At 39.3% G+C, this 70,525-nt stretch overlaps 6 protein-coding genes across 7 annotated transcripts in view; 2 read left to right on the forward strand and 4 right to left on the reverse strand.

The window, feature by feature from the left end:
- The first annotated feature begins 1,592 nt into the window (after positions 1–1,592).
- Positions 1,593–26,495, forward strand: nipal2 (NIPA like domain containing 2). Of its 2 annotated transcripts, none has more exons than XM_075464791.1 (12): positions 1,593–1,731; positions 1,851–2,113; positions 9,647–9,715; positions 10,644–10,812; positions 18,109–18,168; positions 18,957–19,078; positions 21,078–21,174; positions 21,446–21,581; positions 21,843–21,931; positions 25,350–25,413; positions 25,513–25,610; positions 25,799–26,495. In XM_075464791.1, the coding sequence occupies exons 2-12, from the start codon at positions 2,036–2,038 to the stop codon at positions 25,903–25,905; spliced, it is 1,089 nt and encodes a 362-aa protein (XP_075320906.1). In that variant the 5' UTR covers positions 1,593–1,731; positions 1,851–2,035; the 3' UTR covers positions 25,906–26,495. The 2 variants fall into 2 exon arrangements, with proteins under 2 accessions (XP_075320906.1, XP_075320907.1); XM_075464792.1 differs by having other exon boundaries at positions 1,593–1,720.
- pop1 (POP1 homolog, ribonuclease P/MRP subunit) lies at positions 25,034–38,039 on the reverse strand. The gene is made up of 16 exons (XM_075464790.1): positions 37,903–38,039; positions 37,589–37,718; positions 37,148–37,273; positions 36,596–36,771; positions 36,218–36,478; positions 36,025–36,112; positions 35,732–35,910; positions 35,357–35,616; positions 35,143–35,236; positions 34,940–35,048; positions 34,724–34,843; positions 32,244–32,365; positions 31,874–32,065; positions 29,798–29,952; positions 28,860–29,090; positions 25,034–28,210 (listed from the first exon to the last, which is right to left on the reverse strand). Exons 2-16 carry the CDS (start codon positions 37,713–37,715, stop codon positions 27,526–27,528), a joined length of 2,925 nt encoding a protein of 974 aa, XP_075320905.1. The 5' UTR covers positions 37,716–37,718; positions 37,903–38,039; the 3' UTR covers positions 25,034–27,525.
- Positions 38,040–38,243: 204 nt separating this feature from the next.
- On the forward strand, positions 38,244–42,155 carry LOC142380657 (2-iminobutanoate/2-iminopropanoate deaminase-like). The gene is made up of 6 exons (XM_075466559.1): positions 38,244–38,409; positions 39,325–39,430; positions 40,065–40,119; positions 40,234–40,302; positions 41,524–41,579; positions 41,678–42,155. The coding sequence occupies exons 1-6, from the start codon at positions 38,345–38,347 to the stop codon at positions 41,735–41,737; spliced, it is 411 nt and encodes a 136-aa protein (XP_075322674.1). The 5' UTR covers positions 38,244–38,344; the 3' UTR covers positions 41,738–42,155.
- A 776-nt stretch (positions 42,156–42,931) lies between these two features.
- On the reverse strand, positions 42,932–51,631 carry LOC142379675 (uncharacterized). The gene is made up of 4 exons (XM_075464771.1): positions 51,267–51,631; positions 45,933–47,258; positions 44,239–44,304; positions 42,932–44,105 (listed from the first exon to the last, which is right to left on the reverse strand). Exons 1-3 carry the CDS (start codon positions 51,352–51,354, stop codon positions 44,243–44,245), a joined length of 1,476 nt encoding a protein of 491 aa, XP_075320886.1. The 5' UTR covers positions 51,355–51,631; the 3' UTR covers positions 42,932–44,105; positions 44,239–44,242.
- A 1,009-nt stretch (positions 51,632–52,640) lies between these two features.
- Positions 52,641–60,103, reverse strand: LOC142380658 (matrilin-2-like). Its single transcript, XM_075466560.1, has 11 exons — positions 59,974–60,103; positions 59,314–59,886; positions 59,107–59,229; positions 57,653–57,775; positions 57,368–57,490; positions 56,634–56,756; positions 55,999–56,121; positions 54,479–54,889; positions 54,218–54,370; positions 53,661–53,753; positions 52,641–52,690 (listed from the first exon to the last, which is right to left on the reverse strand). The coding sequence occupies exons 1-11, from the start codon at positions 60,098–60,100 to the stop codon at positions 52,641–52,643; spliced, it is 2,022 nt and encodes a 673-aa protein (XP_075322675.1). The 5' UTR covers positions 60,101–60,103.
- A 3,857-nt stretch (positions 60,104–63,960) lies between these two features.
- Positions 63,961–70,525, reverse strand: part of LOC142379676 (lysosomal-associated transmembrane protein 4B-like) — an 11,287-nt gene continuing 4,722 nt past the window's right edge. The window contains exons 6-7 of the mRNA XM_075464772.1: positions 69,461–69,556; positions 63,961–65,183 (exon numbers count right to left, since the gene is read on the reverse strand). Of these exons, the coding sequence (XP_075320887.1) occupies positions 65,103–65,183; positions 69,461–69,556 (177 nt within the window). The 3' untranslated portion in view covers positions 63,961–65,102. The remainder of the gene's footprint in view (positions 65,184–69,460; positions 69,557–70,525) is intronic.

The following is a 70,525-nucleotide window of genomic DNA, read 5'->3' on the forward strand; positions in this document are numbered from 1 at the left end:
GAATGCCTCGTCAATTTTGTTAATGGCAAGGATGTCGTAGCTCTCCTTCCAACTGGCTTTGGGAAATGTTTGATTTATCAAATGTGACCCGCTCTGGCGAAATGAGTCGGAAGTCGCAACGTTCTATTTTGAGGTACGGGCAGATAACGTGAAAAAACAATGGATTAAAAAAAAATTTTTTTCTTTAGCTAATTTCAAAGAATAGACATTAAAAAACAATCTCCCAAAGTTGTATAGTCCATATAATTGAGGAAAGGCATGTAAATGACAATTCAAGTTGACTTGCAAGTTGTATTAAATGCGTTAAAATTGAACAGGTTGAACAAATTCATCGACTCCTCTCCCGTTAACGTCTACCGTTCCTAATACCTCTGAGGATTTCCCTTTACCTCTGAAACGTCTCTATCTCTGCTCGCTTCATAAAACCAATCAAAATGCTTAAAAATGTACACACACAGTGACACAAAGGCCCACAATAGGCGGGAAGTCACGTTTCGAGTGACTGGTGCATGCGATTGGTCCAGCCATCACTCCTGTCAAACTAGCTATCTGTGTTGGTGTAGCCTAAACTAATCGTAGAAAGTCTCTCAATATTCGTCATTGTCAAAAAAGTCATCGTCTTATTACAATATTAGTATCGTGTAGTACTGTAGTATAGTGTAGTGTGTTGATCTGTGTTTTTGTTTTAAAATGTCATTTGCTAAAGAAAGTAGAGAAAGCTTTAAACTCTTGTGGCGTCCAATTTTAGCTCTGCTGCTGGACAGCAAGACTTGCTAGCGCTAGTTACGGATTTTTTTACTGACGTGATATCTTCTGAAGAAGATAATGACAGCGATCTCGAAGACTCGGATATGGAAAAGGAGCAAGAATTCGCCACTCATGTGGAAGATGACGATGAAGTCATTGAGCAACCTGTGACTGATATTAATGAGGTGACGAGGGCTATGTCGAGCTGTGGAGCAGTGTGTGTGGGAACAAAAATAAATATTTTCTAATCATTTGGGCTTCAGTCTGGTTTAATACCATTTTATATGTGTACAAATGCCTTTGGTAAAATTAAGCTTTAAGATAAAGAGTTTATCCCCTTAAATTCACAGAATTTTGAAAGCTATCAACAAAAAAACGGGCTAAAAACTTTAAACGCGATTTTCTCAGGTTTTCAATCGTAAAAAAAGGGTGGAAGATCATAAATCAAATGGCCACATTTTGAAAACGATCCAACGTATGACTTTGACTATGGTATCATTTTAAAGCTTATTTCCATTCCTTTCTTTTGATACCAAAATCTCAATTTTGACATTTGGGTCACTGTGACTCATTTTACTGGATCAGGTCACAAATGGTACCGGTCAGAGAGTCTCTTTTATGAGATGCTATTATGAGTCTCTATTATGTAAAAGGGCTGTGGTACCGGTATAATGAAAGCGGATGTGGGAAGCGTGATTCGCGAGCTAGAGCCTCGCGAGAGTAAGCATGAACCTCGGCGCATAACCTACGTCCTTTCTAAACATTACTGATTGGTTAAGGGAACTCCAATGAATTTAAGTTGCTGAGGAAGGTCCCACCCTCCATGGAAACGGATTCCTCTTGGGTTTTTCCAGACTGTTTGACGGAGTCAACAGTCGGCTTTCGCCCAGGCTACTGTGCAAGTGCTGTTAAAACAATTAGCCAAACCAGCTGTTCTGTGCTGCCGAGGTTGACTGAAGAGCGTTCTCTTAAGGTAGACCACAAGTAGGTCACATCCAATGGTTTCCTCCTTCAAAACAAAAACATATATATAATTTATAAATCTAAAATACGTATTCCAGTTGTCTTCACCGTTTTGGTAAGAGAACGTTCTCATTCCCCAGGCGTACTTGAAGCCATCACCAGCCCTTGATCCTGTTGGACAGCAAAGAGGAACTTTCCCCTCTGAGGCGAAACGGGACGTTGGGATGCCTTGGATGGGATGAGGCGATAAAAAAGCGGACAAAGATGTTAAAGAGTGTGGGAGCTGTAATACAGGATTAGTTCCTTGTTTCATGAGAAGGACAACATGGCAAATTCAAGTTCTGCTCATGCTTTAAACACCGCTCAGGCTCACCGAGGAGAGATCCTGGAAAATCCGTTCCAGGTGAGTTTGTTTAACTTTCAGTGAGTCATGAGAGTCGACGTGTCTATGCAGAGTGAAGAATAATGTTGTAACAAATTAATAAAAAAAATAATAAAGATGATTTATTATATCATAGTCTATCCCTTTTAAGTTGAAGTCTCTTTAGATAAAGCAAGTAATTTGGTCATACAATGAATTTTCTGAGCCTTTCCCTGAGAGTTTGGCTATTTTACATGAAAGTTTCTGTAAGATCAGATGATGTGCACCACTCCTCATAGGCTTTCAGGGCAAATTTTGGCATTTCTATTTAATAAGAAAATGAAACACAATCTCAGAACTAGAATGCTTTCAATAAATAGCAGAATGAAAAATGTCATGTTGCAAAAAAACCCACAATATTGTTTCCCAGTTCGTAGTTATTTGCTTTGTGGAGAAACCAGTGTGTGATATAAATCACATGGACTGTGTTAGAGTTGTTTGGCTTCCCTGCAGCTGTAAGATTAAAGCTTCGATTTCTTTTCAGGAACTTCCCTCTGGAGAAGGAAGTTACACTTTAGTAAACAAGAGGAGATGAAGTTATCTTTAAAAAAAATCTTTCAGGCTCTGCCTCTGAAACTCATTTTGTAATGAACACTTGTGTGGACGAGGAAGTCGGACAGTGCAGAGATCTATTGCTGTTGGCACCTGCCTTGGCTATTTTCTAAAGTGGTCATGAATAAACATTGTGTGGAAAGACTTTTTCCTTCTTTTGAAAATTGCCAAATTGGCTCGACGAATCCATCCGATAAGTCAAAGATTCAGAGTGTGTGTATGGTAATGTGGGTTTGTAAATCTCTTGCTGTGTGTTTGAAAGTCCTCCTAGTACTTTGCAGAGACACATTCTCCTCGTCAAAACATTCCCCTGTGAGTGTTTCTCGTCTATTGCCACATTTTCTCTGTTTGACATTACCAATGAGGGCTAGGGAGAGAAACAGAAAGAGTAGCAGAGGAGGAATAAGAGGCGTGAGTAATGAGTAATGGCCCATGGGTGGGTTGTAAGAGAATAGACCTACTGTACACGTCCTGAGCAGCTGGCTAATGGTCCCAGCTACCCACCATTCTAGAGAGCATCTCAACGACTAGGGGACAATATGCGTCTGTCTCACTCTTTAACAAACTTACAGAGTTATGAAGCGTAGTACTGTAAGTGTTGATGTCACAGAATAAAAAAACCTTTGAAGAGTTTGACCTTTCAGTTACCCTTTACAAACTTTTTGGTGACTTATGGACGCAGTTTAACATGCATTTGAACGAAAGGTAAATCGTGTTTCTAGCATTTTTGTGTGGCATAAAAGGTGAAGATTGTGAGCGGAAGGACACTGGTTAGCAGAAAAGACCCCTCCCACACACACACACACACACTGCAAGATGTCAAATTTTAACAGACATAATATGCATTTTTGTCATCCAGAGAGTTTAATGATTTGATTGCCTTAGCTCTTTGTAGTTTTAATACATGTAAGGTACTAAGAATAACCAAGTATGTTGTTTATCCTTCTGGCTATAGTTTTTTCTTGTTATCAGTTCAGTGTCTTATTCATGAATAATGAATTAGTTCATAAACATAACGTTAAAAGCTGTCATAGTCCCAGTGAAACAATCCACTGTCAGCCCACAGAGAATTTTTAGTCAGTATATTCTCATTACGGCAACTAACTTCGCTGCCAGGAGTTAAGATTTATATTAATCACTTAATAAAAAATAAAACTAAATTAATTTCTCTCTTTGTCTCTGATTTGACACCTCTCTGGCCCATGCCTCCTCTGTCTTCACCATCACTGTGCAGAAAGTGAAGAGATCAGCCCATCCCAGAGAGGGACAGATTCCTATTGTTAGTTTGCACAATGGGCCACGCTGTCTGTATGTCTGTCTGTCACATCTGATTGTTGGTCAGTGTCCTAGAGAGGACAGAATCAGTGCTATTCGCCCCCAAATCAGCCTTCAAGCTTATTCGGCTTTACATTTAGACTTTTACTTTTTAGCTACTAAACATAGTTTCTTAATGAGATTAAGTTCTTGTGTTCCAGTCTGATGCACTGATTCCACTGTAATTAATTCATGCTGGTAAAAAAAGTGCTTGCCAGGAGAGGCGAGAGGTGAGACATGTCTTGTGAGAAAAACCTTATCTTTTTTTAATTATGTAACTTGAAGAGCAAACTGGTTGCAGTCCAGTTTGTTATAAATAGAACTAATTTCACCCGTGGGACTGTAAATTTAAATTAACTACATAGAACAAAGTTTGATATTGGTCCATGATTGTCCTGTGATGATGAATGTGTTCACACAGCTGCGGTTTTTTTTTATTTTAAAACTTCCTTGACTGCTGCAGTGGATCTTCTCTTACAGTTTGTGTCATTTTGACTTTTAAGTGCTTCATAAAAGAACATTTGGATATGTCGTTCATGTGCGTTCATCTGTAGTCGTAGCAGTGCTCAGATGTTGAACACATCTACGAACAGAATATTTCTTTCACTCTACAGAAAAAACCTACTGTTGACTGCTAATTGTTACACTTTTACTTATTCATCTGTAAAAAATGATTCCAATCAAAGCTAATACACACTCCTTGGTGGTTCACACTATGGTTGTGCATCAGATTACTTGAAGCTGAATATGGTTAACAGTGACAGATGTAACTAATGACTAATGCTTTTGGTAGGTTTAATGGTGCAGCATTAAAATGAAATACCTAATGTAGCAATGTCTCAAAATGTTTCTTGAATATAGTACTTCAATTAATTGAATTGCTTACTTTCTACCATTATGGACACAAATGGTCTAATCTTTAAATAATTCCCTGTAATGAAACAAACACACCCCCAAGGAGCTTTGTGGTGTGCAGCCTCTTTCTTTCTGTGTGTAATGTGCGTAATGTTTGCTAAGTAATCCAGCAAGCAAAAGACACTCCCGGCCTTGGCTGCTTTGTTTGTTCTTCCTGTGACAGGAAAAGTCTCTCCCTTCGTCTGTCTCCTCTGCTTCCATTCTCTTTCATACTCTCTCATGTGAATTTGTCTCCCTCGGTGGGTAGAACATAAAATCTCTGCTGTCTGAGGAAGGTGCTTGATTCCCACTGTGACCCCCTGGACAGTAAAAGCACACCCTGTCTCCATTTGCCAACACAGACAACAAACAAACAAAGAAAAGAATAATTCACTGTAATTAGTTTGAATTCACTTGCTGGAAAACTTAATCTGTTGTGGTGAAGCCAATAAAAGGTGAGATGAATCCCTGCTCACACTTCAAATTGCTATCTTCTGTGTTAAGTCTGTGGAATGAACTATCGTCAGGCAGTACATTCACCACCTTAACACACTGCTTCTTACACACTCACACAGTCAAACACCTCGTTGTGCCCTCTAGCCCCTCTTGGTATTAACCAGAAGCCTCCTTGTGGGCTCAGTAACAGCAGAGCAGAGGGTCACTTACAATCTTTCCTGTAAAGCTTGGTGAGGTTATTGATCTTGATTTAGTCAACAGAGCACATCTGGCTTGATGGATGATGCCAGACGTTGGATCATAAATAACCTGAGTCAAAGCCATCCCACCCCAGTCCGTCTGTCTGTCTGTCTGCTTCAACATTTGGGTCTATAACTGCACTCACAAACACGTACGCTTTACTTTGATTTAATGTCAGTCCCCCAGAAATCTCATCAGCAATCTACTCATCTGCTCCCACCACCCTTTCCTCCCAAATCTTGTTTACTTCTCACACTGCAGTCATCACACACATATACAAACACACACACACTGAAAGCTAAATTCTGTTGGCTCTGGTGTTGTATCATCTTTTCAAAGGTATGTTTCAGGTCAGTGGGCATATTGACTTGGTGCCAACCTGAAAGACGGTAAAAAGAGGGTAGAGGCATAGGAAAACGGCCGGACTGTATGTGGAGGTTTTGAATTTAAAATGAGCCATAAACCCACCAGGCCTCAATTTTTTATAAGGCTGGTGAGGACATATGAAGCCATTTCATACCATTAATAATGTTGTAAGTTGGATGTTGTGTGAAGAGCAGATAAGTCAAAATTGATTGGATATGGGCTGTGGGCTTTTAAGGGAAAGCATCCGTTAAGTCTCTCTTTATTTCTTTCGTTGTACTATGAGCTAAGTAATGATTAATTTTTATCTGTATTTTTTCTCTTTTACTACTGCTCTTTTACTAATGCTCATTCTTAAATCTGTACTTCTCTGTTAAAACCCAAACATAAAGATTTTGCCCATGAACACTATGTCCTGTCGTTCCGCTGATTTAATAACAAGTTAGGCTGTCTACTAACTTGTTATGCACTTGAACCACTCACTGTATTTTCTCCCATTGACAAATAGAGCACAGGATTATACCAATTTTACTTGGCCAATACACAGGCATTGTTTTGTTATTTAACGGCCTAAAGACTAACATGAATGCTCTTCCCCCTCAGTGTTATGGAGGGATTTTATATTTTAATAAGGGCTATCTAATAATGTGTTTTGAAAGAATGATAAGCAATCTCTGACTGCTGTAGAGATTAAAATATTTAATTTATGTTTCATTCAAGCTGTGTCCTCTGACAACTTAACTGTTGTCAGCAATGTCATATTGCCAGAAGCCCCCTGCCTGCCTTATCTGGTAAAATGGACCACTGAACCTGAGCATTCACTTTCTCTCCTGTTTTTCAGTTTTTAATCTAATGCTGCTGCACCTAGTCTGTTAAAACTCACCGCACCGTTCTCTTTCTCCTTCTCTGTATTCCCTCTCCTGCTTCATCTCTTATCCCTTTATCTCAACCACATCACTGTAGTCCTATTTCCCGTCCAACCTCCACCTGTCTCATATTGCTCAAGGGATACAGTTATGTTTGGCTCCTGTGACTACTTCTCCTATGATTGGGTTCTCATCTCTATGTTTTAATCCTTCACATGCCACCCCCAGCTGTGCGTTTTGAATCCTTTATAAAGTTTGTCTGTCCACAGCCATCGGTATGTTTATGACCTGAAATTAAACTTTGTCTTGGTGGTAATTTTCTTGGAATATGGGTAAAGCAAAAGCCTGTTCTCCACAAAAAAAGAAAAACCCACCTCAAATGGGCATAATTTGTTGAGAAATTTTGGTCCTTTTTGGTACTCTGACCATGACCCTGAGTTGGATTAAGCAGGTATAGAAAATGGATGGATGGATGGATGCTGTTTCTAGAGTGTCACTCCAGAAATTACACTCAGTTGCTTCATTGTTCCAGAAATACAGACTTTCTGAGTTACTAGTCCTCAGAAGGCATCAGAGGACAGAGGAACATATGGAGCCTCGAAAGAGGAATCCAGTGGCTACCCTCTTCATAGACAGTGCTGACAGCTGCAGTAATAAACTCTATATTACCACTCCTGGCAGTTTGTGTCACATTAAATCATATGTACAACTTATATTATTTAGCACATTGCTACAACTTTTGTGTGCACAAAATACAGTATAATGTGTTGTTATCAGATTGTATTGCTAGCCTTATCAGCAAGCTCAACAATAATCAAATCCTGCTGGTTTTCTAACTTCATTCCCAGCTCTGATTTACAACCTCCAAGACTAATGAAATGCAGAATAAGGTCCAAATGAACAAATCACAACAGCTACTGGATATGAATTGCCGTCAAATTTTGTTGCAGACATACAGTATATTGTTAAAAGTGTCAACTGTCAGTAGTATGACAAAGTGGAAGCGATTGGGAACGACAGCAACTCAGCCTTCATAACTTATTAAGTGCTACGTAAAATGACAGATGTCAGATTAGCTCAAGAACAGTTCATAGAGAGCTTCATGGAATAGGTTTCCATGGCCGAGCAGCTGCATCCAAGCCATACATAACTAAGTGCAATGAAAAGTGTCTGATCTAGTGGTGTAAAGCACCCGCCACTGGATTCTAGAGCAGTGGAGACGCATTCTCTGGAATAACAAATCACGATTCTCCATCTGGCAATCTGATGGACGAGTCTGGGTTTGGCGGTTGCCAGGAGAACGGTACTTGTCTGACTGCATTGGACCAAGTGTAAAGTTTGGTGGAGGGCGATTATAGTGTGGGGTTGTTTTTCAGGAGCTGGGCTTGGTCCCTTAATTCCAGTAAAAAGGAACTCTGAATGCTTCAGCATACCAATAGATTTTGGACAATTTCATGCTCCCAACTTCATGGAGATAGTTTGGGGATGGCCCCTTCCTGTTCCAACATTGTTCCAGTGCACAAAGCAAGGTCTATAAAGACATGGATGAGCGAGTTTGCTGGGGTAGAACTTGACTGGTCTGCAGAGAGTCCTGACCTCAACCCGATAGAACACTTTTGGTTGGGAAGTCGCAAAGTAAGATTTTCATTACCCAATAATAACCACTGTGTCTGTTACTGTGTACAGTATATGACAAATAAACATCTTGAATCTTGAATCTTTGGGGTGAATTAGAGCGGAGACTGTGAGCCAGGCCTTCTCGTCCAACATCAATGTCTGACCTCACAAATGCACTTCTGGAAAGATGGTAAAAAATGATCATAAATACACTCCTAAACCTTGTGGAAAGCTTGCCCAGAGGAGTTGAAGCTGTTATAGCTACAAAGGGTGAGCCGACGTCATATTAAACTCTTTGGATTAATAATGGGATGTCACTTAAGTTCATATGCGTGTAAAGGCAGATGAGCAAATACTTTTGGCAATTTGATGTGTAGATGAACCCCTTCTGACTTTGGAAACCCCTTGATTTCTGTTAGAAAGTCCCCTAAGAGGACTTTAATTTTTAATTAGTTTTCAGTTTAAGCATACTAACGTAAACACTGAACTTTTTTAACTACTTTACCTCAATCTGTTAAAATGTGTTTATGTGAATTGTAATGTATTGTATAAGGCTGAAAAGATGTACATACAGGGACCCCCAGCTGCTGAATGGTTGAGTTTCATAACTAATTAAGTGCTATTATGTATGCATTATTTTAATTCCTTTCATCAGTTGACAGTACCTGGTAGGTACAATGTTAAATTACAGTTGTCTCAAAGATCAGTGTTTGTCAAAAGTTCACATTTCTGATTATTCCAATATGCCTTGAAAGAAACAATGACATCTTTAAAGTGAGGATAAACAAGATCTAGATGAAAAATGATGACCTCTGCCACAGTCAGTGTGAAAGTGTTTTTACTCAAAACATTGATAATGAATCACGTGTGTGCAAAGGTGTGTACTGACCTGCCTCTAAGGTGTCAAATATTGTGGGAGAATGATCAGAGTGAAGGAGTGTTTATTTTTTATTAGATGTGAGTATGTGGGAATTAAGATTGTGATATATTATTAAACCTCAGAAGCTTCTTTTCCACAGGAGAATACATGCACATACACACTCATGTCTTTGAACAAATCACCAATGAAAAATCCTTCTCTATCTGTCTGTAGTTGTCACGGAAATGACAGATGTGACAGCGGGAGACCAGAGTTGTATTATGGGGTGTTTGGAGTTGTTTGACAAGCAGAGCGTTACCTAATCTTCTGCCTGTTTGTTGTTTGTTTGCACAGACTTATCTCCTGGGAATCATCATTTCCATATGTGGGAATGTCCTCATCAGCATTTCACTCAACATACAGGTAATAATCCAGCCGTACAACAGACGCTCAGAACACTGCAGGCATGTAATGTCTTTGAAATGAAAATTCATTTTTCTACACTGTTGCTAGACTGCCTTTTTCCCGATAGTTTGCTTTCTCAGAAACAAAATCTCTGAACCTACCCTTTTCAGCAGGCTCTGTGCAGCAGAATGACTGTGTGAAATGGCTGTAAGGCCTGTTTAATTTTCAATTAACCCAACTTGATTTAAATTTGAAATTGTGACTTGCAATACATTTTACCAATTAAGTTTTGTGCAAAGTCTGGGCCTGGTGAAGCATTTACATTCTTTTCTAAGCTACATGCTGTGAAATTAGTATTTTGAGAGTCATTATAATTTATTAACTAAAACAAAGGTTTTGAGGACTTTTCCAAAAAGAAACAAACAAAAAAGAAAAACACAGGCAAAACAATATATAATGACCATTGCTTTTCTTTAACTGTGTGGATGTGATAATACTAGTATATTGTCCTGTATGCTCAGTTGCACTTTGTTTAGCAAAACACTGTTTGTGACAGCTTCAACTAGATGTGAAAAACTCTGAATAAGGCTACTGATGATTAATTATTAGGCACTTTAAGCTACCAGAGATAGAATTGTTCATGAATATGAAGTATAGTTTCTATTGGTATCAGGATTGTACAACTTCCACTTCATTGAATTGCTTAATTGGTGTCAGACTTGGTCTCAGATTAAACGCTAATCAGGAGAGAATGTTGCGGTATGTTTAGCTTCTTGTGACAGCCATTGTTGTCCTTTATTATCTCTTATATTACATCTTTTTCTCAGGCTTTTTAGGTCGTGTTTGCCTTTGTGAGTCTGTATGTTGTCATCTAAGTGCTGTTTTAGTTTATGCAACTCTCCACTTAATCTGGCTGATGGTCTCCTGTTACCCCTCTTCCCAACAGAAATATGCCCATGTCCGTCAAGCTCAGCGTGGCTCCAAGCCTTATTACACCTCTGCACTGTGGTGGTCCGGCGTGGTTCTCATGGGTGTCGGGGAATTGGGGAACTTTGCTGCCTACGGCTTTGCCCCAGCATCACTCATAGCCCCACTGGGCTGTGTGTCTGTTATAGGTGAGTGTGATCTTTTTTCCCTCATACATAATCCATGTCCATTGGGGGATGAATAGAAAAATACTCTATTCATCCCCCAATGGGGGAAATTCAAATTAGTCAAGTAGCTCAAAAAAAAAAATATATATATATATATTTACAATGATTGCATATTAACAAGAACAACAACAACAACAATAATAATAATAATAATAATAATAATAATAATACAAATACTACTACTACTACTACTAATAATAATAATAAATGATGAAATAAATCAATTTGAGAAGTACATGTCAGCAGTCACTGTTAAAAAGCCTTATGGCTGTGGGAACAAAGGACCTTCTGAACCTCTCAGTCCTGCAGCGCAGAGAGATGAGCCTCTCACTGCAGCTGCTCCTCTGTCCTGTCAGGATGCTGTGGAGAGGATGTTTATTATTCTCCATCACAGAATACAATTTCCTCCTCATCCATTTCTCCACCACAGCACTGAGAGGGTCCAGCCTTCTGCCTACAACAGAACCAGCCTTTTTCACCAGTTTGTCCAGGCGCCTACAGTTTCTGTCTGTAGTGCAACTCCCCCAGCAGACAGCAGCAGAGAACAGTGCACTCTCAACGATAGTGTGATAAAACATGCACATCATATCACTGCAGACATTGAAGGACCTGAGCCGTCTCAGGAAAAAGAGACGGCTCTGGCCCCTCCTGTACACTGCGTCTACGTTGGCAGACCACTCCAGTTTATTATCCAGCATTAGATTATTATAAAAAATGTATTTATCAGGAGCTTTATTGTTAAACAAAGACAATGCTTTCAGTCATTCCAGAATGTTACTGGACATCAAGCCTGAATGTTAAACAAAACAAAAACTAGTTTGATTCTCTCAGAAAACTGTAGTGAGTGCACAGTTATTGGGTAACTTTAGGGAGCGCTTTTCCTTGCTTGTTTAATTATTATTGACTTTTAGAGTAAATGTAACAATCAAAACTAAATTTCTCAGTGCGAGTTAGCTGAGGGTGTGTTGCTGGTTAAGCGGTGGAGATCTTGTACCTATATTTGAAGAAAATACCTTCCAGAAACTGGCAATATGTTTAAGTTCATTTAAAGTCTGTATGCAGCCAACAAAGGTCCGGCAAGTTCATCCTGAACGTTGACCTTTACTTGTACCCACTCTCCACCCCACTGGTTCCTGACTTGAGGCTCATTCATTCATCTTTAACTCATCTTTCCAAATAATTTGTTTGCAGGTAGTTGGCTGAATCTTCAGCTTGGCAATCATATCAAGAGTTTTATTTTGGTTTGTGTGTGGGTGTGCATTTTAGCCTACTGTACCTCTTCCATGTCACTGAGTACTTCACAAGTAGTTTTCACCATTTATTTTGTTTTTTTCTTCTTTTTTTTATTTGATTGCTCAGATCAGAATGGTCATATATCAACAATTTAAGAGTGTTGCAGCTGTCAGGCATTTTGCAATTTTTGGCTTGTCAGTATCAGTTAAACCTTTTTTTTAACCCAAATATATCAGATTATACATCAGATTTGCTGTATTTCACTCATTGTACTATGACCTAAGATATTGTAGTGTATAAGGGATGGTCGCCTTCAAACGGCCTATGTGTAGAGGGTAAAGGAAGAACTCTGCTGACACAGATGTGGTCAAACACAGAAGTATTTTATTGCCAACCTAGTCTGTGTCAGAATTACAGAATGATGGAACAAATCTGGAGAGATCCTCGGAGCCTGAAAGTCTGTGTCATCTCTCCTCCACTGAGGGTGCTTCTCCCCTTATGTAGGGTAAACCTTGCCCTCTTTGGTGACCCTGGGTGAACTCGGTAGACAGGCTAAAAGATATATGTGTATGATTATATCCCAGGTGTGGCTGTCCTGGACATTCTTAACTGAGGGAATTAGGCATGGGGTGTTAAGGGGTGTTTCTCCAGATGTTTATGTTTACCATTATTCATCTCCTGTCTGAACACACTGAACCTGATGCACTTCTGAACCTCTGCTAAGTGTCAGACACTACAGTATACCAATAAAAAGACTTTTAAGAAATAGATTTGTTGATGTGCTTTGGAACGTGTGTCGCATGACCCAATTTTGGACAAACTTTTGCTGCTGGACAGATGCCCTCATGTTTGACTCTAGAATACTTAAGTACATAGAGTTCATGGTCAGTCAATGGCATGAACCAACTGCCATCTTGACTGCTTGTTTCTTGTACTATCTGCTGTATTTGACCATGCACCTTTGTTTCTCTTGTTTTTTCTATTGTCTGTATTCAGTTTTTGACATCTCCTGCAACACTGTTTGCAGAAGTAATATTTTTTCCCTTAATCAAGCAATTGTGGCCTAATTTAGTCTTTCCTGCTTTAATATCTAGCCACCTCCTCACAAGAGAGTTTCACTCATTTTGCATCATATATAGCTTATTGTCTTCTTTTTGAGTATCCAGCTTGTGAGATTAATCTCCAACCCTGGAGCTGATAGAGGGAGCGTAGAGACCCATTTTATCCTGGGTCTGTAAAAAAGTCTGTTGCAGACATTGGAACCTACAGAACCAAGGCAGAGCTCAATCCAGAAGGAGAACATGTCGGGGGAACCACTTCAACACGGCATGCGTTTGAGCCATTCTTGTCCCACCACTACCTCACAGTGGGAAAATGTCTCCTCAAGGTGTTATCACCCCCGCATTCAAAGAATTTAAGAAGTTTAATTTGATCTTTTAAAGTTAAATGTGTTCCAACTTATTCTTTAAGTTGGAACACTTAAAGAATAAGTTGGAACGATTACCTTAATGATATGACATTCTTTTACATTCTCTTAACATTCATTCATGTATTTCAGTATTTTCATTTTCATCACACACCACATATCTGAAATAGTTTATCCTCACACAAACAGTCACAGCATGGCATTAATGTATTATGTAGTCCCTGTTTTTAGTAGTCATTTCAGTAAGACATGGCAATTTATTGATCAAAATACGTTTATTAATCAAATGGCCCCTTCTGGATTAATTGATTGATATTATTAATTTGTTAATTTACCATTACCACCTCACATATTAACTTAGGCCTGTAGAGTCTGAGATATACCATTTATTTTTATTCATTTTGCAGTTTCTCTGTGAATTGCACAGTCTGACCTTGGTGTGAACTTGCTGTGTCTTAGTGGGACAGTTTATTGTTTACTGTGAATAGTATTTGTCACTGTAGAATGATGGACTCCAGATTGTTTGGGATTGGCTCTATAACCTTTCCATAGATTAACGGGCAGCAACAGTTGCCTCTATAAGACCAGCAAAGTGCCAAGAGTTCTGCTTTTATAGAGTTGCTCACACTTGCTGATGACCAGGTAAGTGGATTTTATTAGCGGCACCTGGCTGCTACTTACCATCTTAATTCAGTGCATTTTATTTCTCCACACACTGCTTTTGCATTTTTGCATTGGTTTTTATTAAATAGATAATTACACAGTATAATTTGCCTCTTTGTCCAAGGTTTTATTCATCTACAGTAAATGTAAGACCTGAAAAGGACTTTTTTCATTTTTATAAATATTATTATTATGTCCTCGTATGTAAAAGCTTAGGATCAAAAGAGGGTGTACTTTCTTTTTTACCTGACTATAACTTAACCTCGTTGAAATTTTAAGTATACAGAGACATGCCTTTAAAAAACCTCCAACTGTTGCTTTGAGAATGAATGTGACACATTTAGCCACTGAGTCAGTGAATGTTGCAGTATTTTTCAATTCTAATCTCACATCCAGTTCTGGACCCTAAATTTTAATCAACTTTTCAAAATATATACGGTGTCAGGAAGCCTAATTACTTCTGACATCATAAGTTCAATAGTTCTCTCCAGAAATTAGGGTTTTTATGACGTAGCCTACAGTTTTTACCAAAGATGTCATGAGTAAAGTCAGATTCATTAGCCAGTCAAAACACGGCCTGCCCACTTGCTACAGCTGCCAGCTGCTCTGTGTAAACACTCTAAATACAGGTTAAACATCGAACAGGTTCACTTCTCACCTCCTGCCACCCATCACTCACTGCGCTGGAGGTGGTGGTGAGTCAACAATATTAATGGCAGCTATTACCCCAGCACTTCAAACGATTTTTCTTCAGCCCCGTCTTGCAAGTGGATGGATAAAGGACTAAACAAAACCACAAATCTTGCTAAGAAGGCTGCACCTCTTGTTCATTACTTGAAAAATGCCTTTGCAACTATAACAAGGTTTCAGCAATATGGACTTTTCAGAGCAGCAACCTCTTAATGCATAATCAGTGTGTATAAATCAGACCTTACCGCAGGCTATAACAATTTCTGCTCTCAATTTCGATTTAATATTCATCCTTATAAAAAGCGTTGATTGTTATACACTTGTTGAGTGTACAACAATATTACACAGCTCAAGTTTGTCTTAAAGAGCATCTTGACCAATTTATTCAGCAGAGATAAAGAGGGGAAAGGAAGAGTAAGGAAAGGAAGATGTCTGCAGTTATGACATTCTCTGTCCTCACAGCTACCAACTGAGGCTGAGGGGTGTGTCAGTGTGCCATCACTAATCGTGACTCCAACTCTCATCTCACGCTGACTCACACAAAAGGAAATAAACAAACACACACACACATTCCTACAAGATTTATGCATAACTGTAGTGATGTATTAAAAAAAAAATCTCCCAAGTCTGACAGATTTTGTCCATCTGAGATGCTCCTTTGGCTTACACACACACAAACACGCACACTAGCCTCCTGCTGTGCTGTTTTGCTTCTTTTCCAAGAGCTGTGTGACGGCCCAGAAGGGGGGCACAGACTGTAGGATGCCTTCAGTGAGTAAACGAGAGGAAACTGAGTGGCTGGTTGGGTAGAGGAGGGAATAAAAAAGGCGTCTAGAAGCAGAAAGGGGAGTTGTTGTGGTGGGAGCAATAAAATGAAGAGGAAAGGATGCGACAAGAGAAGACAAATGAATGGAATGACAACAGACAGAGGTATATGAATAGTGGAAAGCAGATGTTCGGAAGGAAAAGGAAACGATCAGGAGAGCTGATGATGCTGCTGTCATCCGCCTGTCCATGCATGTCACACTAGCACTCAGACACTCCATGGAGAGTAATTACTGCTGTCCTGTCCACAGAGCTCCCTGTATTTGGAATGACAGCATCTTCCCAGTGTTGCTGTATGGAGCAGAGCATCAGCTCTTTCTTTTAGATACCATGTCATCACATTCAAAGGGGGAGGAATGCTGGCACGATGGAAATGGACAGAAACCTACAGGACGAGGATCACTCGCAGATTGTAGACCTGCGACACTGAATCGTTAAGATGAGTTGTTAACACAGAGTAAAGCGGTCAGATTTGACAAGTTTAGATTTTTTTTAGTTTTGATTAAGAAATGTTAAAAATGATGAATACTTGACACAAAGGTTTTATTTCTGAAATGTTTGATGTGTCATTTGAGCTGAGTATTGAATATAAAATTTATTCCAAACGCCTGTACACACATTTTGCCTATTGCTCAATAGTTTCTGTAAGTCTGCCTTAATATTTCCACGAGACAAAAGAGCCCACATGCATAACCTGCAAAAAGCTTTTACAATTGAAATTCTCTAGGACACGACGGGCAACAAGCCGCTTTTATCTGTTCGTGTCACATCTCTGTGGTAAAAGAATGCCAGACACGGTGTATTTTCCCACTGGGAGGTTCTTGTTTCACATCAGAGAGACCATGTATCGAAGCAGTACTGATCTGATGCACACTCACATGCAACTCAACTCACACGCACACGCACACACACACACACACACTCAGAAGCAGTGACACAACTGCATCCCCCAGAGGTTCCTGTTGCCACATTTCTCATTTTATCAAGCTGTGTGAATCTCACTTTGCTACGTGTTGCTATGGTTACTTGTTAGATCCAGCTGGTCCCAGAGGCAAAAGAGCAGTCCTAAATGTGTATGTGAACGTGCTCGCAGTATGAAATATTTAACAAGTTACTCTTTCATCAGATTATAAAGGAGAGTCTTTATTAACCTCCAATTTGCCTGAAGTGTCTCATCATCCTTTCAGAAGACAAATATTAAACTGATCTGCATAAAGTAGAATGAACACACATTGCAAGAGAGGAAATCATCATCTTTAAGAAAGTTTTTTTGAATTTGATAAAGCTGCTTGCCGCTTGAATTTATTGTCTAAAATCTTCCTTCTGATAATAACATTTCCAACAAATGTACAATTCTCCCTGTGTTTGATATCACTGCTTAGAACAACTGTCTTTGCATATACAGTAATTCCACAGTATGTGTGCAACACCGTCTTTGGTAGCTAATCTCCTTGTGAGTGTTGCAGGGCTTGTGTACAAGCTCAAACAACCTGTGTTTTTGTTTTCCAGTATTTTCCAGCAATTTTTCCATTCATTTAGTCTCCATCAATGTGCCATCTCCTGCTCTCCCCTCTTACTGGCTGGAATTAATGCAACACCTATCAGCAAGCACAACCGCCACAACTGAAATTTTTTTTTAAATATAGCCATATTCCAACAAATGATGTAAGATTAGCTTTCAATGTGGTTGTTAAGTGTTGAGAAACTCCTACAGCAATGTTATATAAGCTGACCTCCTCCCTAGTTGCCATTATATTTCTTTTTGCCTCCCTGTCCACTGCCTTATTTGTCTTGTTTGTTTTTCTGTCTCGGGCAATTTGTCTGCCTGTGTGGCCATCCATCTGTGTATCTGCCTGTTTGTTAGCATGTCTGCATGTCTGCATGCATATCTACCCGTCTCGCTACTCTTCTCTGTGACAGCTAAATGCAGAGAGTATCTTTCCTCCTCCGTTCGGCTCATATCCCGGAAAAACATTTTGAAGATTAATCTGAGGCTTAGTTCTTGTGAAACTGATTGCTTTTCACCATCTCAAATTTTGACAATGATACTGATGAACGTCTTCATGAAAAATGTGGCAGGGAATAGCATCTTTGCACATTTTGATGCCTGCATTATGAGAATCTAATGAGTTCCATTTATCTAAGGACGGTGACAGATTTGATCATACTGATCAATATAGATATTTCAAGCATTCTGAGTGTTTTGTGTACATGCAGTTCAGGTGCACAGTATTAACATATATCTACATACAGTTTGTGTGTAAAGATAACATATAAGACAAATTATGGAGGCAAAGATTCATGTGAGGTTATTGTTTTTTACATGCTTTTTTTAGAGCTATATTGTGTGGAAATATCGTGATGTTGTAGGATGACTGTTCATGGAGACTAAACTAACTCTTTATATTTTAACTTCTCAGCCAGCGCTGTCATATCTGTGGTTTTCTTGAAGGAAACAGTGCGCGCCTCTGACATAGTTGGTAAGTAAACACTGAGTCAGAGGACTCAAACACAATCCAGTGAGATTGTTAATTTCATGTCTTTAAAACTGACCTCACAGGAAGGGGGAAAAAAAACTGGCAAGAGTCACACTGAATTCCATTTTAACATGGTATCTACTGTGTAAATGGAGATAAATTTTGATAGCTTTATTTTTTCTGGCATTTCGAAACAAAAAGGTATGCCAAGCTCAGACCTAATTATGATGTTGTTGCATGAAAAGCTATTGTTTTCCATGACAGTTTGTTGACTCTGGTGCTGCTGTAAGCGGTATGATTGTCATGGCCACAATGACCATCCCAACCGCTGGTTTGGAAAATCATATCAGCACCACACAGCTTTGGGTATTGTTGGTTCTCCAAATAAAATAGCTAGAATTTCTACCATTGTTGACTGCCATTATTGGTCAAATATTGGAAACATTTAATTGTTGAAAAAAAGAGCCACATTTATAACTGAGGAAATCATTGCAAGCTAAATTTGTTTTTCAGCAATATATTTTTTTTTTCCATAGTACCTCCTTCTTATTTCACAATTTGTAAACACACGAGGCACAATTCATTTTTAACTGAAAGAGGCCAGTGAGGTAAACGTCAATGTTATATATAATTTTACACTTACCCAGAAATCGAGAGAAGTGTCTTTTAAAAAAGGCAATTCATGGATTACTAGCGAAGCCACAGAATTGGTATGCAAAGTTCCTCTATCAAACCAGCAAAAGAAAAATGTTTTACCACAATTTCACCTTTCTGCTCTCTTTCTTCCATAGGTGGCACATTGGCAATTACAGGAACATACGTCCTGGTGACCTTTGCCCCCCACAATTCCACCCACATCACAGCTCATCTGGTCCAGTACTATGCTGTCAGCTGGCACTTCCTGCTTTACCTTGTGTGTAATCCTTTAAACTCTCCTGCCAGAGTTTAATAATCCATGATACTGTCCAGGCATTTTAAGCACTGATGGAAGATGAGAATGCTCTTAAAATTATAGCCATTAATGGGTTTAAATTTTTAATTTGACTCCATACAATGTGCTGTCAACAGAGAAAAACTTAGTAAGTAATTCCCCATTTTATCTTTGAATGCAGAACTTTATGTTGTTCCTGTCACTGATGATTGCAGTTTACTAGCTGTTTTTGGACTTGTTGTCCAGCTACAGGATGAAATTATAATTGGTCAGATTCCTCCTTCTTAATTATGTCTTTGTCAAAGTGTTTAAGCGCAGCTGATGGTTAATCTGAAGAGCAACCTAACTTATTCTCACACCTATGGAAGATCTTCTATTTAGAATAGAATAGAAAAAGACTTTATTCATTATCCATACTTTATTCGTCATCTTCTATTCATTCACCACGGGGGGAATTTAAAAAAAGATGTGCTTGTTCTTTGAGCTTTTTTTGTTTTGTACTTTGTTTTTGTTTTTTTGTAAAACAAACAAAAAAAGAAATACTGCCATCACCTTATTTTCTGTGCTTTAACACTCATGCACATACTCTCCTAGTCCAATATCACTTCAGGCAGCGATGGCATAAACATAGTCGTTGCCACAGTGACAGATATGAAGCACAGAGCTGAGCTTAAAAACAGTTTCTCTCAAAACCTACTCATCACAAAAATATTCATTTTGGCTCCAAATGTTTTCTTGGTTACAAACGTACCTCAGATGGTGTTTTATGGAGTCTTACTGCATTAGGAGGTCATATCCTGCTGCTTTTCCAATGATGCAGGCTCTCCGATACACTCTGTTTCCTACCTTTCCAATTAAAACTCAGCTTGTACAAATACAGTGTGTTGTGTAATATTAGTGTGAGGAGAAACAACCAGCACTGTTTTTTTGTTCAAGAGTCTTAAACCTAGGATCTCTTAAAGATAGATTAATTGGTAGAAGTCTGAACACTGCAGAGGATTTATACCGTGTTGTTTCTCTGACACATCTTCATTTATGAAATAACATAGAAACAACCCACCCATGGGAAAAAAAACATGTTCTATGTTGAGATGTTCTTCCAAATCTTGATTATTCCAATTTCTATTTTATGTAAAAAGTTATCTGAAAATAACAGCAGTGTCATCACTGTGTTTTTCAAGGCAAAACACTCCTGAATCTGGCCCTAAATTATCAACCAGTCCTAACACTTGTAGAGACAAAAGCAGCAACTGCGTGAAAAACTAAAGAGAAATGGTCATGCAGAAAAATACAACTGGACAGCTGCAAAGACAGAAGTTTTTAAATGGGGATTGTCTTGTTTCCTCTGGCATCAGAGATTGATGAAACGTAAAGGGATCTGCCGGCAAAGGAACAACCTCTAACGAGTATGGGATTATCTTTAGCTGGTGATTAATCAGAGGAATTGAAATATCAATTGCTGATTCCTCATTATTTCCAGAGGTCACGGCATCATGCAATCTGGAAAGACAGTTTGGTGTCTTTCACAGTGTGTGTAGGGTGGGCAGGTATATCTGCCATTAATGTGCAAGGTACTTGTCAGTCCATTTCCACACAGAATATTATACATTTTGAAATTAGCCTTTTATTTAGCTTACGACACCAAGATGATATGGAGAGACATTTAAAGGTCAACCTGCCCTTTTATCCTTAATACTGCTGTTGTGCTTCTTTCTTAGTCTTCATCCTGAATGCTATTTAACTCAAGGACAGCCCCAGGCACTTCTCATTAAAGACAAGAAATTCATTTAATTTTTCTGCCACAGTCATTTGTTTCAATTAAAATGTAGTATTCACTGGCTGCATTTTGCACTGTTATGTTATACAGAGAAGACAGCGAGTACAAGTGAAGCTCAAATTTTTTATATAAAAATGTCAATAAGATTTTGAAGAGATGGAACCCACATTACTTGTATAACCCTCTTCTGCTTTCTCTCAACAGTTTATAGAGGTCATCCTCTTCTGTATACTTCTCTATCTGTACAAGATGAAGAAAGTGAAGCACATAGTCATTGTGATGCTGCTGGTGGCTCTGCTCGGTATGAAAAACTAGAAGTTGTCTAAATGAGGGCAGAGGTTGTGAATTAAGCCATTTTCTGTCATCAGAGGTTGTCTTGTTGCCAGGTTACAAAAATGGACCTCTGCTCCGCTATAATTTCTGTAAAAGGATGGGTAGAGAACAATGGGGGGGGGGGGTACTGTAACTCTAATGAACTGACACCACAATGTAATAAGAACAGATGTGGTATTTCTTAATTTCAGCAAGCCTTACAAATACTAAAATTATCGGGTGTCTCTTTGTGGTTGCAGCCTCTCTTACAGTCATCTCAGTCAAAGCGGTGTCAGGTATGATCACTGAGTCGATAAAAGGCCAGCTGCAGCTCATCTACCCCATCTTCTATGTCATGCTTGTCGTCATGGTGGCGTCCTGCGCATTCCAGATCAAGTTAGTCAAGCTTTCTTCTCTCAACCCCTGTATGTATATTTTTTTGGTCCTTTCTTTGAGCTTCTAGTATCTACGTCCAAATCTCATGTTCACCACAGACTAAATGTTACTCTGGCTATTTAGTTCCTGAATGTTTAGAACTTTATGAGAATATTCCTCAGCAACGCCTTCAGTGTAATAGTGGAGGAATAGGCTACTAAATGGTGCATCTGTCACAAAGTCGCTTTTTAATGTGTCTCTTAAATCTCATACCTTCTACAGATTTCTCAATCAGGCAATGAAAATGTTTGACGCCACAGAGGTGGTTCCGATCAACTTTGTGTTCTTTACTGCAAGTGCCATTGTTGCAGGTAGGCCAGATGCAAAGCTCTCAGTCTCTCAGAGTTAATCCTCACTTACTAAACTTTTCTTCACTGACTTTTTCAGCTGAAAGAATAAGTCAGGTGACATACTGTATTTTTCTAATGTCAGCGAACCCCGTGAAAACCAAAGCAATGATCCATTCCCTACTTTTCAATGCATCATTTAGTAAAACCATTATGTTAAGTGACATGATTTTGATGCCTGTTTATTTCGAGTCAGCCCCACGAAGCCTGTATTGTTCTTATGGCACAAACAAACATCAGCAAACCAAATCGGCTGCTTAAAGTCCCCAACTTATTTATAACTCTCTCATGTTGAATTGTATTTGCCTAAATTACAATGGCCAATTATTTTTTCAACAAGACTTAGTCTAAAGACATGCTTTTGTAGGCTTCTCTAGATGGGATGTAGTGCCACTTGGATCAAAATGGTAACATCAGCATCTACTAATACATTATATTCAAAAATAATAATTAAAAAATGTTGATCTGAAGAAGGTCTAATGCTCACAGTCTTTATTTAGCCTGCTGTTTAATAACCACTACAATTAAATACTAGCATGCACAGATGAGGTTAAAGAGAATGTAATTTTTTCTTTTGCAAGTATTTGGTTACAAGTACTTTTTTCAAAGACATTCACTTGAATAAATGGTGCAGACTAATTGCTGGGTCTTTTAGTCAGGTCTCATTATCATGCAAACATTTTTTTACACTTATCTGTAAATGGGCCCACAATAACAATAACATTTTCAATACTTGCATTTGAAATAAGCATTATCATGATAAGGTATTAAGGTATTCTTGTGTTGTCAATTTGATACATACAACTTCTGACAACAACTATTGAATCGGCACTCTAGTTGTCAACGTCTTTTTTAAAGAGAATAATTTAAAAAAATCATAGAAATAACACAAAATGATTTCATTTATCAGAACATTCTGGCTTTGTAAAACAACAACAAAATCAAATACAATTGCTGGAATTTTTTGGGCCTTTTTTTTCTCTTTTCCTTTTTTAAATTGATCGTTAGGAAACAATTGTGAAATCACCTTGCCTTTCTAAAACAAATGCCAGCTCAAGTCTGAATATGTAAATGAGACTTCAGATAACACAGAGTTGTTACACCTGGCTGACTGGCAGGAAACACAATCAAAGAGAGCTGTCAGTGGAAACAATGGAACGGAATTATAAAACTCTTTAAAGGAGCTAACTCAACTCGGAGTGTGTTCTTCCCAGTCAGGCTCAAATTTGGCGCACGAACAAAGAAAATAGGAGAGGTATAAAATAGAGGCATAAGGGTAGACCAAAGAAGATGTCAAAGCATCAAAAAAGGAAAATGCACAAGAAAATAAATAAAACAAACGGCTGGACAGAAACAGGAGTCTGTGTTTTTGTGACTAAACTGCAAAAAAATTTCAGAAACTAATGGGATCCAGAAAAGCCAAATCTAAACCATCACCTACACCTAAAGAGAAGAAAACAAGGTTACAGTGGGCTAAAGAGAATCAGTCATGGACTGTGGATGATTGGATGAAAGTGATATTTGGGTCTGTATTGGGCAAGAAGATGATGCTGGAACCTTTATTTGGTGCAGGTCCAATGCAACATAGAAACATGAGCTCCTGAAGAAAACGTGCAAATTTCCACAGTCACTGATGGTATGTGGTGTCAGGTAAAGGACCAGGGGAGATGGCATGTCATTACCTCTACATTATATACAAAGTTGCACATTTAAATTTTGGACACGTTTCTCATTGCATCAATCAAAGGGGGGTTTGGTGATGCTGAGGTCATTGTTCAGGATAATAATGCATCTTGCCACAGAGCAAAGAGCTTTCAATTTTTTCTTCAGGAAAGACACATTAACTAAATGACATTGCAGGAAAACTGATTTTTTTAATTATCCATGACAAGGCTCCATCCTGTAAAGCTGATCTGTCAACTGCGATCCAAGAGAGCCAGAGCCTGATTGATAAAGAATATTGGTCTTCATTAGTGAAGTATACGTCTCAAATGATTAAAGCCATCATAAAAGTCAGAGGAGTTCATAAAAAAACAAAACAGTGTTGATATTTTTGTTTTATCATGGTTTCACTTAATGACAGAAAAAAATATATATCAATTGAATTTTTTTGAGTTGTGTTTCATAAAGCCAGAACATTCAGCTGATAAATAGTTGTGCTTCCTGCCAGTCCTATCTTTTTCTCAAGAAAATTAAAAAAAAAAGTCTAAATGAACATCCTCCAAGAGTAGAGATGCCATAATTTTTGCAGGGGATTGCAACTCTCTCCCTTTCACCCAAAGGAACTAATGGGTTGACGTTCAAACAGAAAGTCAGAAAGTTCTATAAGACTGACATTTGTTGTTTGTCAGAATAGACAACCTTTCAACCAATTTTCATCGCAGCACAATCTGTTTTCAGTAAGAATATAGCGATGTACTGCAAAACGCTCTGAAAAATCGGAAATCAATCCAAGCAGTCGAGCATACACAGTCCAACTCTGTACACACACATTGGTAGTGACGTTTGTGATTCACTCCTGCTTGTGTTATACACTCAGCAGTCGTTGGTCCTGAAGGCAAAATACAACCTTGCACATTTGAACGATCACACTTGTTTGCTGCTCTTCTTCTGGTACTGTGACAATGCGTTTTCAGTGCCACTTCAGTGGAGTGTAATGGTGGAATATGTTAAAGAAGTGCAAAAAAAAAAACAAAAGCAGGTAGCAGTTTAAGGTGTCAGTCTAAATTAACAAAAGAGCAACAGCCTCTTTCCAACATTTTTGCTCTGACTTCCCATAATCACCGAGTTACACATCACAAAAGCCAGAGCCACCACATATGTGGTGTTTTGAGGTACTCTCACCTTTTTAAACAAACAAAAAAAAAAAAAAGCTGGTATTACTATTCCTCTCTCCACCCACACAAATAACCTACAATTGACCGCAGTGCACAACAAATTGGTTTTACATCATATCAGCAGTGTCAGAACATCTGTGGGTGAACTTTTCCTTTATGATTAGTTTATTTTCACAATGAAGAAAATCACTGTTTTGATTTTAACCTGCTGATGGAGACAGCAATTTGTGCACAGTGAAAGGTAAAAGAAAAGACGAGCAAAGATATCATCTGTTCTGTGCCAGCAGTTATACCTAACCAGACGAAAATGCTTTGTACTGAACATTCTTCAATATTGTGATTTTGAGCAACATTTTTCCTCCTGTTGCAAAAAATTAAAAAAAAATTGTGTATCCTTCAGGTAATAATAAAAAGCATTCCTCTCAATATCCCGGCAAATGTATGCCAAGGATTTTTGCATAAGCAAAGCAGAGCACTAGAGATAATCTCTGTTGTTACTCTGCTGAAGTAAAATCAATTTTCATGTGCTATTTCTTATTTTGCAGGGATAGTATTTTACCAAGAATTTGAAGGCTTGGCTTTACTGAACATTTTTATGTTCTTATTCGGGTAAGTTTTCAAAAACATACAGCCACAATCACTGCAGTCTGCTCAAAATGTTTAATTTACTGGAAGGTGGTTTTAATCTTTCCTGAAACTCTCTTCCAGTTGTTTTCTGTCTTTTTTTGGAGTTTTCCTGATAACCCGGAATAGGCCGAAAATCAAGCAACAAGAGCGCAATTTCATTGCAATGGATAGAATTCCTGGTACGTTGGTGTGTTTTTTGTTTTGTTTTGTTTTCAAAACGCCTCTTGACTAAACAATATGTCCCCAAACGACCCCGGGAAGTGACAGAATGAGTTTAGCAGGTGTGACCCTGGATTCATCTGACTGCAAATGTCTGCAGCCCTCGCAGCAGGGACCAGCTAATGAGCTGTTTTGTCCATGTTCACAGGGAGAAGGCACACAGACAAAGTGCAGCCTGAGGCAAAGACTCAAACATACGGATCGCTCGCAGCCAAACTCATGTGCAACAGAGCTGACCAAACAGACGATTCATAGGACCAGCTCCATCTGTTGGGACTGCTATATTTTGTGAAATTGTGTGTGTGTGCACTTGTGCCTTTTTCTGGGTTAAAAAAAAAAAACTATCCATTTATAGAAAAGGTAAGAAGAAAAAGAAAAGAAAAAAAGTAGAACAACTGAAACCAATGCCAGCTGACTGCCGGTGTTTGTGCTCTCATTGGTCTCAGATTCACTGTCCAATGTGATGAGAAGTTCTGCTTATTCTCAAAAGGAAATCTGTTTGTGCGTCACTGTCAATAATAATAATGAGATTCAACTTCTCAGGAACATCAGGTGCTTCACTAGCAGCTACTTTTATTTTCATTGTAGTAGTAAGACAGAAAGGTGATGGATGTCTTTCACTTTAACAGAATTATGTGTAATCAGTTGAACAAAATGGTCTGTGTGCCCAGAGGTCAGTAAACTGCTGCAGGAACCTGAAGAGAGAATTTCACATCACGCAGCAAAAAAAGTGCAGCACTGCCCTCTAATGGTGAGGGAGGGATTCAAACGTCCATGCAGTTCAATACCTGTTTGTGTTGATCTGTTGTAAATTTACTTCATTTAAAATTAAAGTCTAAAGTGGATGTTTTGTTTTTTGTGACACTGATAATTTTTTTTTTTTTAACTAAATACATACAATTGAATTACTGAGATCCATCTTCAAAAATATAATGTGACATGACTTGTGCAGTGTGCAGCCTGGCCACCCATCTTCACCTAAAACTACATACTTGACTGAAATTCTACCAAACTGTAGTGTTGCCAAGCAACAAAACTCTTGTCTGCCACCTACACATTATGGGATATGTGGGAAACCACTGCTCGCACTAGTGTAACTATCAGAAGAATGGAAGTTGAAGTACATGTTGTTTGCTGCATTTCCTTCTAAGAACCGTGGGTGTGCTTAGACTGCTTAGAGTGTTGAAACATTACTGAAGCTGTTCACCAGCAATAACGGTTTTCCACAAACAGTACATGATTTTTCTCATTATTAGCTCATTTGAGAAAAAAAGAAAAAATATTTCAATGCAGTGGCACTCTAACACAAAGACTGTACATTAGTTTACATTTCTGAAAGTAATTCCAACCAACTAACTTGACTTTTTAAAGAACAGAGTGCCCTGAACATAAACACTCAGCATTTTAAGTCTAAACATCAAGGGATATAAAATAAGTCAAATGAAGTCCTATTAGATACCCAGTAATAAAAGTGTAAAATAACTAAACCAAAGTTTCCTTTACAGCATTTATCTGATCCCTTTAGGAGCATCCATTTAAAAAAAAAAAAAAAAAAAAAGAAAAAAGGCACAAGTATGAAAATAAAAAGTATCTCTGTCCAAGTGAAACAATGAGCATCCTCCAGATGCATAATAAACAAACAAAAATTGTATTTTCAATAATGTCACCAGGTAGCTTTTAGTCGTGCTCTGCCTCTGCGCATATTTGAAGCCATGGCACAAGGTTTTTCTTGGATCGCTTTGAGAAATGGAAGCAAATGAATGGCCTACAACTTCAAGCATTCGCAGGACATAATTCTTGGCACCAACCTTCTCCATTAAGTTAACGCTGAATGCCTGGTTTGAGACCAGTTCTGCATAGGTTAAGATGTTTCAGTCACACTTCTATGTTTATCTTGGCAAAGCGGTAGTGCAGGGAGGTGGGGTTGCGCAGCAGCAGTTTTCCTCTATGTTCCACTGGCTGGTTGAGGAGGGTATTAAGGAGCCCTGCAACACTGACAAACCCAAGAGCCTCCCCACAACCTACAGACAGGGAGAAGTCACCCTGAGTGACCCAACCCAGAGTCACCCGTGAGCAGTGAGAAATGACACTTGGCAGAGGATCTGGCCACAGCCCCAAGATGATTTCTGAAGAAGACTGCGGGGATAATTTGGATTCTTTGGATGGAACTGGTTCTTTGTTAGAGGGAAGGTCGGATCCTTCGCCTTCAGGAGCATCAGAAGATGAAGGGGGAGCCTTCTTGGAGCCCTTCTTCTGACGTTTAATTCTGCTTTTAATGTAGTCTCTATGTGGGGGCTCCTGAGGGCCGCTACTTTCCTGTTTTTTGCCCAGCAGCTTCAAATCCTCTGCTGACGGCACACACAGCAAGGCATGTAGCTCAGGTTTACCCTTCGACAGCAGCGACGCACGCACCCACACCAGGCTCATTCCATGTGCTGCGAGAAAAGATGTCACAGCTGAACGGCTGAGAGGCGGCACCTCCCCAACACGCCATGGCCTCTGACCTTTTGATGTCGTGGGTCTGCACCAACCAGAGAGAAGCCTCAGAGACTTTCTATTCCTGGAAAACATAAAATAGCCAGTAACCATTTGGAACAGGTGGTTAATACTGAAAGAAAGATTCTTCACTGGACCCATTAGGTGCCCTGAGAGACATAAAAATTTGCTTAAATAACCTATTTGATTCCTCATGCTGAAAGCAAAAAAGCTAGCAAATAGACTGTAAAAATCTGTCCAATTTTTTAGTCATAAACTCAAAGCTTATGAGAGGGTTTCATGAGGATGGATGCAGTTCTTCCCCTCTACTAATATCTGTGATGTATTGCAGCAATTTAATGCTGCATGTACTTTGGGTATTCTCATAAGAGACATTACAATGAAAGTGAGATATACTGGAGATGCTATGCATCAAGCCTGGCTAAAGCTATACTGATTTCCCTCAATAAAAAAAAAAGAAAAGAAGAAAGCAGGAAAATGATGACTCAAACCTAAGGCTACAAAACCAGTGCACATTTCCCTCAAGGCACCTTTAAAAGTCAGCTGCATTAATATAGTTTGAGGTAGGATTTAAAAAGGATTTAAACTAAAAATCTGAGAGGATCTTGGAGTGAACCTGCAGGGGGGTTTATTTAAAGTCAATGCGAATAGAAGTATATTTTCCCAATGAGAGAATAAAAATCCATTAAATGACAAAGCAAAGAGACATTTACCTCAGTACAGTGAAGCAGCTTGGAGGCTTAGTTACAGTGATATCTTGTGATGTCATCACCTCCAGCACAGCATCAGTCTTTGTTGTGCTTTGGGTCTGCTCATCTCCTTTCCCCACCTCTCCTTCTTCCCTTGTGAGGAGCTCCCACTCCTCTGTCAGCTGTTGCCAAGAGCAACGGAAAGGAGCCAGACAGCCTTGTTTAATGTAATTGGTCCTTTTGGCGGGTGGACGCCTGCGGAAGAGGTTGGAAGGTCACATCCTTGTCAAACTGTTAGGGTAAACCTACCAATTTACGCAATTACGTCACGACTGCTGATTGGTGGACAATTGGGAGGGGCTGATGTATTACCATCTCATCTGCATACTGAGAAAGATCCACATTATGGATATTAACTGGGGTCAGATATTTGGAGAGCCTCCCTCTGTCAAAGCCTCAACAGACAACCTCACCTCTTACTGAAGCTGTAAATGAGTGAATATCAACCATGCTTGCAGGTGACCACAGTCAATACCATAGCAGACCTCATGGTTCCAATATAGTCTTGCTGTATCACTTAACTTTTGGTTTATCAAACTTAAAACATTTCCCTCCAAGTTTAAAGGTTAATATTAAGTTTATCAATGGTTGTAGAATACATATTGGAGAACATACCATCACATTCTGAGCAAAATCTTAAAATTGTTTTTTCTATCCACTGAGTGGCATATTAGTTATTCCAGAAACGTATTACAAGATACACTAAAACTTTGATGATAACTTAATGGAGTAGGTTGGTGCCAAGAATGAACAATGAATGCCTGGTTTGGGACCAGTTCGCATAGGTTAAAATGTTTACAGACACAATCATAATGTCATTGCTGAAAACTATTATTTTGTATCTGATAACAACAATCCTCCACAAAAATTGTCATATTGGTTCCCTCCCTGCTTCAGCTGACCTTTTGAATTTGTCCAGGAGCTCGTCCTCTTGCTCCTCCTGAAAACGAATGCCTGCAGGGCAGTCTGGATAATCGTGGGGAAAGTGGGGAGCCGCTTTATTTTGGGAGTGTTTCAGGCTCATGTTAAGTCCAGCAATGCGAACTCCTCTGTAGACCTGGAAGAGGGAGATTTTTCAAAAACTTAAACTCAAGTGCCTACTTGTTAATTTCAAGGCAATTCTGCTCTGTTCTGGTCCAAGAAAAGTGAAACTGTTAAAAATAAATAAAGACAATACATGACATACATATATATATATATATATATATACACACACATATATATATATACACACACATATATATATATATATACACACACATATATATATATATATATATATATATATACACACACATACATATATATACATACATACATACATACATACATACATACATACATACATTTCCTTCACCTTTTATCAGCCCCCTTAACTCTATACCATTGTATTAATGGATGCGTGCTTAAACCCTTTTCACACACACACACACACACACTATATTGCTAAAAGTATTCCCTCACCCAACCAAATAATTAAATTCAGGTGTATACATGCAGGCACCTAGGCACGCAGACTGCTTCTACCAACATTTGTGAAAGAATGGGTCGCTCTCAGGAGCTCAGTGAATTCCAGCGTGGTACCGTGATAGGATGCCAACTGTGCAACAAGTCCAATCGTGAAATTGCCTCGCAACTAAATACTCCACAGTCAACTCTCAGTGGTATTATAACGAAGTGGAAGCGATTGGGAACGACAGCCACTCAGCCATGAAGTAAAACGACAGAGGATGTGGATGCTGAGGCGCCATAGTGCGCAGAGGTCGCCAACTTTCTGCAGTCAATCGCTACAAACTTCATGTGGCCTTCAGATTAGCTCAAGAACAGTGTGTAGAGAGCTTCATGGAATGGGTTTCCATGGCCGAGCAGCTGCATCCAAGCCATACATCACTAAGGGCAATGCAAAGCGTCGGATCTAGTGGTGTAAAACACTCCGCCACTGGACTCTAGAGCAGTGGAGAGGCTTTCTCTGGAATTACGAATCACGCTTCTCTATCTGGCAATCTGATGGACAAGTCTGGGTTTGGCGGTTGCCAGGAGAACGGTACTTCTCTGACTGCATTATGCCAAGTGCAAAGTTTGATGGAGGGAGGAATTATGGTGTGTTTTTTGGGGGGGAAGGGGGGGGTTCCAGGAGCTGCGCTTGGCCCCTTAGTTCCAGTGAAAGGAACTTTGAATGCTTCAGCATACCAAGAGATTTTGGACAATTTCATGCTCCCAACTTCATGGAGATAGTTTGGGGATGGCCCTTTGCTGTTCCAACATGACAGTGCACCAGTGCACAAAGCAAGGTCCATAAAGACATGGATGAGCGAGTTTGGTTATGTAAGAACTTGACCGGCCTGCACAGAGTCCTTAACTCTGTGCAGCCAGGCCTTCTCGTCCAACATCAGTGTCTGACCTCACAAATGCGCTTCTGGAAGAATGGTCAAAAATTCCCATAAAATTACTTTTGGCAATATAGTGTATGTATTTTAAAGCCGGGACTGATGCAGATCAAACTTGATCTGTCCTTGTTTTGCCTCTTTGCCAGCAAGGGAGATAGTAACAGAGACAAATCAATCCCACCTCGTGTGTGCTTTCACACATTAAGCTGTCATCAGACAGCTTATTCACACAGCGATGCAGGGCTGTTCCTCCTCCATTTATGTGTGAATTACAAGTAAGAACAGCAGTGGTATAACGAAAACGGCTTTTAACACGTGTGAAAAAGGCTAGAGTTGGTAGAGAGAAGGTCCAGAAGTGCCACTCAGTCCATTTCAATGTGTATTCATGCAGGTGTTTCCTACACCATCCCAACTCAAACACACTACAATCATAAGTACTTGCATTCAGTTTAACAAGACTTCACAGTTTATAAGCACCCTGACTTTCAGTGCTAAGATAACCAAAACTAAACTGTTCAAAAACTCCTGGCAGAAAGAAAAAGATAATAAAGTTAAATTCTGTCAGATAATACCAGTGTCCAAGCTACCTACCAGAGGCACCCAAAAAGCCATGCCCCAGCCTTTAGGAAGGAGCAGGTCCCATCCAGCTCCCCAGGAGCTCATCTCATTCCCCACCTGCTTGCCAGGCTGATGAACCAATAGAATGGGGACTCGGCCCTGTGCGGGAACAGGGCTCAGCCTGGAGCCTGGCACCAGCACCTCACTCCTCATACGGTTTAGCTCCTTTAGGCGGTACACAGAAAAATGCTTCAACTAATGCAACAACCAAGCTTATGTTTGCATAGCTTCAAAGACAAAGGGACAAATCGAAACAAAGAATTCAGACACTAAATTAGATGCTTTTTATTACTATCTCTGATAGTAAGAAAATATTTAGTTTTTTTTTTTTTTTTAGAAAAACCTGCTCAGATATCTTGTTTTTGGTGACGTTGTCACGGACAGACGGCTCCCACAAGGAACTCTGACAGCAATGTTCTGAAACACCTCGTAACATCAGCTGCCTCCTCTTCTCCTCATCAATTTCTGAAGAAACACAGATACACAGCATGCTTCACTAGTTAGGAAAAACATGAAGCCAATTATTAAATGACCAGTGTAACTCAATAATAAAACATACGGTACTCAACTTTGTCAACATTAACATGCTCCAATATCTACTTTTTACAGGTAAACCAGGAGAAAATCCTAAATGTCATGCAGAATGGAGGGCAGTTCTTTATGTTAGGTCTGTCTTGTATGAAATCTGTGATTAATCAATCACTCAGTTTTGTTTCCATATTTGCTTAATTACTAATTTTGAAAATGAGGACAACAGTTTCTAGTAATCTAATACCTAGTAGGTCATTTTAAAAGTTATAATCCTGTTATTAAGAGCCTATCTGGATTATCCAATATGAAGACGGAGTAACCGGATTTATTTCACCACTATTGCTTGCAAGATTGGATTGACTGACCAACAACTGTATGTTCTCGTCAATAAAGTTGTAAGGAAAAAAGTCTTACTGATCAAATTGACCAGATAACACCGTTAACCTGTTTGCTGAAACTCCATGTGCTTGACTAAACGTGGTCTATAATTCACAAATATCATCCTCTGGTGTGGTTGCAAAGTCAAAGGCTGAGGAAGAATACAGAGCTGTGAAAAAAAGATTAAGAAGAAAAAAAAGAAAGAAAAAAAAGATTGCTTTGGCCTGAGGTGTAAATAACTTTCCCCATCTTGGGATTACAGAATTTTCCTTGCTATTCTAAAGCCAGTCCTCATTATTCTGACGCTTACAGCTGTTGATGCTTGCTTCATAAATCATGTGGGAAAGCGCATCCCCTCACATAAGAACAAATTCAGATGGTCAACACACGAAAAAAAAAAGAGTCCTAGGGTGTAAGATATTCTAAATGGTCCACTGCTTTTGCTGGAAATTGATTCTACACACATGTGATTTTTTTCTAATGATATAAATTAAGATTGTAGAACTGTAAGTGGAGAGCACTTCTCTCTCAGACTGCAGGTTTACTTGAGGTTCCCAGAGTTTCTAAAAGTAGAATGGGAGGCAGAGCCTTCAGTTATCAGGCACCTCTGTGGAACCAGCTGCCAGTTTACGTCTGGGAAGCAGACAGTAATTTCCTCACCCTGCTCTCTTTACTCTTTATGTATACATAACATTATTGTTGTCATTAACTTGTGTTTCTCTTTCTCAGTAGGTATTCCTGGTCTGGTGTTATGGTGATTGTTGTCCCCTCTTTCCTGTCCTCTCAAACCCCAGCTGGTTGAGTTTTTTTCTCTCATTGTGCACGCTGAGGATGGAGGGGATTGGATCGAAGAGAAGTGTCCATGCAATCTCCTTGTTCCCTTAGCTAGACAATTTTAATTAGTTCTGTATGAATTGGACCAATTTGGAATTTAATTTGATTATGACTGTATTCGAGTGAACTGGATTCTAATTGGCTTCAACTGGACCGTAATCTTTGAAGTGGGTTTGAGATGACATAGTTGTAATTTGGTGCTATATAAATAAGACTGAATTATGTTCAGTGTCCATGCATTTATTCAGGGCCGTTGTTCAAGAGGTGGAGTACTCTACAGAGCACCAGTCCATCACAGGACTAACAAAGACGGACAGGAGCGCATCAGCACACTCATACCTTCGAGTTAACCTGACATGCTTTTTAGCTGCAGGAAGGAACCAGAGAACATGGAGAAGACAAATGTTGGCTAAGGGAGCACATGCAAACTCCACACAGCCAGTTAGAAGGCTCAAATCTAGGACATTCATGTCATGAGGCAGTAATGCTAATCCCTGAACTACCCTGCTCCATGTATACAATCAAATATCTTAAAATGCAGGATACCTTTTAGGGGAAAAAAATTAAGTTGTGTTCTTCTACCCCACAGCCCCAAAAAGAGGAACGTGTGAGCAATGAGAATATAGTTATAATAGGTAACATGCATGAAAATAAGTAGTATTTTATTTTGCGGTTCAACCACATTTTCCTTGGCCTTGCGTTATTTGTTAAGCACACTTTCTCTTCTAAATAGTTCCCTTTAAATCAATCAACTGTTCTCAGTCACTGAGGATGTGTTTGGAGTACAGGGTCCTGCCAGGATTCGAACCTGGAACATCTGCATGGCCAGGCAGAGGCCCCCCCGGAGCACAGAACCAGATACGTACTCAGTGCGACAACCTCAGGACTGGAACCAACAGACTGATTCTGTGATGAGCTACACTTCTTTTCTCTTACTGAATAGTCAGTTTTCAATTGGGGTCCGAGAAAGGTTACATCCCTGCTTACATACTGTATGATGTAAATGTATGTTAAAAAGTACATTTAGGTTCTTTAAACCAACTTCCCCCTGCATCGTCTTTCTAGAAGGTCAGATTTTACCTTGGGCCTGGTTTACACAGGGCAAAGCTTTAACCTTCTTTGTTGGTAAAGTCAGCCTGGGGTCATCCACTGTCAGCCCAAGCACAGTGCCTGGGGGGAGCTCTCCGGTTGAGTAGATGCCTGGATAAATCACACAGACCAGCATAAACGCACAATGAACATGCTGGCACAAGTACAAAGGAGGGGAAAAAAAAAAGAAAAACAGAAAAAACAAACCTTTCAGTGTGTGAAAGACATCCGTTTGTTGTTGATGCAGAGCCATCATGCTCTCATCTTTGCAGTGCTGAGGCCACCAGAGGGAAGGAGGCTGGGACTTGTTCACTTCCTGGAAAACAAAACAAAAAGAAAATCAGAATTATTCAATGTGTGAAAAGCTAATTATTTTCAGACTGCTCAAGTTAAAACACCACAGTGCTTACATCACAGTGCATAGCTGCTTCCAAAGTTTCCACCAGCACAGAATGCGACTGAGGCCCAATCAGGCGGTAGCGAATAATCTCCATTGTGAGATCGCTGCAACAAAAAAAAAGTGAATAAAAGAATCAATCATTATCTGGAAACTTATTCTTCTAAATTGTACAACTAAAAGTGTACTTATTTAGTTTCAGAGCCAAAGTTGGACACTTCACTAACTTGATGACTATTCCAGTTGAGCTGGACTTCCAGCTAACTGGGGTACCAGGTAATCTGGTTCCATCTCCCAGGATCTTCTTTGCAGGAGGTCCGCCGATATCTTTACCGCCCCGTTTTCTCTTTGTTCCAAGTATCAGGTTGGCTTCAGAGGTGTTTTCAGGCTCTGTTTGTAAGTTGGGATGAGCTTCTGCAGGTGGTACAACTGGGAGTACTACAGCCTCACAACACTGGCACACACTTTGTAATTCAGGGAGAAGATCCTGGAAAGATTGAACAGCATCTTGAATGAACAGCCCTCCTGTGATTTACTCTTGATTGACTAATAACTGCTAAAATTCCAAAACAAGTAACTATTAGTTTTAAAACTCATCACACCTGCTTAAGAGTTGGATGAGCCCAGATCCACAGCTGCCTATGAGTTGAACCTTGGATTCGGGGTCTCCAGAGGAAGGTGACAGGGCCCAGAGGCTGTGAGGGGTACCATCCTGCTCTGTACACTGTAACACTGCCCTGTCTGCACCCTGACAGACACAGGGCTGCAGCAAATGTAGGCCCTGTGAACACAAATCAGAGCTTTTAACTCTAGACTGAAACAAATCATAGAAACTTAGACCCCAAAAGAAAAGGAGTTCACAGAGGAAAAAAAAAACAAATGTATTTGCACTCACCTGCTTCTTTACTGGTCAGCTGTGACAGAGCAGCCAACAGCTGGCCTTCCTGTCCTTGTAGCTCTATACAGCAGTAATAAGAAAGGTCCTGAGTAGACATAATCAGAAAGGTTAAGCCCAGTTTTTCCACCAGTGATATCCCTTCAGGTCCTGTAACTAAAGCATAAAACCCACACTTGATTTGTGTGCTTACCTGTAGAAGGCAGTGGCTGCTCATTGCTCTGTAGCATGGCCGGTAGCATTTGTATGTGGGCCTGTCCCCGAGACAGTAACCCCACTTTTTAGCCATGTGGAAGCGCTTGGCGTGCCAAATGTGTGTCTCCAGCCAAATGTTTTTCCGTTGCCTGCGGTTGAACTCCAGCAGCAGGTTCCCATGCCGCCGGCGAGCCTTGCGGCTTTTACTCTTCGCCAGTTCCTTTTTCTTCTTAGGGCTAGCCTGAAGGCTCTTCTCCCGCTGGTGGAAGAACACATATTTCAGTGAGCAACCGAGAGCTACTCAGAGTGGGAGAATTTGTATGTGGAACAAGAAATCCTAAATCCTAGAAAAAAAAAAAAAAAGTTTGAAAATTACCATTCTGTTGGCTACGTCTCTCAGTCTGCGAGGAAGCCGCTTGGTATTGTGGCTCATGGCCCGTCTTCTCATGTGTTTAGGCAAAGCCTGAAACACTTGGCTGCTGCCTGTTGTCTTGCTGACTGCTCTCAGCATGGCACTCACCTCTGCAGCTCTTGCCCTGGAGAAAGCTCCAGCTGGGTGAGGAGGAAAAAGATGGATAGATCTAATTTCAAACATCAATCTAGTGAATCTGACACTCCATTTGTGGTTAGGGAGCAAGCTCACGGTTAGGTTCTTCCATTCTGTGACTCTCTACATCCTTTGTTAAATTATTTGTTTACCTGAGAGGGCAAAACAAATGAGCTCACCACCACATGAAAGCTATGGCTATTCAAATACCAACAGTATTGGCTACAATAGCGTAAAACAGAATAAATATGATGAAAGATGGAACTCAACAGCAAAAGTTTTGAAAACTGGAAAACGAGTAAGGGATGTATAAAAATGTGTCACCGAGCACAATACACTGCACTTCAGAGTGAATTTGCATGAGGAAGACTATGTCTTTACCAGGGATGTACTTGGGCATCTCTTTGGCGTAACCACCACCATCTTTATGATGACCACGGACCCATCCACTCCTGTGGGGAGGTTTCATCTGCCTTTCTGAGGAGTGGTGCACATCAGATGAATCACCTGCAGGAATATAGTTTTGTCAGTGATTTTGCTTCAGGCCATTAATAGCAAGCTAGCAGTCTTAAGATGAACTCGCCGGTCATTTGTCCTGCTGGCACAGGAAGAATGGGATCAACTAAATTACACTAATGTAGCACCTGACAGGGATCTTTGCCCTTGCATAGATTTAGTCATTCCTATATTCACCATAGAGACACAGACGCTCCTGAACCTTTCATTCCTGTCTGGTAAGGGATGGCAGACAGTCTGCAGCCCTGATGACCAAGCAGCAGAGATGACGCCATAGAAAGAAGACAGACAGTGAGGATGGTGTACCTGGGACAGAAGTGTTCCCCCCGCTCCGAGCGCCTCTCTCCACGTTAAGAGGCGAAGATGGATACTGCACACTGGCGGGCTGATTCTTCATCTTCTTCTCTCGCATTTTGACTTTAGCTGCAGACATTTTCTGTGGAAAACGAGAAGGCACCGCTATGGTCGTTTGCTAAACGAAACGCTGACATTTCAAAACAATTGCATGACCGTTAGCCTGCTAGCAAAGTTATCTCCCTTAAAGTTGGTGTCCGTGTGACTGACAAAACACAAACATATTAACGCAACGGGTACACAAACGTTTCCTTTAGCAGAATTACCTCGAAATTTCCCAGGTTGCGAATGTTTGTCAGACACTTCACTCCAAATGTAGGCGTCTTCTCTCCTCACAGTTGGCTACCATGTGAGTTCCCCTCATGCTAGTCTGCGCCCGGTTTGCTTCCGGATATGTCGTGTTAGCAGCATGTGTAGAATACTGTCGCAACAAAAATACACCGTCATAATAAGAACCTTTTCTTTTAAGGTAATGTCACAGTTTTTCGCCTTTTCTCTAAACTTGATATAAAAACTTTTTCATATCTGCATTTAAAGACCGAAATAAATAAAGTACCAAGAGGAAACATATTTTTGCGCCATCACTGTATAGTTTACGGTAAAGCGAGCCGAACGTCCTTGTGCTGTGACGTGTCTTCACTTTGCAGCTCTGGTGAACGTTTTTTGCTCTGTTTTCTCTCACTCTTGGATCCGTATAATCTGAGTAACATGGCTACACTAGTCAGAAGAATTGTCAGCACGACTAAAGCCCCTGCTGCTATCGGCCCATACAGGTGAGAATTGTTTTGATGAATCAGTGTTCAACTTAACAGCTGATGTACACCAATTACTTACGTTCGGACCACATGACAAGCGGGAACTGGTGTATTGAACATCTATCCGCTTTTTTTATTTTAAAGTTGATTACAGTACATTTCTGAGTATACGGTGTAGTTCGCTTGTTTCATTGTTGGGGAGGCGGTGGGGTGCACATGCACATTTCAGGAGCAAAGTTCAGGTCTTTGGATTTTGCACTGTTTTCGATTTTGAAAGCTTGAACTATTAGGAACAACAGGTTTGTGCTTGTAGTTTTTAGGATACGGCGTGTCTCCAGGTGAAGTTCCATATGGTAGCTCCTTGATGAGCATTTTAAACATTTGCACGCATTTGCACTTTAGTGCAATATCTCATGTCCTGATGTGCAATATTACAATATCACCTTGACACTTTAACTACAATATCACTTTAATCAAATAGTCATTTTAATTTTATCGACGCCTTATTTTATTTTATTATTGTTTTTATTTGCTAAATATTTTGTTTATTTATTTTTTGTCACCCCCTTTTGTGTTTTTATTTTGTTTGTGATTCCATTTTCTTGCTCTTCTTTTAATGTACCGCTCTTCGCCCTTCTAATTGCCCTTCGGGGATAAATAAAGTTTTTTCTGATTCTGATTCTGAAAATAAAGTGAAACCGACATTTGATCAGAAGGGCACACATAGCTATTCTTAATAGATAACCGATTAAACACGAGAATCTTTGAAATCGCTCTGTTAAACACTAACAGGTTTAAGTCCAGTTTTTTTTCTCTATCTAGTAATTGAATGTGCTTGCTTCTCTATTTCTGCAGCTAAAATCACCAGAGAGGATGAGAAGATTTCAGTCTGTCTAACAGGTAACTCTTAGATCCTGTTTGTGTTTTTTCCAGCCAAGCAGTGGTGGTGGATCGGACCATGTATGTCTCAGGACAGCTGGGGATGGAGCCTGCCAGTGGACAGCTGGTGGAAGGGGGGGTTCAGGCTCAAACCAAACAGGTGACACTTTACGACACAAGTGACCGCCATCATTCAGTCATTCATAAACGTGTGGCACCACAACAATTGAAAGGGACTGTGGTACTTTAAGTTCCTGTTTTTCCCTTTTAAGTTTCTCATGACCAAAACTTAAAAAAAAAAAGAAAAGTGGTTATAAATGTATTATTTGGAAGTAAATTAATCAGTCTCACAATTCAAAGTCAAGATAAATGAGTACAGAAGACCTTCTGTGCAAAATCGGAAGCAAGGAAGAACAGTGAGAGACTTTTTAAAAAGAGTTGTGTTGATGTTTGTTTTTATTTTATTTTTACTCAATAACTATATACAATGTGCAGTTGATAGGTAAACATAAATAAATATCAGCATATCCCATGAGCACAGTTTGCCTTTACGACCAGTTACAGGTGCATTTGCACTTCATCAAGATACAGAGTTCAGGGTTGGGTCAGGGCTCCACCATCTGTTGTAGTTCTACACAATTCTGACTGCATGTTTGAGCACACTGTCAAGCTGTGGAATTGATCAAGGATTGGTCAGATATACTTCGCAGTGTATGATGATTAGAATCTAAACATTTGAAGTGCTATGCACTGTGCTGTACATTGAGTTGTTAAACCTCTTTGTTTTTTTTCAGGCTCTTGTGAATATGGGTGAAATCCTTAAAGTTGCTGGATGCGGTTATGAAAATGGTGAGGGAAAAAAAACAATCTCTGGTGATCAATAGATTAGTATTATGTATGTATGTTGACTACCTTTTGCTTTATTTCAGATCAAGTCATGCATTTTATTTTGATTTTCTGCAGTTGTCAAAACCACAGTGCTCTTAGCTGACATAAACGACTTCGCCGATGTCAATTCTGTTTACAAGCAGTGTAAGTATCGTACTCAATCATATTGCAATGCATCTGAAACTAGCCTGTCTTAATGATAGACTAAACTCTTGACTACTCAGCAAAAGCTCATTGCTTTCATCTTGTAGTACAAAGTTAGCCACTGGGTGGCAGCACAGCCTCGATAAGTAATATCACTCCGCTTGGTTGCTTCTGAACACACCCTTTTATTTGCAGACAACAGTATACACTTAAAACCTGCCCAATCCTTGCCTCTAATCGAGAGTTATCTGTGCATTTGTTACTAAATATTCTGAATATGCCAAGCAAGGTCCAGAGCATGCATATATATGAAACAATCATTCAAACAGTAATGTAATGTAATTTTCTTTGATAAAAGAAATGTACAGGGACTATTAACACTTGCTGGGTTACTTTGCAGAGTGAAACCTGAGCTCCTGTTGCCAGTGGATTAAGCTTAATCTAATTTCACTGTCAATTAAGTTGTGATAATAGGAGCATTTTTAATTGTCATTAAATTCTTTGATCTTTGGAGGGGGAAAATGACTGACAAGGAAAAAGCAGTAAAATGCTGCCTTCACCTATGGGGAGCGTGTGGTACAAGATTTAAACTCCAAGCACCCAAGAGTGGTTCAGAATATAAAGCCTTGAAGGAAAATCGACTGCCCCCATAGATGGATAGATGGCTTCACTTCACTTTAATTTATGGCGTGGTGTTTGTTTGCCATAGGTATTTTCACTTTTTCTGGTTGATTTAGAATTTAGGTATGAATGAAGTTGAGTGGCGCCATGCTGGTATCACAAGAGACCAAAACACTTACGAAACCAAAGAAATAACAACACTTTAAGTTCTGCTGATAACAGTGTCATTCTGAGAATGAAAGAGATGTCAGTGAAGTGCGGTCAGTGCATGCCAGTTAATGTGTCATTGTTACTGTGGCTTAATTGCTGTGCATCTCCCCTTATATGTCCTGTAGTAGTATTTTGTTCTAATGAGATAGCACAAGCTAGTGAGAGTTTTGTAGGTGCTTTCGCCATCAATCATTGGGTGATAGGAAATGGAGAACAAGATTTTGATATGAATACTTTGCAGATTAAAAACTGTGAATTATGACGGATTCATAGGTTAAGACCAACATTGTGTATGTTTAACTACTGACTGGTTTGCATTTTGACTGGTCAGCAAAAATGATCCGTGCGTCTGAATCATTCATGGTGAGTGTGTTTAAATGTTCTCTGTAGTTTTCAGTGCCAACTTCCCAGCCAGAGCTGCTTACCAGGTTGCTGCTCTCCCCAAAGTGAGTACTAGACAAAGATTTTTGCTCTTCTTCTCCGATTCTGTGATCATTTTATCCAAACTGAAAGCCGTCATCTGCACTGTGTTGTGTGTCTCCAGGGTGGACTGGTTGAGATCGAAGCTGTTGCTGTTTTGGGCCCTCTGACCGATGCTTCTTAACAAGCACATCTATCAAACAATAAAAACTGCACTGCTGCAGAAAATCTGAATCAGCTATATTGTTTTGTAGGGCAAACAAGAACTGATTAAAAACAAGCTAATGGAATCTTATTGTTGATAGATTATATTTTGAAGGCCATTAGATGATTTTTGTTGTTATAAATAAATAGTGGGTCATCTGTCAGTCTAGCAGCAGTCAGGCTGGGAGCACTTTCTCTTCTCATTAACATTGATGAGACTTGTTTGGAGACAACGCTGCGTTTTCATCTCCTGCTGCTCACATTTCACTCACAACAGTTAAGTATCTAAGCTTGTTTGTTGGCTTGAGTTACACCAGTCATACTCATGACAGTATGTATATTTTCTTTCATTATTGATGATCAGCAAAAAAAAGCAATAAATTGTTTCCTATAATACATTCCTATAGTGTGGTGTTTTTGTTTGTTTGTTTGTTTGTTTTTTCTTGACATTGATAAAAGTACCTGTAGCTGAATAAACTAGCAAACCTTTTGTGGCTTAGTCTTCTTCAGCCTCTCAGTTTTCCTCAGTGGATATGTGTTGATGATCTTAGGCCTATGCAGCAGTGGTGGTTTAAAGTAGATCAGATTACAAGAGCATGGAGAGTTCATGAAAGATATTATTTTCTCTTTAAATTTAGCATTAAACTCTAGCGTAACCCTTGTTACTGTGCATATTTTGAAGAAGTCCTTATCGATGCTGACTAAACTTGGCTTGCATTCCCTCACAACATTACATTGCCTGATTTTTCTCCTCCTGTTTGTATCAGGTAAACACCTTAAGTGTGGTTTTGCTGTGTCTACACAGCACAGTGATTGTCTAACAGCATTTGTTGTTCCATTTGCCTCTTAAATAATATTCAGAAACATTTATGTTTTCACTCTGGTGCTCACTCGCTCCACTGTTTCTATGGTTTGGTGTTTAATAGGTGTTTATCAGTGTTAGAAAAAAATAGTAGCTCCGGCAGCTTTTATGCAAAAGTCTGATTCAGTTTGAATTATGTGTGCTTGAGCCAAAGCACGTTTTTTGCACTTAATGTCACTGTTAATTTGAATTTCCAAGGATTACTTTTCAAGTTCCCGTGAGACAGATTAATGAAAAAATAATTATAATTGTAGTTGCCAAATGAAATACAGTACTACTTCTGGAATAAAACATCAGTCATTAGTGAGTAAATCTTTATTCTGTACACTAAGAGATTAGCAGAATTATAGCCAAAGTTCAGGTAAGCAATATATTACAGAGAAAGAAACAGAATGAAAATTACAATGTTCCCACAACATCCATTATATCAAATGCAATTAAAATCATTTTATATGTTCTTTACATCTTTTAACACATTTAAAAAGCTAAATATAACTTCAACAAGGTGATCTATGACTGTGCTACACATGCATCGTACAAGCATATGACATCAGTATTGCCTGATTATATCTCTAAATTAACGTTGGACTGGCTTTTATTGTCATGGAAGATAAGTTTCTGAACATCTGGCAGCTACAGTACAGCTGTAGTAGATGGCTTTATGAAACATCACAACAACATGCCAGTAATTTTGATCATTTATTGTATTTTTATTGTAAACCGATGAAATATATCACACTGTACACTGTCTTATTTAAAACATAGTGTTCCTATTAATACAAATAGCTTTCTGAGAAAGGCTACTATTAAATAATGTGTAAACATTTTTGATATTTTTTTTTTTTTCCAAATGTTCAACTTGTACAAACAATCAGTATAGGTAAAGTAAAATAAGGCTAACAGTGTGACCTCGGTCACCGAGACAGAGAGTTATTCACCTCCCCAGTTTGGTATTCTTGTCACTTTGCAATCTTTGCATTATATTATTCACAGTCATGTTTGGCTTTTTTTCCTTAGAAGATGCTACGATAAATTCTCAAGCTTCTCCTGAAAGCATCCCTCCCTACATTTCAACACCCCGCTAGTATAGTCTCTGAAACAGTCAACAGTCTCTTTAACATGAGCTCACAGATTTCACAGAGTATTGCATCCTCATATCACATATCACTAAGTGCTTTTGTCGCACTTTTGGTGTAAAGGCCTATGTGTGGCTCCAAGCATTTGATGTCCCAATAGAAAAATTCCTCTTCCACTGCAAAAGGTTTATCGACAAATGTAAGAAAAATCCTGATCTTTCCCGAAAGAAAACAATATTAAGGCACGTTGAATATTAACGAATGTACGGTTTTGTGAGTGCTGATGAGACAGTACTGAAAGTTAAGCAATTTCTTTTCTTTTCTCTTCCTCTTTTGCTTCATCTTGTTTTTCTTCCAGTTGTCTTAAAAGGTAGTTTTGGGTCTTTGTAATATCGATGAATCTCCTCTCCCTGAAAGAAAAAGAAGATAATATCAAAGCATCAAAAAAGACATCTTGTTGACATGTTCGACTTTAACAGGCATTAAACTCAAGTGTGTCTGATCCTGGGGCGTTTGTATTGGGTGAAAGTTCTGGCAGCTTACCAAGTTAGTCCTCCTTTTTGGCTTTCTCACTCTCTGTATCTGGAGATGCCTCATTTGCAGATGCCACTGCATGCACACAAACACACACATTAAATCAATATGACATTTTATTTCAGTGTATAGCCACATTCTAGATTTACCACACTGATGGCTCAGTTTGACATGACTTAACAATCACCATGTTGACAACTAAACTGTCACAGCGGCCCTTAGGAAAGAATTGCAGAGCTAATATTCCTTCTAAACCCCAACTAGGTCTCCTAAACTGGTTTACTAATGATTTACTATAACACACAGACTCACACGAGACGGCACATACACACATGCCTCCAGAAAGTGAGAGACAGAGAGGTAGAAAAGAAAAGGGCTCCGCAAAAGTTACGCAGTACACACCGTCTTCCTTACCAGACCTGTATTCTGTATGTACTGTATGAAGGGGTGTCGCTGCCCAAAAAGTACAACATGTTCTCAGAGTAAAAAGGCGGGTAAAGGCAATATACTGCAAACCATTAGCTCTCTTTTATAGAGGACAACTGAAGAAATTTGACATGTTACTGTGAAGATCCAGCACACTAATATGGATACACATTTTCTCACTATATCTGATGCATCTAATTTTAATCTTTAACTTTAATCTATGTTTGAACCTGATTATGATGTCTTTAAGTTTTAGGGGTGGGAAGTAAGTAAAAGGCAATAACAACTTTTTACGAAATGAGCCCTGCAAAGAGAATTCACATAGTTGCATGTACATACTAATCGTGCAGCAGGGCATGATTAGTCTATAGACAGTTCACAATAGAATACAATGAGTGAGAGTTGTCTGAGTGGAGCTGTTGTTCTGATAATGTGCTTGTGCTGTAATCAACATGCTCAAGAGAAGCCTTCTTACCGAGGGTGTGTTGCTGCCTTTTGTTTCTCATACTGTGCTATCTGTTTAGCCTGAAGGTCCAACAATACCCCGTTCAGTCCGTCAGCCTCAGCACAGAAGCAGTTGAAGAGCAGTTCTTTAAGACCTCAGAGTTTCTAAAATGATGTATTGGATTTATTGTTTTGTTTCCAAATCGTGGTCTCTGGTAAAATGTGAGGCAAGAGGATGGTTTGGACATGCAAAGGAGCATGCGTTGCTTATCTGAATGTCAGCAGGATTTGTTGCACATTAATGGGTCTGCCTTTCCTCACCTGTTTCTCCCCGCTCACCTTTCTCTGCCTGTTTGTACATGCTTAGCTTCAAACATGTGCTCTCACAGATTAAGCCTGACTATTTAAGCCAGTGGCGATGCTGCTGTATGTGACCTCCACCCAAAAACTGTCTCCTGAATAAGCATCTCTTGTTTAAGTTGGCATGACAAGGTTGTCAAATAAATAATTCTGTGTCCAATTGCCTAAATCAGCTGAGCAAGAAAATCTGTCATGAACTTTCTTAAGACTCCGACACAGCGGCACCAATCAAACACTAAAATTATGCTGTTGTTATCCTCCTGCTGTTTTATTGTGAAGGAAATGTCACCTTGCAATATTAAAGTGTGTAAACTCTCACTTGTGCAGTAGGACAAAAGTGTACTTTAAGTGGCTAAATACCTACCTAAAATACATTTTGTCGTGGAAAGAACTTGAAAGCAAATGTTTTTTTTCCTGTAAATTTTTTAAAGGAATGGAAAAAAGGGTAATCAATGTGTGTTAGTTTTTCATACCATCTGATGAAGGTTCAGGAGCTTCTAATGGAAGTGCACTGTCTGCAGCAGGCTCTGATGTCACACTTCCTGATGGAGCCTCTGGTACTTCTTCTGTCTGAGTTTCTGAAACACTTGGTGCAGGTGCTGGAACTTCTGCATTCTGGCTCAGTTCAGCAGCTGATTCCGCTTCTGTAGCCAGGCCAGGTGTGACCTCTGCTGGTAGGGTAGTCACAGCAGGGGCTGTAGGGGCCTCTGTTGCCACCTCAGTGGCAGGATGAGGGTCAGCCTGGGCAGATACTGTAACAGGAGATAATGGAGGCATCTCTGGAACACATGCTGCAGCAATAGCAGTGTCTATTACAGGCTCTACAGCATCTTCGAGAACTGAGGGTTGAGCTGGTGCTGCAGGTTCAACTGACACTGAAACTACACCAGGTGCTGAGGACTCATTTGGTGCATTTTTTGAAACATCAATCTGTGTTTCTGAGGTGGTCTCTGGTGCAGAATTGTCAAGCAGGGCTTCTGCCTCTACAGGTGCAGACTCTTCAACTGTAGGTTCAGCTGCTGCTTCAACGGGAGCTTCAACAGGAGCTTCAGCAGCGGCTTCAACGGGAGCTTCAACAGGAGCTTCAACAGGAGCTTCAGCAGCAGCTTCAACGGGAGCTTCAACGGGAGCTTCAGCAGCAGCTTCAACGGGAGCTTCAACGGGAGCTTCAGCAGCAGCTTCAACGGGAGCTTCAACGGGAGCTTCAGCAGCAGCTTCAACGGGAGCTTCAGCAACTGCTAAATCTGGGACCTCGGCAGCCACTTCAACAGGGGCCTCAACAGCCTCAGCTACAGCCTCCTGTACAGCTACTGGGGCCACCACTAGCTCAGATACAACTGGTTCAACAGATGGTTCAGGGACCACTTCCTCTGCAACATCAGGGGCCTCTGCCTTTACTCCTTCAACTGATTTAATAGGGGCTTCTTCCATGGCCTCAACTAGGACTTCGACCACAGGAGGGGCCTCGTCCTGCACGGTTTCAACAGAAGCTTGTGCCTCCACTGGAGGTACATCCTCAACCACTGCCACAGCATCTATAGGCTCACCAGAGTCCTCTGCTGGAGCAGAGGCTATAGCCTCTTGTGCTGGTTCCTCACAAGCAGCAGGTTCTAGCTGTGGCTCTGCTAGGAGGTCTTCCCCTGAGCCAAGATCCTCCTGAGCCTCCAGGGCCACTAAGACTGCCTCCGTCTCATCTCCAGTTCCTGGTTGAAGATCATCTGGTAAGGCAGTCTGCACAGGCAGCTGCATCTGGTCCTCGATGGTTTTTGCATCTTCTGCAATGATGCCATTTTTGATGGCTGTCAAAACAAAGATGACAAAAGAAATAAGTATATACAACTTGTAAGCATCCTGCACTTATCAAATGACAGTCCACTCAGTTAGTGATGTCCAGTTGATGTCAATCAATCTCAATCAATCTTTATTTATATATCGCATTTCATACCACAGGCAACTCAATGTGCTTTGTGTAACAATGATGGTGACACTGACAGTGTCATTCAATATAACAGTTTTAAGAAGGGCTTAATTCCGTTAATAGGTTACCACATTTGTGAATACTTATTCATCCAAACATATTGCAATATATTTTATGTTTTCCTCTGAGTTTTTTCTTTAAACACTTTTTCCAAAACTAAGGGAATAAAATCTGCTGTCAAGTTTTCAAAATTCATATTTACACAATTCTACATAAACTATATATTCATACGTATTTGGATAAACGTGAGAAATATTTCAATTTACCAAACACATGAAACCTACAGCCTTCTCAAAAAAGTTGATACTGAGTAAAATTCAATTAAATTAAATTTTATTCACATATCACTAAATCGCAACAAATGTCATCTCTCGGTACTTCAGAGATATAGTAAAAAAAAAAAATCGAATTAATAATTGATAGTAGAATTTGGTTACTTTTGTCACCTGCTCAAACTGTGACTGCACCCTAACAGTAACACAAGGTAATCTTTGAAAAAAAAACAAAAAAAACAACAACAATCAGGCTCCTCTGGCTCTTCCAAGTGCCTCTCGTGTGATTTGCAAGAAGTGAATATACCTGAGTGAAAAACAATCAGAGCCAGGAGGAGTCTATAACAATGGCAATCACTGCCACATCTAATGCAGCTGCTGTTACTAAACTGCGTTTATATGACAGCCTCCTGCAGGGAGGGGCTTTGGAGGCAGAGCTGAAGCACAGCACAGAGGGAGGAAGAAGGACCCATGAATTGTAGTCATTCAAATTCCTAAGTCAAATCCAGCTTTTTCTCAAGGTTACCAAGTTTTGTTTCAGATTGCATAGACAGTACAAAGACAGCATATTACATTTGGAATCAGAGAAATTTTCTCAAGTTTCTGAAAGACATAGGCTAAACTTATCAACATCTTTTAAACAGTTGGAATGGGGCAAACAAGTTGTGTTAACATAAAAATACAGGCATGCCTGAAGGGCAATAATAACAACTATTATTTTGTTGTTAGGTAACTTGCACATCTGTGAGAGCATAATTTGTGCTGAAGGATATGCAAAAGTTTTGCAATAACTTAATGCTGCCATCTGGACAAGATCTTTTGAGTGTTGTTAAAAAAAAAAAAAAACATGGTAAACATGCCCCTGTAACAACTTTCCCCCCCCCATATGTTGCTGGCATCAATTTCATAAGTACTTCTCAAAAAAACTAAATTTCTCAGTTTCAGCATCTGACTTGGTGCATTATCATTTGCATTACAAAGTGTCTTCAGTTCTCGGGGAGGAAAGGGGTTGTGCTGTGGAGCTGTACTTGAGGATATGCAGAATACAAGAGAATAAGCAATAAGGCACGCAAATGCATGCTGAAGAAGCAATTCTTTCATTTCCGTTCTTGAAAATAGGATTTATTGAAGCCCTGAGGACCTCTAAGTCTCAGAGGAAATAAAATGCAAGTGGTATTGAAGGGGTACCTTCACTTTGTTTATTTTTCATTCCTCTTTGCTCTTCTACAGTCTTTTGTGAGTGTGAACAGACCATCAGCCCTGATATAAGGCTATATTAGACAAGGAACTAAAGAGGCCTCAGACCAACCAAACACAAATGACAAATCGTAAATCTCAGGTCACAGGAACCACAAAATCCTGACAAATGCTTTTTATCTGTTTTTATTTCAAAGCTTGCTGCCTCTCAATAACATAGCGTGGACATTGTCCCCACGTGAGACAAACCAGAAGGATTCAGTTAGCTAAAAGGGAGGATAGGTTTAGCCGTTGCAGCTTCCTGATTTTATTTGTCTGTCAGTAGCTTTTAAAAGAGCTCAGACTGATGGGTGGAAGGGAATGTGATGGCTTGGCAGCTTGCATAAAAATTAGCCAGTGGGAAAATACAGAGGCAAATAAGTGAAGCAAATCATTTCTAATGACATCTCCTTTGTTTGAAGACTGTAGAAGTTAAAAAGCAGCTCTTTCCAGATGTTCTACATTCCATAATACTGGCTTCTGACTGTTCCATATTTTTTATTATGTGCTGTCATGTGTCAGTCATTTCTTATCTTTTAATCAGAAATATACATTTTACACCCACTAGCAGAGAAACAAAAAAAGCTGTCGTTAGAATAGTAGTTCTGACCAGGTGTTGAAAACTGTGAATGTCACTGTTTTGGTCGACTCGAGACAGATACAGCCACTCCAGGCATGAGTGACTTGTTTGTCACAATGATTTAGCAGCCAAAGATGACACAGATCCCAGACAAAACAGTGTCATGGCTGGGTGGAAGTACAGGGAAGAGAGGGAGGGGGACGGGGGACCGGACACAGACCAGGGGCCCAGACTGGGGATGGGACCAGTGGTGACTTGGATGGCATACAACTGGTTTATTAGACAAACAGTGTACTGTATTAATTAAAACCTCACTCATTCAGCCATATTTAGAGAAGTCTGCCTGGGGTAGAGTACAATAACTGATTTTCTTGCCGGGGTGATGTAAGAGTCTGGAAAGGGACCCGAGCTTCTCCAGGTGACTAAAGCTGGCTGCCTGGAGAAACAAAGCCCTGACACAAGCATCATACAGTGTGAGAGAGGGAATGGAACATTCTGTACATGAACACAAAGGAGCTATACCAGGCAGAGTAATCGTATCAAACTTTTTAGGCTACTTGCTCAAAAATGTAGTTCAAATTTTTCCTCAATCAAATATTTGCATAAACACAAACAACAAGGCCAGAGACTGTCATGGCATGTGTTTGTAATGATCTGGCTTGGGAACACTGTGTACAACCAGCTGTGCTTAGCATGACGCTACCATGTGCCAATAAGAATGAATAGACAATCATGGACTGTGTCAGTGTTTGAGATGGGTGTATGTACAAGCTTGAACAAAGCGTACACATACGTGGAGATGGAAAAACTAAAGCAAGACAGCCATGACAGCCATGACAGATTGAGCATATCAGCAAAAGCACAACTTTTTAAAAGTGCTTCACTGTCCCTTAGAGGAATGGTTTGGTAGCTTAAAACATTTTATCTTTCCTTAAAAAACCATCCATCTCTAAGCTTCTCCTTATTTACCGTTGCAGTTCACACACCTCTTATCTTGGCGATGATAATCACACACACTTCATCAGCAACATACTTCTTGCAGAAGATAAGTGGATGACTATCTTTGTCACTTTTATTTTATGAAACATAAGTTATTTTGTTTGGCTGCTGGCGGTTTTGACAAACTTTCGAAATCAATTCAGAACATTGGAAGCAAACAGGTTGGATTGCAATCTTGCCTCAGGCAGCAAAAGCCTTTTAAACACTCCCATCTTTCTTTCACACTGTCTTATTGTAAGATTTGCATGTTGTCCTAAATAGAATGCTCTCTTAATTTCACAGAAACAGGATGAGAATGACCATGATCATACAGTGCAACTTAACTCCTGTTCAGGTCCCATTACATCAATAAATAATTACAAGTTTTTCATCAAACCACTCTGTGGACAGAAAGCTCTAAAAAAAAAAAAAAAAAAAAAAGAAGCTGGTAAAAATAACACCAAAGACATGTGGGCAAAGATGAAAAATGACTTAACATGAATAATTCTACACTTGAGGTACTTAAGTATGCTATGCAGGGGAATGTGAGTGAGAAAGCACACGGTGTACCAGACCAGCCGGCAGCAGTCATACAGCCTTTAACAAGATCTGATTGAATGGAAGTAACCGAGACTTAGAGCACCTACTGTCCACTGTTTCAGAAATATAAGCATGCCCATGTGATCAAGTTACAAATGTCAAAGTTTGAAAGATAAATTCCATTTTTAAAATGTCAAACTTCTCACAGGGGATATTTACTTACCCAGTGTGTCTCCATTGCTCTCCTCAGGCTTTGTGCCTGGTCTTTTCTCTTGATCAACAGTCTGAGCACTTGATGATGAACACCCCATGTTTAGTAACAACAATAGATCAGACAGTAAAATGGAATCTGTTATGAAGAGCAAGCAAACACAAGTCTCAGAGCTGTCTGTTTTTTTAAAGACTGAGACTGTCGTGCAGTGCAAACATGAACTACTAAACTTTGCTTAATTCCTAAAAGTAGCTCAGCTACCACAATGTGTCTATGTGTCTATGCATGGCCTGCTGCCCTCCTGCCTCAAACAACAATCTGTTAAAAGCATAAAGCAAAGTAGCGCAGTCTGTATTACTGAGTGTTCCCTGCCTCCTGCTCACAGTCACACTATTCACACAGGAGAAGGAGGAGGCAAACACGTTCATGGAGCGTCCACCCCCTTACGGTCTGCTCTGGAGGACATCCACCACCTTGTGGTCATATTGAGAATAACATGTGCAGCACACTAGATCTCGAGATTTTTTCTGTTTTTGATGTGTAGAAAAAATTCAAAATTTTAAAATGCTTTTTGAAACCAATTCAGTGTTTTTCAGTTGTAACAAATAGATGCAGTGGATGATGTGCAGACCATTAAAATAATTTTTAGAATTTATCACACACACCACAAATGTGAAGTTTAAAATGTTTATTTGTCAATAAACTGTACAAAAAGTTGTTTATGTGAGAACACTTCTTACCAAATACACTTTGTGGCACCATAGGTTACATGTACACATTTATTTAGTGTCTTAGTAAGACTTTTCCATGACATCAGAATCAAAGTGTAGGTATCTCAGCTATGATGTACTTAGTTTTCAGTATGCTAAACTTAGAAATATTTCTTGGCAGCCTTTAAGACCCTTCTTGAACATTTTAAATCTAAAGCTTACATAGCTTCATGTGTGGTAAAATCTAGATTTTGAGGTACCATTGTTGAAAAAGTGTTGTCAGTAGCAGTTGGTGGGTTTTCATCCGAATGTATCATATATTTATACTGGGTTTTCAGAAAATCTGCTAAATAAAATGTGAATATATGCATGTTTCTATCCATGACTGTAATATTTTAAAGGATTGGTTCACAAAGATAAGTAGTGGGGTGGTGCTAATTCTTCTGCCAGAACTGCAGAAGAAAGCGTAAAGATATGGTGTGACTAAAAAAGAACCACTCAAACATCAAACAACAGCAAAAAAAAACATGAACACTGTCCTGTAATACTGTAGACAGTGTTGCATTTGCTTATGTTCCAGCATAGGCTAAACAGCAGTATTAAAACAGAGTTAGTACATTTCTTCAGAGACGAGTCTTCTTCAGTTTTGCACTGTGGCTACGATGGGGTCAGCCTTTTACACGAGTTGATTCTCCAGAGTCTCCAGCTTCTTTGACATAGCTTCAAGTAGGCATGTTAAAGAATCTTATAACAAATAAATTCAAATTAGTGCACAACCTTACCATGTCCAAAACATCATACAGCCCAAAAGCTCAAGTATTATCTCTGGAACAAATCACTGCCTGCTTTGATACTCATTTGATTTTTTCCAATTCAAACTTACATGTTAACTTTGAATACAAATGACAATGCTTGTTTTAGAAATGTTAATCTTAAAATGATTACATTATTGCAGTCCCTGTCACCACAGAGTGGCAAACTCTTCTACATCTTTACTTTTGAAAGTCTCAGCCTCTTCAGCAGATAAGATGGAAGAGCTTGGAGTTCTGACAAGGATGCAGCTGGAATATTGGGAAGGCTATATGATTAGTTTTATTGAGAGATGGATGCATTAATTACTCTGACATGCAGCAGTGACTACTCATGCATGTAGAGACTGCAAGGCAGAGAGTTAACAGTAATGAAGGAGAGTCTGCAGTTCTTGTTAACAACAGATGGTGTTGTCCTGGACATGTCACTGAGAAGGAGCGTCTCTGCACACCAGAGATTTAACGGTTGGCTTTAGGTTTCTGTTGATGTGCTCTACTGGAGAGTTCAACTGTTTACCTGTTTGTAACACCATCAGATAGGTTCTTGCCAAGGTTAAAAAACAACATGCCAATTCATTCATAGTGATCTATCAAGGCTTTAATCACACCTCCCACTCTGCTACACTTTAACTTTAACAAAGGTTTGTCAGTTGATTTCTATTTTAGTTTATTTGTTTATCTTTTATAACATGTAAAATATTCGCAACATTATTTACCTTTGGACATGAATGAAACATTTGATTTGGGTTTTTAGACTCAATCGTGTCACAAACACTGATCCACCAATCTGACACCTTAATCTCTCTGCTAGTTGTAGTTTGGTCTGTGGAGGACAATGAGAAAGCACTGACACTGTGTAACACTGTACAGTCAGCACAAAAGGATATTATTCTGAACCAGGCTCTTCAACTTCTCTGTGACTTGGTTCTGAAACATTAACACATTCTCGCACTGGCACATATTTTCATCAGCTGGTTTATCTGTGGGGGAAAAAAATAATTAGATGAGAAAGTTTTTCTGGATTAGAATCCTTTCATTTTTATCTTATCCTTTCACTCTGATTCCTCCCTTGTAAATTTTCTTTCTGTCTCGGCTTGTGTAGGTTCTGATTAAGCCAATGTATACATGCATTTCCCATCTGCACTCATAGGTAAATGAAAAAAGTATATGGGATCTATCTGATTCTGTCAGATCAGAATTAAAACAGTTAATGCATTTCTGCATAGATGAGTGTCCTCTGGCTCTTCAGACTGTGGTTATTGTTATTGTGGTTATTATTATTGAGGCAGCAGGTGGCAGTAATGGACCATTATTAAGTCAAATTTGACCAAGCTTTGTCATGAAAGTGCCTCATTGGAAACTCACCTAACATAACACTGAACATGGTGTCCATAGTGCTTTTTTTTTTTTTTGATTTTCATCAACCTTGTGTGGATACCTTTACCTTTACACATCCTGGACTTGAGCTTCATTGCAATTTCTCCCATTTTCTCAAAATCCTCAGCATAATACAGGTGCATCTCATCAGGCTCTGATGCTATTTCTCTCAACTCCTGTTCAATGGCCTTACCAACCCCCAAGGCATATATGGTGACCCCTGAAATGGACAGAAAAAAGACTAATGGTATGAAACTGCTATCAAAAAGAGATGCTCTGATTAGAAATTGAAATATGGATGTCAAGACAGAATATATGTTACGTGTACCAGAATTTTTTGCTTTACTGGCCCATTCGGAAACATCATCTTGTGATCTTCCATCAGTGAACACAATGCTGACTCTTGGAATGGTCGGCCTGGCACCCTCTTTGGCTGAAAAGCTGAGCTCAAACATGTGATGTAGAGCTGAGCCTGTCATGGAGCCCCTCCCCATGTACTGCATCCGGTTCACAGCCTGCTTGACGTCTTGCGCTGTGACGTACTGGCCTAAGGTGAACTCTGTGCGGACCTTGGTGGAGTACTGAATAAGGCCTACATGTGTGCCTGTCCTGGAAATGTCCAGAGAGTCCACAATGCCGTTTACTAACTGCTTGACCAGCTCAAAGTTGGCAGGGCCCAGACTCTTGGAGCCATCGATCACGAAAACTAAATCCATGACTCCATCGTGACATTCTGATTCTGCCAAGAGAGTAAAATACATGTTTCTTTGATTTTCTTGCATTCTCGAGCAGGGGTTCTACAGACCCCATATCTTAGAAAGATGAAAAGAAAAGAACGTAAAAAATTGTTACGTTTTCGAATTGTAACAAAAACCTTTTAGTTTGTCAGGCAATGATTCCAAATTTCTTCACTAACCAACCTTATTTAGAAAATATAAAAAACAACTAGAAACTGATGCCAGCAGAGGTGCAGAGGTTTACCCTTTCTTTCATTTACACTTGTTCACCATTTAGGGACAGCGGATACTAAGTTATTGGCAGACCAGTCAAGCACACACACTCTGTTCCCAGGAAGCTACGCTGTTGGAGGTCCTGCAGAATGAGGTCTGGTTGTGTCCTGAGACCAAAGTTCTTTACAATACTATTAAGAAATTGTATCCATTTTTTTAATATAATCAAATTTTTTCAACAGTGTGCTGATTCTCTGTCAGAGTTTGGTAATTAATTAACAATCCATTTTTGCTTGGGAAGTATAAGAAATATTTTTGTGGATGCTCCTGTTATATCCAGTCCTGACACCCTCACCTGTTACCAGCTATTATCCCAATCCCAAAAAGGTCTAAAAAACTTTTTTTGGCCGCTCTCCCAACTTTTTTAGAGTTTGTTGTCGAAATCAAGTTAAAGGTTGTTATTTCTAAAAATTACTAAAAATTATTTATTTTATACTTTTGTTTGTTAAATAAAAGTTAAAGAACAAATTAGCAATGTATAGATTTATGTTTTTGCTGCATTTTGGAAATTTTTTTCCACTTCTCTGGAAACTATGAAAAGACATTTGTGTTCATACTTTTGCAGCTCTTTCTACCTTCAGCCAGCATGAATCCCTCAAAACATTTACAGACGTAGGAGTCAGTGGTACTGACACACTGATGCTTCTTCCATTTTGTTTTTAACAGTCATTAATAACCTCAAAATAAAATGAAAATTAAAGGGAACTAAACATTTACACTGTTTGCTTATTTACTGTTCTATTTATCCTCATGCATTTCTCCGTTGGATATCTTTGAATTATTGTGTTTCATGCTCACAGTGAGAAATATTCCTTCAAATGTGTAAGACTGGACTCACTCTGGCATGTCTTTCCATCAGGTCGCAGTGTGTATCCGTCTCTGCATTTACACACACAAGAATCTTCTGTATTCATGAACCCCTGCTCACAGCCATGTTTCCCATCAGCACAGTGGTCTGTCTCTGCAAGAGGGTAATCATTTACTACTGCTGCTCAATTTTAAACCTTCATGAAAAGCAGTGATCAAATACATACAGCTAATATTTGGTGACAGGTGACAATGACTTTTGCATGTTTTTGGAATTTACGTAATGATTTTACTTTACTTATTTGATTGGGGGCTCACTTCACTTTTATGGGATATTTCATTTTTCTAATCAATGTAAAATTGCATTTATTTATTTAAAATCCCATCTTTTCTTTCATTAAGTAGACTGATTAGAACCGATTTCAGCGTTTGTATATTTCTTTATCATTCTTTATGTGTTTGAGCCCCAACTGCATTCTCAGGTATGATGGAAAAATGAATGAAACCCAGGAGAGCTAAATGATGTTAGGGCTGATACACATTTATATTGTGAGCCACTTTGGGATTTCTAAAACATCACAGTTAAAGAAGTGTTGCCTTACTCATAGATGATGAAGAAAACATTTCCTTTTTTAGTAAATAATGGCATAAGGAGAAAACACTCACTTTTGCATGTTTTCCCATCTGGTCTGAGTGTGTAGCCTTTTCTGCATTTACACACACAGCTGTCCTCTTTGTTCATAAACTCCTGTTCACATCCATGGGTACCATCAGCACAGTGATCAGTCTCTGCAGGAGAGAGACCATGTATCTGCACTCAGAAAACTGAGAAGTAATTGAAAAACAAAAAACTTTTGAGCATCATTTGTGCATCAGAAACAACTTTACTCTCAGGATTCATAAGAGCTTGAATAAAGGCAACGGAAGGCATCTTCAGTTCATGGTTCAGAACTGAAGAAGCCTTTTGTCTGAGAGGTGAAATGTCTTCAAGATCCCAAAAGAAGTTCTTTCAAGTTATTTAAAACTGAGCAGATTTACTCTGGATGCCAAAGGATGCATACCCTGTATACTCTTCATCTTATTTAAATCTACCAAAGACCACAAAGAATAAAAAATAATCTAACCCCAGGTACAAAAAAGTAAGTCCAGATGTCAATTTTGCAGCCTCCATATCTTGTAAGAACATTTGAAGTAGGTTTTCAAAGAGTTTCGGTCGCTAATTAGTTCTCTTCTTCCACAGTCAAAGTTGTATTCTACAATATTTGACCACTCTTCTGAATGTATACACCATAATACATGTCAGCGAGTGTCATGTTGCTGTTTTCATGATTGGAAAGTGTAAAGAAAATCTAAAACCATGTCTTTTGAATAACAAGGATGAAAAAGAAGCAGACTTTTACTTTTGCAGGTTTTCCCATCTGGTCTTAGTGTGTAGCCTTTTCTACATTTACACACACAGGAGTTTTCTGTGTTCATGAAATCTTGTTCACATCCATGGCTGCTATCAGCACAGTGATCAATCTCTGGGATGGAAAAAACAGAAATGAGAGGGAAATTTTTACATTTTGCCTGATTTTTCTTTTTTTTTTCATATTCTCTTGGTTCTGTTGTTTGGGGTGTTTAAAAATGGATTACTTGTGCATTCAGTTTTTTCACCAGATTACAAAATAATAAAAAGCTCTTACTGCTGCAGGTCTTGCCATCCAGATTTAGGACGTAGCCCTTGTTACATTTGCAGATGTAGGACTCCGGAACGCTGACACAGTTATGCTCACAGCCGTGGTTTCCCAGGTCACAGTAGTCTATTTCTGAACAGGATGACTGTCTTATTAATGTTTTATCTACACTATCAGAGCTGCAACTGCAGTTATAGCTATATGTATCAGCATTTTATGTACAATTTGGCCATTCAAATCAAAACAGCAAATAATAGAGTGCAACTTGTTCATCCGGAAATGTACAATAAGGTACAGAACTGAGAAGGCAAGTATTATCAGACAATTTTTCTTGTTTTGATTTGACAATACTATGAGAGCCTGAAATCAACTCTACATTTCAGCAGCTGCTCTGATGATTGCAAAACCACACTTCCTTCAGGAAATCTCCCGCACTTTACTTTCTGTTAACATCTGCCAGGGGACCAAAAAGGGGCCTTTTCCAATTGTGGGAGGACAAGACATCACTGGTAGGAGGGATGCTGGCTGTCATTTCAGCTGGAGGACCATAAAAGTTACACATTTGCACAACCTATTTTTGTAGTAACCACGTGAGGCTTATCAAGTCTATCATTCAAGTAACAAAAAGTTGAAATTATTATCATTACGAATATTATCACATATTAATTGTTTTTGATCTTAGCATTTAAGGTGATTACATTTCACACATGCACTTTGAGCATTTGAGCAGGGACACTGTCCAGTCCCGATGAAGGCTTGGATATTGATCTGTACCATTAACCATAAAAGAAAGATGATGATTCTAAAAATATTACTGTTGCATGTCTTCAGGTCTATGGTGAGTTCATATCCTGGACGGCAGCGACACTCGTAGCCATCAGCTAGGTTTGCACAGATGTGTTCACAGCCATGATCCACCACAGCACATGTGTCCTCAGCTGCCGAGGGAAAACATGGAGAAAAAGTATCTACAGTTCAGATTACAGACAGACACCCACAGTAACTGATTGTTTGGGGCCACACATTCTATTTCATCTCTATCAATTCCTGGCTGAGAATTTTAGCCATTAGTGGCAACATTTTACGAGTTGTTATGTCTGTCTGGTCGTGATAATGACAGGCTTTTTCCCTGAAAGCAGGCGCATCAAGACAGTAACAATGAAAACTGAAGAGACAGAAATTTTAAAACAATGACTTGAGAGATGTCAAAATATCCCATAGAGACAGGTGATTGTTTTTGTGCATCCATAATCAAAAGCTAAATTTGTCTGTGATATTGAAATATTGGCTATAGCAGTTTAAGAATTTAGGGGTATTCTTTGACATACATTATTAATTTCAAAGTGTGATTTATGAGAACATTAAGATGCTTTGTCAACATACTGCAGTTTTATTTGACACGTGAGAATGAGACTGTAGCTGGTAAAGACGTCACCAGATTTTTTTTGAAAAGTTTTTTTTACCTTTACATGTCTTGGCATCAGGATTGAGGATGAAGCCTTTCCTGCACTTGCACTTGAATGAGGCAGGGCTGCTCACACAGATATGTTGGCACTGATGGTCCACCACATCACACATCTCTGAACCTAAGGCATGTAGGAACAAGCACAAGTTTGCAAACACACACGCTCTGAAAAGTACAGAAACACTATTATGAAAATAATCGTCACCTCCACACAGTTTGGACTGGAACACAGAGATCAGGGTGTCTATTTGGCTAAAGTTGGCCACCAGGTGCACATGTTCGGTGTGTGGCTTGCTCCCTATGGCCTTCAAGGTGTTCATATCAACCCGGCCCACTCCAATGGCAAAGATTTGAATACCAGCCTCCCTCGCTTGTGCTGCAACCTCCTCCACAGTGTCCTGAGGTCTCCCATCAGTCACAATCATAGCGATTCGTGGAATGTGCATGCTCATTGGTCGGGCTCCCTGTTCCTCGGTAAAGGATGTCTCCATGGTGTACTGGATGGCCAGACCTGTCATGGTTCCTGTGGCGAGGTGTTCCATATTCCTCACAGCTTGAACCACTTCATCTCTGGTGGTGTAGGTGTTGAGGGAGAACTCAGGCTGCACTACGCTTCCATACTGGAGCAGGCCGACGCGTGTTGCATCACGGCCGACATCGAGGAACTGCAGTAGGTTTATGATGAAGGTCTTGACCTTTTCGTAGTCTTTGGGACGGATGCTTCTGGAGCTGTCAATGACAAAGACGAAATCCAGCGGTGCAGCTTTACAAGGATTCTCTGCGAACAAGAGTAAGTTTACAATCAGTTTTGAAAACTGTAATAGCAAATATAAACAGGCATTCTAATCAGCAACTAGTCACTTACCCACTGAATTGTTTTGGATTGTTGTCTCATTTGTCCCTCTGGCTGTGATGAGTCTGGGACGGTGTCTCTCCGGCTGCACTGCATTACAGCACAACAGGCAGAAGAGACTGAGGGCCAGGGATCTCATTCTGATGAGAGATGACAACTGCAGCAGAGGGGCACAATGACAAGAGTTCGTACAACAGGAACACTCTCACGATGTAGTAAGTAGAGGGCAAGGCTGCATGGAAGAGAGACAGGAGACAAGGAAAAACAAACATGTTAGATAAGTTTTTATCTAGAAACAAAATACTACTACAAGTGACACACAAGACAGATGACTCGATAAGAGTCAAAGTTGTTGTGAGCCAGACTGATACCATTAATCTACTGCACAGCACATACAATCTACGAGGGAGTGAATCAGCTTTGTGATGCTGAAAAATCCAGTTACCTCGCAAAGCCACTCATCCTGCTTCATAGTACAGGCCCCTGTCAAGGATCAGATCATTTTTCATAATATGATGATACATTAAAAAAAATGGCATTGAGAGAGGGTTACCTGTCTTTTTTACATGACTGTAATCAGGGTCGTAGGAAGTTCATGTAAATGCACACACTTACGGAGCTGAAAAAATGTCCTACACACTGAAATTTTATCTCACAATCAGAATTTTACTTCCAAAACAAACCAAATTATATATATTATTATTGTATCTTATTTTATTAATATTGATATTATTTCTATTTTGGAACAGAAATCATATAAGCATGAATACTGTCATCGTTAAAACTCTTTTTTTTAAAAGAAATAAGTCCCAGGCACTCAAAAGTAGAAAAGGAAGAAGGTATAAATAAAAAGCCTTTAATGACTTTGGCTAATCATAATAAAATACCAACATGTTTCAACCACCACCGTGGTCTTCATCAGGGCAAAGCAGAAGTCCACTCTTTTTTTTAACTTCTAAAATAGCCAGAACAGAGGGCATTGAATAATCATCAGATCCTTTTCGGTTCTGTTGAATAAACTCAGCCTCACATGTATCAGAAGTATGTCTGGCTGCACCCGCAGTTGGATCATCCAACTCTGCCCACATCCAATTTGACTGCTTGTGGAAGGGGTTGGAGGGCACAGTTAGGGATTTGTGGACATGACTTCTAAAGTGACGCTGATGTGAGAAGAGTCTCAAAGATCAAAGAGGGAGAGAGGCTGTCAAAATGAAAAAAAAAAATCTGAAATAATCACAAACCAAGCACTGCAGCTAATGACAAAGGGATGAATTTCTTTGTACAAGTAAACCACCAGTGATAAGTAATAAAGTAATAAATATTAATTTATACTTCAAACTGAACAACACCAGAATATTTACATTTCATTCATTAAGAATGAACAGTCTAATCACAATATTAATTGTGGAGCTGTCTATTCTTACATTCGCCGACATTTTTGATTGTTATACTGGTATCAAGTTATCAAACACCTTCCTTTGAAGGGGCCTGTGTCTGAATGTTTCAGCCAAGCTACCTTTGAATCAGGAAGTCCTGGCAGCTCTAAGAAGAAACAGAAATGTGCTCAACAATAATTCTGTGACAAAGGAGAAAATTATTCTTGTTGATGAAAATCACTGAATTTTAAACCATGCTACTGAAAAGAATTTGTGATAAGTATTTTTTCTTATAGGACAACTGCTGTGAAAAACAGTAGATTATAACTCGGGTGTGACGTTTTTTCCCAGTTCCAAGCCTTCCAAAGAAAGGCAAAATGGAAGTTCCATAAACCACCAAGATTCTGCTTCAAGGACTCATGGGAACTACGCAGGGCTGCAATAGTTGACATGACATTCATTTTGTGCTGTTGTAAATTATTTATAATATCAATTTTATTTTTGTTTGCTGTTCTATTTATATTTGAGTTGAGCTGTGTTAAAATTGTAACGTAAGTTCCAGTAACTTTAATATTGGCAATGTGTGTGGTGGATGGGCCACAAGTATAGTTTTTCTTGGTCCATTATTCATTAAATGAAACCTTGCAATTCCACCAAATCTGTTTCAAACACTTGCATCTTTAATGGATAATTGCTGTGTATGTTGAAATTGTTTTTTAAAACATTAGACTTGCTACAAAGGGAAGGTCAGTCACACAGACTGTTTTGTTTTGTTAGGTATTTTTTCTGAATGATTTATTTGATTAAGAAATTGAACAAGAGTGACTTATTAATGAGATTCATGTTTTCCCATCTGTCACCAAATGGAGTCAAACCGCTATATATGTATAAGCTTTTGGATGTTTTGCTGCACAGGTGGTTTAAAGTGATTTAAGAGAAGCTGAAAGGTACCACAGACTGTTTTCCTATCCAGTTCCCAGGGGCGCCATCCTTTACCATCCATATTCAGACTGCAACTTCAGCCATCTTAAAGATCTGGTATCAGTGTAGAAATTGCAAATACATCCACATTCAGGCAGAGTTACGTGGTATTTGTCATGAAGTACCAATCATGTTGATTAGGTAAAACAGGAAGTTGACGAATAACTGAATTCTGAAAAACTTTCTCAGAGGGATGAGACTAGTTCAGGGCTCAGTCTGCCCACAGCCCCACGTAGACATGTATATGGTAGCTGCTGACCTGGGACCTGCTGGGGTCACATATCCATGTTGCATCTCACACTGAGTGGTTGACCTCTGAACTCACATATGCTTGACATCTCATTGCCAAAATCTTCACATCATTATCTTAAGCTGCTGTTCTTCTTCTTGACTTTTTCTGCCGTAATAATGAATAATAATTTTCAACGATGTCCTTGCAGATTAACATTTTGCTGCCATGCTTCACCAGAGGATGTATTTATCTATGTAAAGACTTATTAAAATGCACTCTTTATGAAAATCTATTCTACGTTTTCATTCAAATATATTTATTTTATACTAGCTATTTGATAAATTGTGTGTATTGCTGTGCCGCAGAGCAATTATTTTGAAAGCCAAGATTGTATGTTTACGATGAAACACAAAAACGGCATGTACGGTGCGGCTTTTATGGGATTTGGTCTGTGTTTTGTACATTCCCTGTCCTTGATGGCTTTTCGTGATGTTGGTGAAAAAAGACCTAAGCTGTTTCCAGACCTCATTTTTAGGTGAGTACTCAGCAGGTGATCGACAAGCCAAATAAAAAATTATATAAGTTCTTGAGAACATTAATCAACAGATATTAAGAGACATTAATCAGACCTGGGTCATATGCAATTAACTCTGAGTTACTGCATTTAAAGACATTGAATAAAAATCTACTCACCTTGTTGTCAACACTAAAATATTTTCTTGAGAAATCCCACCACTGAATCAAGAGAAGACCACCAGCAGGAAAATCTGTCAGTCTAGTTGCTCCACAGTGTAAACACACCTATGCCCCAGCTCTCTGTCTTTTTGAACTGCTCAGCCCCTTACTCCATCTACTCGGTTTCTCTGTTTACACCCCCTCTGACTCTAACTTTGGAGACGCCTCTTGTTCTGCTCAGTCTGCTGGTAAAACAATAACTACAGTATGAGTGTTTCATGCACATTCAGATATCAATACTTAGCTTTAAAGCCACTGTATAAATGTGATAAATCGGGTAATGAATGTATCTCTTATGAGCAGTTTTTAAAATCAAACGTTCTCATAGGAAATGACTATTGTGATAGAGGTGATTGCAATTTCAAAAAATTAACTTTCTTCATCCTTTGCTGAACAGCAGTTTATGGAAAGACTGGGTAAGTAGAACCATCACTATTCCGACCCCTGTGAGGGCACCTTCCTGCCACACAATGAACAGATTTATACTGTCTCCTCTCACCTCAGTGACCAAATAGTTTCCAGGAGAACATATTATTTGATCTACAAAGTCAGCAAGAAAAAGTAATTGTATTAATTCTATATAAGTACTTGATAAAAAAAAAGTTACTTGGCTGAACTCAATTCTTAACATACAAACTGTACATGCTTCATCTACAAAAACACACACACCTCACATTTGTCAGTGAAATTTGATTTTAATAGACAAATAAATGTCACATCTTTATTCTCCATACAGCAGTGCTCTTCAAGTTTGACTTTTGCATCCTTGCAGGACATTTTGTGTCCGGGGAGCACCTTGCCAATAACTGCATCTGGTGGAACAGACTTGTGTAATATTTGAACAGACCACAAAGCTCCCATTGGCCTAATTGAAAAAACACAACCAAGGTCCATGTTTATTGAGCTTCAGGTTCCCTTCAAGCAACTCATTCTTAGTGACTACAAAGAGGAAACTGATTTCATATCAGTTAAGTCATAATAGATAAATAGCAGCCTGAGACATTTCCCGTCCATCAGTAGAAACACAGTTACATTTAAAAGTTAGCAATAATCAACCAGCACAATTCAACACTGGGTTTTTATGAAACAATTCTGTTTTCTGTTGAGTAAAACAGTAAAAAGAAGGTGATATGTTTGATATACACTAGGTTGCTCTTTGATCATGTCAGAATACAGGCAGATGCTTCTCTTTGGGAAACTTTCAGTCAAGGTGACACTTCATACAAAGAGCCTAAAAAGTGCCCTCCTGTGGAGATAACGTTTTGAATGAAGGCAATCCAACCCTGATCATGAGCAGAGACAAGACAGAAAGGAAACACATGATGACTCCTCACTCATACTATCACAGTTCACCAATGCGGCCAACAAGCTCCTCATTGTTGCTATTATGCATAAGATTAACATTTCTGTAGAGGCTGGGACTCACATAATACATCATACTATTAGAGATTACACAGAGAGCACAAATGGAATTCATAAAAATATAAATCATCTATCAAACATTCTAGTGCTTTCATATTTTGTTTCACCCAGATTCAAATGCAAAAAATGCACATCATTTCTGGAATTACACTAAGAGAGACAGAACAGATTAATATATAAGGAAAAACACGAGATAATCAGTAATAACAGGAAGAGATGAGAAGTCACGGTGGTGGTGCTTTTGCACATGTACATAGGTATACATGTGTGTAGTATGTGTGTAGCTACAGTATATCCATGCATATACTGTACACTGGAGAGGCAGTGTGGTGCATAAAATTTTGCTGGGGTCTTATTAACAGCAGGATTTATTCAGCAGAATGCTGGGATTGTGCTCATGCAGTAGCAGCAGCGCGAGATGGAGGTGCCTGTTTGGGAGGAACACTGACATGGTCGTCGTATGGTGGGAGCAGCACCTGGGGATTAAAAAAGGAGGTGAAACACAAAAGGAATATATGTAAACAACAGTGCAGCAATATGACAATACTTATAATGTATAAGTGCTCAAACATCAAACTTATAATGTTTGAGCACGTCTAAGTTGCATCATCTGTTTTTGTGCAAATTCAAAATGAAGAACCAAATTAAACTTTGGATTCAATAAAAGCTGTTTTTTTGTCTCAATGCTAACATGCTCACAATGAATCCTTACATGCGTCTATTTTCCAGGTATGAATACCATGTGATATCTTAGCTCAGGTAAAACTGTCTTTGGTTAGGGTTGTTCTTTAGGTTTTATTATGGTTAAGTCTAGATAAAAGTTGGCATCAGGGGTTAAAAATTAGAATAGAGTTATAGACATTTTCACAGATTAAAACCAAATATTAAGCGACTGGACAATTTAAAAGCTCCAAATAATCTTCCACCCCTGGCACAAGTACAGCTGAAAAATAATTTTATTAGATTTCCTTCAAACAAAACATTGAACAAATTTGACATTTTCACTGCATTACCAAAATGTTATGCAACCAACATTTCAGCTGCACTAAAGTGTCCAAAAAGTAATTACAAACTGAGGTGAAGGACCAGCCTAAATTATCATTCAGATTTTTACCTGCCAATAAAAAAAAAAAAAGTTGGGTGCTCTGGCAGGAAGTCCCTGGCCTGCCTTTACTTTTAATTCTGGGAACAACAAGCAACACAGTGCTCACAATATAAGCTCAAAATTTATAGAAATTACTGTTTCTGGGTCACTAAATCATTATATGTATTTTGCATTATTTGAAACTGTCACACATGCTCAGAAACAGTCAAATTAAATCAAATTTTTAAGGCTCCAAAAACATAACATGCCCACATTTTCCTAAATTGGCAATATGTGAAATTGTCACAAAGATATTTCCAAACTATTAGATGTTCCAAATGTTTATGAAGAAGTACAAGGAGGTAGACAACGGTGTAACACCAAGGACTGTCACACAAGAGAATGAAGGTGAAGTCTCATCTGACCCAATCACCTAAAACAACCTTTTAATTTCCTACTTTGTCACTGTCGGTTAGGGTTAGGCAAAAAAATACATGGTTATGCTTTAATCACAAAAAATACATAATTACAGTTTGCATCACGTTGAACACTTTCCCAGAAACAACAGGAAATTAAAAAAGTTACCAATTTCTGGACCTTTATGAGGAGACTACTGTGTTTAAGTATTTCACTGTGAGACTGAGCTGAATAAGAGAAGATTCATCTTCTCTTATTCCTCACTCACACTGAACAAATGTAGGGTGAGGTGGTGAGGTCTGTTTTATTTCAATAATGGCTGCCTGCAGCACGGAAGTCCTCATCTGGGCTGGAAAGCTCTCTTTGCTTAGTGCTGTGACATGTTGCTTATTATAGGAACTAGATAAATCGTTTCTACAAGCTTTTTCTTTCAAAAATTCAAGTCTAACCATCCTCTCAGCTTGACCCTTCACCAGCAGAGTACCCAAGCTGACTTCATGTGGAGTGAGAAGACCGCAGATGTGGCTCAACACCCATTTTGGTTTCGCTGTTGATAACTCAGCAAACAAAAATGCTCTCTGAATGGTTCAGCTGACTTCATATAAAACACCATGTGCCCGACCTGTGTGTGCAATGTTTTAAACCATGAGTCACTGAATGTGTCAGCGCATAGAGACAGCTGCAGTCCTGCCTCTGTGACAATAAATCTTGCTGTTTTTCAAGAAAAATGGACATATAATAATCCATCATGTCTTTTAGCCTACAGCACAAATGAGAATTATAGCTCCTCTTACGGCTCACTTCATTTCTGAGAACCTATACAAAAAAACAGCCTATTGTCCTTTCTCGTTTTTGCCTGACCACAACAGCAGGGCCAGCCTTAGAAACGTGAATCACTGTCTTTCTGCATGATAGACTGAAAAAATAAATCACTATTAACAGTGCAGCTGACCTCAATAGCCTTGAGACAACCAGCACATGGGACAGGTCACATCAACACCTTTAAATCATAGCTACAGAGGATAACTTGCAATCACATTCTCTGAATTGCATGCTTGAGTCTCTGCGGACACATCAGTGACTCACCGATAAGAATATTTTCAACCTGCATGACCCAATGTAGGACCCAACGTTGTCTAATTTGGGGTTGTAAATAACATTATAAACATACATGTATATATATATATCTATATATATATATAGATATATATATATAGATATAAATACTGTATATCATGATATGATATCATATATATGATATCAGTATCACTGATGAATTGTTACAAAGCTATACATATATATATATATATATATATCATTGACCTTGTTATGAAAATTCTTAACAGGAAAGAAACTGACATGACAATCACAAATTTATTTCAGTATTACTCGACCGTATCTTCTATCTCTATGTTGCGTGCTTAGAAACGTTCAAAAATGATAACTGTGTGTTGATGATAAACAAACAATAACAAAGGCAGCACAGAAGATCAAGGTAGAAGGAGTTTGCAGGAAATTGACATAAGGTGGATGGATACGACTGATAATATCTGCTGGTGACAAGCATCGTTTAATTTCAGCAGACAAATCCACAATCTGCAACTGCACCAGAGGAGCATAGAAACATTACCTAAAGGGAGAGTGGCTTTGCAAGAGTCATCACCCATGTCAACTTCATAAAGAGAAATGTCTCTCATTTCCTTCTCTGACGCATTTCAGGGGTTACTTATTGCTCCTCTACAGCCAAATAAGCGTCCGTGTGGGTGTGAATGACTTTTCTGTATGTTAAGAAATTTGCCTCATATGGACTGCATTTGTGCACTTTTGACCTGATTAATAATGTAACGCCACGCAAGCAGCTAACTAAAAGCAACAAACCTGCCCGGGGTCTGTGGGGAGCTCTAATTGAGTATGCCTGGCCCCAACTGAAAAAGCATACCTGTCAGAGTGAGGCTGATGTTAAGATACGAAGGGCAAGGGTTTTTTTTGGTCATGCGAGCCGGAGAGGGGCCTCCTGTTATTCTATTTACAGCTCAGGTGTTTTAAACATCAGGAGTCTGTGGATGTCTCAGTTGCTAAAAAGCCCAAAACGTCACATAAAACCACACAATGTACTAAGATGTGGAGCGTTGTTTCAAATTGCGTAGAATGTCGCACTCAGAGGAGTCTTAAGCTGCAGACCAGGAGTACATGTTCATCAAAATACCTGTGAAACCCAGTATATTTCAAGTTCAAATATCAGTCCTCATGGAGCCAGCTACTGACAACTCCTTATGTGCTTCTGTGCCGATAGTCAAAACAGGTCATTAGTGTTTCTACAGCCTCATTTTTCTTCTCCCTTCTGTAAGAGTATAAGTGGTTATAATTGGCGTGTGGGTAGCAGCGCTCAGTGGGCCAGGCTTGGCTAAAAGGACACCAACAGGAGGCCCAGAAACACGCAGACAGAGCTCACTTACTGTATGAGCGCTGAGTCTCAGCCACCATTCTAATGGCTTTGCCAGCATGGAGCCTCATCTCTCCTTCCGAGTCTGTTCATCCATCCATGCTACTGTGGCCTCCATAAAACTGCCTGCTACGACAGCCCAGCTTTATATTTCCTTCCCCCCCATAACATGATGACTTTACAGTTGCCAGATTGGCCTGAACAGAGAAAACCTACGCAGATGATAGAAGCGTGACAAGTGGTCTGGATTGAATAAGGAAATCATTTTTCCACAATTGTGGGCTGTTTTGTTGACTTTGGACAGTAGACAAAGGAGCAGATCGAGATCAGACACTGTTTTATGTTGGATTCTGAGATGATGATGTAGACATAAAGAGACTAAGAAGACTAAGTATAGCAACAATATGAGTGTTAACATTTAAACATACTGTACACATTGACAAAGGGATACAGCTTATTCCAAAAATTCTACTTATTTCCTTAAAACATGCTTGTTTGTTTGCCACATATCATAATCTGTTTTCAAAATTGTTCCCTTTGAGTTTATGTTAATAAAAGTATTTGTACAGCTGTACACTGCACACAAGGAATGCCAGCAGTATTAGTGTTGATCCGAGAGCACTCGGACGACCTTTAGCCTTGCACACAGATGTATGTGGCAGCTCATTGGAAAATATGATTAGCGCTCACACGGGTTGTCAGACAGCAGAAAATCTGGAAGCAAATTCCTTTTTTTGTGTGTAACCTCATTCTTTAAACACAGATTTAAAACTATGAACTCACCATTGCTAAACAAAAGGTAAACTTACCGTGGTGTCATTGGTCGTAACGTAGAGCAAGATTTCAGAACCACCCCTTCCACTCACATATCTGTAGCAGTTCCACACACATGCTATCAGATATGCCTGGTGCCAGATAAAAAGAGAACAAAAACACTCATTAGAGGCTTGAACTGCAGAACACCAATATTATTCTTAAGGTAATGGTAAATGAAAAATGGTAGTCAATGATTCTTCGCGAACATATTTTTCTTAATATGATGATACCTTAGCAGCCTAACTGTGGACGGTGGAGTTGTTGAGTTGATCAATTTCTCATATCTCAGCAATTATTGTAACGTCTAGTGTGAAACTTTATGCCAACATTTATGTCTTTCATTTCCATCGCCAGGTAAAATAAAGTTTCATGCAATAATAACTATAAAATGAATGGCATTTCCATCTGCCTCCACTGAATATTTGTATTTTGAACTAAGTATCAATAACTCTGAACTAAGATGGCAAAAATTGCTAACACTAAACAATAGAATGCTATCCCTGCAAACACACAGCTTTTAGTTCTGAGGATCGCAGTACCAAAGTTATTATGTCTCGCAAAGCTGTAGACCTTTATTACACTTAGTGTCAAGTTTTTGAGCAACATTTAAATTCTAAGACAGCCACCTTACAACAAACTATGTGCCGAAGGGAAATGTAGGAGAAATGCTAAGGCTCCAAAATCTAATTGGGCCATCTTGCCTGCAAGGACGCCGTGGTGCGAGTGTGTTTTCTGCATGCAGATAGACGCAGATTGCTTCGTGCTTACATGAACAGCATGCCCCATAGAGCATGAAATACTCATGAAATTCTGTAATTCAAAGAACCTCTCGGTCTTGTTGAATTCATACTCTGTTTACAAGGTCTTTGGAAGGGTTGTACGACATTTTATAATCATGAAAAACAAGCTCCTGTTGTTCTCTGTTATCTAGAAATCATCTGGCTCTCAGCAGGCAGCTTGCTACTGGACAGAACGCCTCTGCCAAACACAACACCATCTGCTACATCAATCCATCTGTTTGAAGATCCAAAGCTTGTCTGAGCTCTCGAACTTTCTTA

This window comes from Odontesthes bonariensis, chromosome 5 (assembly GCF_027942865.1).
Source record: "Odontesthes bonariensis isolate fOdoBon6 chromosome 5, fOdoBon6.hap1, whole genome shotgun sequence".
NCBI lineage: Eukaryota > Metazoa > Chordata > Actinopteri > Atheriniformes > Atherinopsidae > Odontesthes > Odontesthes bonariensis.

Coding starts and splice junctions, on each gene's coding strand:
- LOC142379675 (XM_075464771.1), bottom strand. CDS start 51,354: ATGGGGTGTTCATCATCAAGTGCTCAGACTGTTGATCAAGAGAAAAGA. Junction 47,259..51,266: donor GAGCAATGGAGACACACTGG/GTAAGTAAATAT, acceptor TTGTTTTGACAG/CCATCAAAAATGGCATCATT. Junction 44,305..45,932: donor TCCTGAACCTTCATCAGATG/GTATGAAAAACT, acceptor GTGTGCATGCAG/TGGCATCTGCAAATGAGGCA.
- nipal2 (XM_075464791.1), top strand. CDS start 2,036: ATGGCAAATTCAAGTTCTGCTCATGCTTTAAACACCGCTCAGGCTCAC. Junction 21,582..21,842: donor TCCTGCGCATTCCAGATCAA/GTTAGTCAAGCT, acceptor TACCTTCTACAG/ATTTCTCAATCAGGCAATGA. Junction 25,414..25,512: donor ATTTTTATGTTCTTATTCGG/GTAAGTTTTCAA, acceptor ACTCTCTTCCAG/TTGTTTTCTGTCTTTTTTTG.
- LOC142380658 (XM_075466560.1), bottom strand. CDS start 60,100: ATGAGATCCCTGGCCCTCAGTCTCTTCTGCCTGTTGTGCTGTAATGCA. Junction 57,776..59,106: donor TGATGCCAAGACATGTAAAG/GTAAAAAAAACT, acceptor CATCCTGTTCAG/AAATAGACTACTGTGACCTG. Junction 54,371..54,478: donor CAGTAAAGCAAAAAATTCTG/GTACACGTAACA, acceptor TGTCCATTTCAG/GGGTCACCATATATGCCTTG.
- pop1 (XM_075464790.1), bottom strand. CDS start 37,715: ATGTCTGCAGCTAAAGTCAAAATGCGAGAGAAGAAGATGAAGAATCAG. Junction 36,113..36,217: donor GCAGCCACTGCCTTCTACAG/GTAAGCACACAA, acceptor ATGTCTACTCAG/GACCTTTCTTATTACTGCTG. Junction 29,953..31,873: donor TGGCTTTTTGGGTGCCTCTG/GTAGGTAGCTTG, acceptor TCCCTCTTCCAG/GTCTACAGAGGAGTTCGCAT.
- LOC142380657 (XM_075466559.1), top strand. CDS start 38,345: ATGGCTACACTAGTCAGAAGAATTGTCAGCACGACTAAAGCCCCTGCT. Junction 38,410..39,324: donor GCTGCTATCGGCCCATACAG/GTGAGAATTGTT, acceptor TGTTTTTTCCAG/CCAAGCAGTGGTGGTGGATC. Junction 39,431..40,064: donor TTCAGGCTCAAACCAAACAG/GTGACACTTTAC, acceptor GTTTTTTTTCAG/GCTCTTGTGAATATGGGTGA.